Genomic DNA, 65,032 nt, shown 5'->3' with positions numbered 1-65,032 from the left:
TTTAATAACCATCAATCCCCCATTACATTAAAAATGACAAGCCCTTGATTTCTAATATTTAGCATATGCCAAGGTTGAAAAATTGATGTTTATCATATAATACAACTCTATATGTTATAGTGTTTTTGACACAAAGAGCCTGTAGTTACATGGGTTTGATTTTGTCGCTCCATGTTTGGAGCGATGCAGAGTGACCATCTCAACTACTGGGCCATTAGCTTAAAAAAACTAAACTGGGTTGATAGGTTTCTAAACAAGTAAATTAATGATTAAAAAATTAAATCTTATAATAATTTACTTCATTTTTTTGAACATGTGATATTATTTAAACACCTTACTAGCATCCAATTATTAATTTTGAGAATTTTTTGTCATTTTTTAATAATTTTTTACATCATAGATTGATTCAGTCAACCCATATAGGTTTTAGAATGGGTAAGACCAATCAACCCCTATTAGTGACTATGACCCAATAGAATCGAAATTAAAAAAAAAAAAAAAGAAGAAAATGGTTCATACAGTTTTATTAAATTTTCAGTTAATGACATCTATCCTCAACTATGTCCTATCTACTACTGTATTTGATTTTGACAGACGTCCCTAATTCCTAATAATTAGGGTCTCCCAAATTTCTGCATCATGAATGCAAATAGGCCAGTGCATCCATCCTGCTACCACTGTAACTGGATTCAGTCAGTGCAAAGCCCGTTCAAATAGTAATTATAGTCTTGTATTGGAAAAAATTTTCTATGAAATAAAGTATAAAAGTATGAAGATATTACCGATGCAAGGCTGTAAAGGCTGTTTAAACAATATTCGAACGGGCCTTGCACTGACTGAAGCCGATCTCGCTACCACTAACCCTGCTAGGTCTAGCACATTGCATTGCTTCCCCATGAGGGCCAAAGCTACATCATATACACCAAAAACAAATAAAACCGATTATTCAGAAATTGTCGGTTTTTGAAATCGATGATTTTTCAAAAATCACTATTTTTAGTTGTTTGGTATCATTCTTGTCATGTAAGCCCATTTTTTTTAAATCGGCAATGAATTTCTTTGGTAGTGATTCCCAAGAGTGTTTTTTTTCAAGATAATTGTCTCTTGTGTACACATCGGATGCCATGACGTCCTTTAAAAAATCAAATCGAATCATCAAAATTGGTGATCTCTCATCGGGCCGATTTCTCAAAAATCACTAAAATCGGCCAAACAAACAGTAGATTTATTATGTAACTCCGGGGTGGCAGTGATTTTTGAAAAATCAGCAATGGATTGGTGCCAAAACACTGGAGGATTTGAAAATGATACTAAACCTCACATAAATGAACCCTAGACCTAGAAGATAAAGTAAGTTATTATGTTAAACCACTTCAATTGTTATCAAATAGCCCATTAGACTACTTTCCCAAACAGCTGATGCACTGTTATGCAATTTAATAATTCATACTAAACTTAATTAGGTCCAAGAGATTTCTAAGTTGCCACTAATGACTTTGGCTTTAAATCTAACTTATGAGATCATGTCCCTTGATGATAATTAACTAGGAAAATGGCACCACCCACTTCTCGTAGATATTATTATTATTATTATTATTATTATTATTAACCCTAACCGATGAATATGATGACATCATTTCAATGGAAGAAGGGTGTAGGACCACGGTCCCCTCCATCGTTTTCTAACTGTACCTTCTAATGCAAATTCCATAGTTATAGCATATAAAAAAGGTCACTGCTTATGGCCCTTTGCAAAACCTTGGGTCAAGGAATCAATAACTTGCCACCTGTCCCATGTTTTTACTTGAGTTGAGCTTGCCATTAGATGGGTTTCAATTTGGCTCTTAGAATAAAATTCTAAATTATATAGTGGGTTTTTTTTTTTGTTCAATATTCAAATAAAACATTAAAACCTCAGATTTTTTTTTAAATCATAAATCAAATGGTTAAGAGCCATTTGGCCATAGTGGGATTTATCCAATAGTCAGTCCAGATTTTCTAAATATTCTACACTTGGCAAGTCCCTAAAGGCACTGAGGTTCTGCATTCCCAAAAACAAGACAGTCCATGATCCTAATAATTAAACATATAATATAACAGAGAAGGGTTAAGACTTAATTAGAACCAAGAAGAAACGGGGCGCCGCGATTTCAGCTAAGCTAGCCCCAGCAGCAGCAGCAGGTCCCCAGCTAGTCAGGTAGAGCCAGAGACAACAATAAAAAGAAGAAGACCAAGCATTCTTTTAAAGTTGAAAGTGAAACCAAATAAAACGACAGAGACACAGTCCATTTCTCTATAAATAAAAGATCACCTCTTCTTTCTTTCTTTCTTTCTATCTTTCTTTCTTTAAAAATAAAGACCATTTTTTCCCCTTCTCTTACTTTTCTTTCATCCTCTTCAGTAACTTCCAACATCCATGAACCATCACAATCACTTGGGTGCATAACACCCAACCATCCTCTGGCCCTCACGACAATCGGCCCCCAACAGTTTGAAACATGTGCCGCTCGAACAGTGGTGAACATGTCCATCTTGGGCTCCTTGTAGAGATAATATCTCATGTTTCACATTTCGTCCTAAGAAAAAGTCCTCCTTTTAAGTGTTGGTCCCCTACCTCATCAACCACACCACACCAGACCACACTAAGTGTTGGAAACACTATAAGAGTGGTGCAAATTATAATAATAGCTATTGATGAAGGAAGATTTGGCCCGACCTCTCTATTATGTGACAAGTGGCAGAAACAATAACTCGGCAAAAGGGGCCAAGCCTAGGCGGGAACAAGGGGACACACTTCGTCAAACTGACCCTTGTAACAGCTCGGGATACACTTCGTCGAACTGACCCACCTTGTAACAGCTCGGGATACACTTCGCCGAACTGACCCACCTTGTAACAGCTCGGGATACACTTCGCCGAACTGACCCACTTTGTAACAGTTCGGGATACACTTCACCGAACTAACCCACCTTGTAACAGCTCGGGATACACTTTGCCGAACTGACCCACCTTGTAACAGTTCGGGATACACCTCGCCGAACTGACTTGCCCTATAGATACCTCCGAGCTCAAGACCGCCTCGCTCAACACTTCGCATCACCTTCTAGGCACCAAAACCAAACAAGTCGTACCATGCCTGACACTAGGGAAGTCCGTGCCCGAGGGCGCCACGCCTGACTGACTTGGGATCTGACGTTTGGCAGCAGCACTCTAAACGGCCACCTGCCACCGCCACTGACACCGCCATCTCCAGTTAGACGGTTAGGTGACGGTTCTGTCTCAGCAGAAAGGACGATGGCCGAATTGACAAACACAAGGGTAATCATACCCGATCTGACAAGGGCCTCGAGACGAGTACATGAAGTGACTATAAGAGTCCCTGCCCCCCGACAACGGAGGTATGCAAACTTTGCGCTATCTGGTATTACCTTGCTTTTGAAGGATTCTAACTTGAGCTTCGGAGCCTCTACACCGGGTTCCTCCCGGAGCTTTCCCATCTCCTCCGTTTCAGGTTCCCTGCTACCCCATTCAGAAGCAAGGCAGCGGACAGCTAAGACCAGCCGGATCGCGCTCCATCAGCTATAATGGAATACTGATTCCCACTCAATAAGGATTGTTTTATTCTGTGTTTGTTGGGTATTTGTTTCTTTAGCTTTGTCTCATTATATTTATTTAAAATGTATTATATTTTATATAATAGATTATGGAATGTACAAGTGCCTTGAGTTTTGTAAACTCTTTTTATTCATTATTTTATTGTTTATTATAATTGCATATGTACTAATTGTCATTAGTTCTTAATTGAATATATTTGGTTTGGTTGGTCTCATCTCTCTACTTTGTTCTTACAGCTCTATTGCTGAAGTACAGCCTTTTTCTTTTAGAACAGCAACTACTGCAGCTACAAGTTCTAATTATATTTGTCTTATCTACATTGTATATATGTACTATACTTCCATGCAAGTGGTATTTGATGTTCTTCACACATTTCAAGTGAATCAAATACCCACTTACCTTTGTCTTTTATGCTAAGGATGTGTTAATATTTTATATAATTTCGATCTTTGCAGTGTCAATTTCGTTTGCACTGGTTTAAATGCATAGAAGTGCAAAATAGGCTGAGTATAAATTCCGGTTTATTTTATTTTAGATTTGACTTTGTCTTATTTATTCATAAAAATTAAAATGAGAAGTAAAATGAAATAATTTCCACTTTATATGAAAGAAAAATGGAGACATAAGAGTGTCATTTGTTTGGAAGTGAGATAGGAAACAAGATAATGTGTCGAAAAAAAGAGGTAGGTGGTACAAATTTGGCATGCATTAGTTTTTAAGATGCATAATTTGCATCGCCAGTTAGTGCAAATGAGACAAAAAAATACAAATTTTATATCAGGTAGGAATGCAATTCATAATTACAAACAAAATTGAACCGGGTGCAAAATGAATGGCTGTGTTTGGTTGCAGCACGATTTTATTTGCACTAGTATAAATGCATGGGAGTGCAAATGAAAAAAAATGCAAATTCTCATTTAATTTTGTTTTGGGTTTTATTTTATTCTGCTTTATGCCTTAATTTACTTCATTTGTACTTCAATCAAATAAGATAAGTTAAAATTTAATACAAAATTAGGTCATAATTTATACTAAAATCATTTACACTGCTATAATTTTGCATCAGTGCAAATTTATTTGCATTGCAACCAAACCGAGCCTTAAGAGGGAATCACATGTATATGTAAGATAATACGCAAACAAGTTGAAAAATGTATCAAATGAAGGAGATAAACAAAACTTCAATGGAGATTAAGCAATACATCACTTTTAACATCCTGGTTTAGTATTTGTTAATCCATAATTCAATCTGAATTTTTCATTTGATTTTGTTTTCATATATCTGATTTTACCATTTAACTTCAATGCTGGGGATTTTTTTTTTATTTTTTATTTTTAATCATAGATGATTTGGGGTCCTTCGAAAAAAATGTAAGATTCAAGCTCTGTCTGAGGCATCAAAGTGATCAATGACTGCACAATTGCGTGAGAACCAAGGCTGTATCCACAGGGACCCAATGGGAGTCTTTTAACAATTCTGAGTCCTTCTAGCTTAATTCTATGCCATGGAGTCCCACAAGCAGCTACTGATGACACCATGAGGCCACTATTCTCCACCTCTTTTTCTAGAAACTCATCCAAGTTTGAGTGAGTGCTCTAGTGGACCAAACCAAGAATGATGCCTCAGGCAGCCCAAAGTTGCCCTATCCAATGATGTTTCAGAGTTCAGACAGCCTAAGCTTGCCCAAGTATGGAAACCTAGCAATGTTTAGATATAGGAAATTATTGAGCAACCACATGTTTTTAAGTCCCTTCTGATAACTCTTTGAATGGGTTCTGACTAATTCATGCCAATACCAAAAAAAAAAAAAAAAAAGTAAAATAGATGGGTGTCAAGTGGATTAAAGTTTGATGTCTGACCACTACTAGTTTGCACTTAGGTGATAAGTGCTTCTAGGATCACTTTACCTGTTTGTGTATATAATATTTGCCTTAGATATTGTGCTCTATACATGATCATAGGTGAAGTAATCAATCACATCTACCAAATAAATAAATAAATTAGGCCTCAATCACATCAACAGCTAAGCTGAAATCACAATTTTTATTATTCATTATTCCCTGATAGAGTTATCTATGTCAATCTCTAAAAGGGGAGCTACTCAGTTGTTGAACCCTTGTTTTTCTTTGCTTGACCTAAGGAATGGTCTGATGGGCTGTGAAAAATGAACTTTCCAATTTCTACTTCCCCTCAAGCCTAAGAGACACATGTGGCAGACAAGATATAGGCTGCTAAGCACTTAAAAGTTGCTTTTTCCTGCTTTTAATTGAATTCAGTTTTGACCATGTAAATTGTAATGCAATTCAAAGCATGAGAAGATAGAAATTATCATCTTCTAATCAGTGTTTAACTAACTGATGACCTTGATGCCCTGAACAGCTCATTGGGGTCTGGGTTTTTTATCATGACTGGATCAATGGCCTAACCATTTGATTCAATCTTGTCAAATTCGAACTTAGATAGAAGACTCTATCCACATGACACTACAGCCAAACATCACTACGTACATGTGTATTGTTATTGATGTGGTCGTAGACTCGTAGGTGAGATGTGCAGCCGCAGTGGATTGTGGGTGAAGTCCAGTGGGCAGGAAATCCAGCCCACTAAGAATAAGAGAGAGAGAAATTTCAACATTCATGTTATAAAGCACCCATGTTCAAGATTCTGGACAATCAGAAAAAGAGAAGGAAATTCGATCAGTAGCGCCATTGGTGGGCCTTCAAATGCATGCATACACAAAAAGAGAATACAGTACTGATGGTGGGGGGCACTTTGGTTCAGGCCTTCAGGGGCCTAATGTTTTGGTCCTTTATCCATTCATAGACAGAAGGCTAGCTAAGAGACTGCAGCCACAAAAACCAGCTTTATGCTGAAGCCAAATTCATCCATAATATAACCCACCATTAATTCCCTGTAATGTAATTTGGTAGGGCTGTCTTTGCAATGTGGGCCCTATACAGACAGATTAAAAACTATGTTCAGTGAAAACCCACAAGGCTGAATATTCTTTCTTCAGTCATCAAATTGGTTTTTCTCCTTAAGCTTATTTAATAGCTTCGTCAAGGTAGCACAGTGAAAGCAGTTCAATCAAAACTGAAGTCCTTAAACAGGCCCTTACCCTTAAATATTGATTTGGCTTTATTATACAGTAGTAGGACTCAAGACAGAAATGGATAACTCTTGATAGAAAATAAGATATAAACAGAAAATTAAGGGAAGATTCTTGATAAGACTGCAAATGTCACTTTGGAGATGACCCAGTCATCTTTAAAGGAAAAATAATGGATGTAAAATACTGCTTCATGTGTTAAAATATTCCTTAATCATCCACTTGCAGGGACGATAGGTGGCAATAATTCTATTAAAAAATTTGGAAAAATCAAGGGCTATGATTCACGGCTAAAACTATGTCTTCATAGTTGCCATTTTTGCATGTGAGAGGAATTGGAATCACCACTACATGGGCCCTAGCCAAGAGAGTATTTGCATAAAAAGTTGGTATAATGACTATTTGACGTTTTAACAGATGCAAGAATTATTTCCAAACCTTTTCAAGAGATGTGATGGTATTTGTTTACATTAGGGTTTCAATTTGTATATATATAGATCCAAATTTAATTTATTAATATTTGAATTTGAATTGAACATCAGATAATTTCGATTGGTTTTGAATCAAACTTCTAAGCTTGTCGGCACCTTCTTTGGCGCAGTGTTATCGAGCTTCAGAGAGAACTAGATTATGAAGTTTGGAAATTTTCTCAGCGGGGCATCGGAAAGATGAAGACTCTGAAGTTCGACACTTTTTTCGGCACTATGCTACTGAGCCTTGGAGAGGCCTAGACTTCGAAGCTCGACACCTTCCTCGACGTAGTGCTACTGAGCCTCGATGAGACCCAAGCTTCGAAGCTCAAAACCTTCCTCGGCGCGACGCTAACGAGCATCAAAGAGGCACAGACTCTGAAGCTCGGCACCTTCCTCGGCACTGTGCTACCAAGCCTCGAAGAGACCTAGACTTCGAAACTCGGCACCTTCCTCGGCGGGGCATTGAAGAGGTGTAGACTCCGATGCTCAACACCTTCCTTGATGTAGCGCTAGAGGCATAGACTCTGAAGCTTAGCACCTTCCTTGGCGCAGCGCTACAGAGCCTCGAAGAGACCCAGACTTCGAAGCTTGGCACCTTCCTCGGTGCAGCGCTACTAAGCCTCGAAGAGGCATAGACTTCAAAGCTCGACACCTTCCTTAGCACAATGCTACCAAGCCTCGAAGAGACCTAGACTTCGAAGCTCGGAACCTTCCTCAACAGGCACTACTTGGCTTTGGAGAGACGCAGACTTCGAAGCTCGGCACCTTCCTTGGCACTACGCTACCGATCCTCGAAGAGACCCAAACTTCGAAGCTCGGCACCTTCCTCGGCAGAGCATCAAAGAGGCGCAAACTCTGAAGCTCAGCACCTTCCTCAGCATTGTGGTATCGAGCCTCGGAGAGACCCAGACTTCGAAGCTCGGAACATTCCTCGGTGCAGCGCTACCTAGCATCAAAGAGGCCCAAACTTTGAAGCTCGTCACCTTCCTCGGTTCAGCACTACCGAGCCTCAGAGAGACCCAGACTTCAAAACTCTGCACCTTCCTCAGTGCAGGGCTACTGAGCCTCAAAGAGGCATAGACTTCGAAGCTCAGCACCTTCCTCGGTGCAGCACTACTGATCATCGGAGAGACCCAAACTTCAAAGCTCAGAACCTTCCTCGTCGCGACGCTACCTGGCTTCGGAGAGGCACAGACTCCAAAGCTCATCACCTTCCTTGGCACTAGGCTACCAAGCCTCCAAGAGACCCAGATTCAAAGCTCGGCACCTTCCTCGGCAGAGCAACGGAGAGGCACAAACTCCAAAGCTTGGCACCTTCCTCGACACTACACTACCGAGCCTCGGAGAGACCTAGACTTCGAGGCTCGAAACCATCCTTGGCGCAGCACTACCTGGCATTAGAGAGGCCCAGACTTCGAAGCTCATCACCCTCCTCGACGCAACACTACCGAGCCTCTGAGAGACCTAGATTTTGAAGCTCGAAACTTTCCTCAGTGGGGCATTGGAGATGGGAAGATTCAAAGCTCGGCACCTTCCTCGGCAGAGCAATGGAGAGGCACAAACTCCGAAGCTTGGCACCTTCCTCGGCACTACATTACCGAGCCTCGGAGAGACGCAGACTTCGAGGATCGAAACCATCCTTGGCGCAGCACTACCTGGCATTAGAGAGGCCCAAACTTCGAAGCTCATCACCCTCCTCGACGCAACGCTACCGAGCCTCGAAGAGACCTAGATTTCGAAGCTCGAAACTTTCCTCAGTGGGGCATCGGAGATGGGAAGACTCTGAAGCTCAGCACCTTCCTTGGCACTATGCTACTGAGCCTCGGAGAGGCCCAGACTTCAAAGCTCGACACCTTCCTCGGTGTAGTGCTACTGAGCCTCAGAGAGGCCCAAACTTCAAAGCTCAGAACCTTCCTCAGTGCGACGCTACCGAGCACCAGAGAAGCACAGACTTCGAAGCTCAGCACCTTCTTCGGCACTACGCTACCAAGCCTTAGAGAGACCTAGACTTTGAAACTCGGCACCTTCCTCGGCGGGGCATCGAAGAGGCGTAGACTCCAAAGCTCGACACCTTCCTCGACGTAATGCTACCGATCCTTGGAGAGGCAGACTCTGAAGCTTAGCACCTTCCTCAGTGCAATGCTACAGAGCCTTGAAGAGACCCGGACTTCGAAGATCGGAACCTTCCTCAGCACAAGACTACCGAGCCTCGAAGAGACACAGACTTTGAAGCTCGGCACCTTTCTCGGCACAGCGCTACCGAGCCTCGGAGAGACCCAGACATCAAAGCTCAGCACCTTCCTCAGTGCAGCACTACCGAGCCTCGAAGAGGCACGGACTTTGAAGCTTAGCACCTTCTCGGCACAATGCTACTGAACCTCAAAGAGATCTAGACTTTAAAGCTCGGAACCTTCCTCGACGCGACGCTACTTGGCTTCGGAGAGGCACAGACTCCGAAGCTTAGCACCTTCCTTGGCACTACGCTATCGATCCTCAGAGAGACCCAGACTTCAAAGCTCAACACCTTCCTCGGCGGAGCATCGGAGAGAAGTAGACTGTGAAGCTCGGCACCTTCCTCGGCTCTACGCTACCAAGCCTTAGAGAGACCTAGACTTCGAAGCTCGAAACCTTCCTTGGCGCAACGTTACCTAGCATCGGTGAGGCCCAGACTTCGAAGCTCGTCACCTTCCTCGGCGCAACGCTACCAAGCCTCGAAGAGATCCAAACTTCGAAACTCAGCACCTTCCTCGACAGGGCATCGAAGAGGCGTAGACTCCAAAGCTTGGCACCTTCCTCGGTGGGGCATCGGAGAGCCACATACTCCAAAGCTTGGCACCTTCCTTGGCACTGTGCTACCAAGCCCTGGAGAGACCCAGACTTCGAAGCTCGGCACCTTCCTCGGTGCAACGCTACCGAGCCTCGAAGAGGCGTAGACTTTGAAGCTTGGCACCTTCCTCGGCATAGCGCCACCGAGCCTCAGAGAGGCCCGGACTTAGAAGGTAGGAACCTTCCATAGTGGGGCATCAGAGAGGCGCAGACTCTGAAGCTCGGTACCTCCCTTAGCACTGCGCTACTGAGCCTCGAGAGGCCCAAACTTCGAACCTTGACACCTTCCTCGGCTTAGCATCAGAGAGGCACAGACTCCGAAGCTTGTCACCTTCCCAGACACTGCGCTACCGAGCCTCAGAGAGACCCAAACTTCGAAGCTCAGAACCTTCCTCTGTGCAGTGCTACTTGGCATCGGAGAGGCCCAGAATTCGAAGCTCGTCACCTTCCTCGGCACAACGCTACCAAGCCTTAGAGAGACCTAGACTTCGAAGCTTAGAACTTTCCTCGGTGGGGCATCAGAGAAGCGCAGACTCTGAAACTCAGCACCTTCCTTGGCACTGGGCTACTGAGCCTTGGAGAGGCCCAAACTTCGAAGCTCGACACACTCCTCGGCACAGTGCTACCAAGCCTTGGAGAGACCCAGACTTCAAAGCTCAAAACCTTCCTGGGCACAATGCTATCGATCATCAGAGAGGCATAGACTCTGAAGCTCGGCACCTTCCTCGGCACTATGCTACCAAGCCTCGAAGAGGCCTAGACTTCGAAGCTCGGAACCTTCCTCAGCTCGACGACTTGGCACCTTCCCTGACGTAGCATCGCCGAGCATCGTGAAGACCTGAACTTCGACACCTTGACAATCTTCCATGGCACAGCGTTGTTGAGCACCGAAACGGTTAGCCTACCAAGCCCGGCCCAACAACTTGGCATCCTAGTCAGGATGACCAACCACACTACACTCCGGCCGAGTATTCTTCCTCCTCGACTATGGAACTGGGGGAATGATGTTTGAATTCTGAAATCAAAAACCTTAAAAGTTTTGTAGCCGATGATTAAAGACTACCCGGCGACCATCTACATTGTACGGTTGCACAAATTATCTTAGTCAAAGGAAAAGAAATACAAACACTTTGACTTAGAGTTCCTCAGCTTGACGCCTCAACACCGAAGCTTGGCCTCCACTAGGAATCAAAAATTCCCTCCTCGACAACCAGCTGAGCTAAGCAACCATGCAGTGTTTCAGCCAAGGAAGGAAGAGCCCTTCCTCGACTTGACTAGGGAGATGAACCCCGAAGCTCAACTCGACACCACGGTGCCCCGCTGAGCTACACGTTCGCGCAACACTTTGGCTGAGCATCCCCACTCCTCAACTCCAGAATTGGGGGAGTGGTGTTCGGATTCCGAAGTTAGAATTCTTCGAATTCTGTAGCCGACGATTGAAAGACTCCTCGGCCATAGCCCACATTGTGCGGTCCTCACATTCTAGCAAACACTAAGGAACATCAAGTGGACCGAACGCTCAACCAAACTTCAACTAGACTTCAACTTGGAGTTCCTCAGCCGAGGAATAAAGCATCCTGCCATTCTACACATCGGCCAAACACTTCATGCCTCGACTTCAGAACTAGGGGAGTGGTGTTCAGGTCATGGCTGAGCTGGTCTTGAAAGACACATGGCCGCCCAGTCATCAGCTGGCCATGTCGTCTTAGTTCAGCCACATCGGCATAACTAGGCCAAGCTACGCTATTATTGTGCCCCCCCCCACCTTATCCTTTCAGCCACGTCATCTACACGACACACGGATGAACACAACTACGAATAAAGATGAGTAAGGAAGACAACTCCGCTGAGGAATTGGACTCTATCCCGAATACCTCTACGGCTAACCTCATCCCAATAACCCAAAAAACCCAAACCGACCAGGACATGGATCTTCAGCTATCAAAAGGTATTCCATGCTCAAGGTAAGGGATCCCCAACTTCTAACACCCATACTACTAGTTAGCTCGAACTAGCATCCCTATAGCTATAGCTCGGCCCGGCCATTCATCTCATCCTACTGACTTGAGCGTCGAAGTACCTACCCGAGGATAACTCCTCGGGCCTTTGACTCCTTCTTTCTTGATCACAAGTCTTGAAACACAGCCTCGTCCTTGTAGCTTTGCCCTGCCTTGTCAACAAGGACTATCTGGTTGCTCTCCTTAGTTCGTGCACAACCGTGAATTAAGCAACATTAGATATTTATTACCAATTTAACAAATTGAACTTAAAAAAAAAAATCAGCAGACTATATCTTTTTAGTTAAAATGACTTCAATGATGTAAACTTTAAATAAAATGACTTTTAAATTACTTTTATGAGACTTTAACCTATAACCTCTCTTTTCAATGGTTAATATACAACATTCAAACTAATTTTATTAATAGATACATATTAATTTTTGTGTAGATATATAAGTATTATCTGATCAGATCGTATCAATTCATATTTGATATAATTATAAACTGATATAACTCATATCATCTTAATCAATTGCATTCAACTCAAATTCAGACAAAGGATACCATTTGCAGCCCTACTTCCCAATACCCAAGTATACATAATGAAAAACGATTCATCCAAACTTAGCCTGTATAAGGCAAAGCTTTCCTTTAAGGCCCATTGAGCAATGAGTCATAAGTGCTACTGCCACAAATATAATCATTTCCAGAGAGCCCAACAAGGCACTACCCAGCCCAAATTGAAATGGAAACCCAAGTCTTGGAACTAGGGTTTGTGAGTGTGAAGGATACTAGGGTTAAAAGTATAGTTTTAAAAAACGATTCGGAAATGGAATCATTCTGGCCACTAATTTTCAGGTCAACGATTTGACCACCCAGGTCACTGGATCATTGACCGATTCAACGGTTTTTTGTCAAAGACCAGATTTGGGATAAAACAGAACCAGCTGCCTGGACGATTTCTAGACCAAACGATCCTACCATCCGGTGGTTCAGATCAACGGCAGTTTGAAAACCATAATTCAAAGCACTGATACACACAAAATGCAGAAATTGCGTTTCATCCATTTCTAATGTATGATACTAGTATTCTATTTTTTTTTTATCATTCCGGTATATGATGTTTTCAAGGTTAGACAAGATGGGAGGGGTTCTAACGATTAAACCTAGAGACTCTTCACCCCACCACTTAAAATCCCTTTAAGTGGGTTTAAAAATCGATATATTACACCTTGAGTAAAGGGACACTATCCAATTTTGGTCCTAGAAACTAAGGTCTTAGGAGGGATAGACTGGATATAGACCTAATATTTGCATTTTTGCATACAAAATGACCACTCTCAATATTGGACCTGCATTTTAATGCTTTTCAGCTCAAGATTTTTCTATTGTATCAATGAATGGCCCCTGCATGGGGTTCACGAGTAATGAACAATATTGATTTTGTAGAACTGGATTGGCCATGTTATCCATATTAAGGGCAACCAAACCCAAACTCAACTTCACTATAATTAACCACTAAAGAGTAAATGGTGGGTTGATGGGTCGGTCATATGAATCATGACAATTGACAACAACTGCCACCCTAAACTAATTAATATTAGCTAAAATAGCATATCACATGGGCACCCAAACATCAAATATTCTCATCACTTCTTTTCTTGTTCACACAATGGATGCACGAGTAGAATCCAAACCATAAGTTCACCAAACTGAAACTGGATTCTATACATGGGTCTGCAATAAGAAATAAATTATCCAAATTCAAATCCAATCAAATTAAAGTGGCTCAAATTATATCCATTTATAATTTAGTCCAATATTGATCCAGATCTAGAATTAATATGTATATACATTAGTAGAGTTGATTTGAATGTTGTGTATATTCTTTAACGAGTTATAGGTTTAAGTCTCACAAAAATTAATTAAGTAATTTTATTCATGATAAACAATATTTTTATTTTTAGAAAACACGATATGCAATATCAAAGTAATTTCTAATTTAATTTAATTTATTAAAGGTATATAATTTTCAAGTTCGATTCAAATTCAACCTTAAGGCTGTGTTTGGTTTGATGGGAAAAGGAAGGGAATGGAAGGCAAAGATAGGGAAAGCTTTCCCTGCCTTTTCCTTCAAACCAAATAGCTACCTTGTATAGGTTTTCTTACCTTTTCCTTCAAACCGAACACAATTCAATTGAACAATATTCAATTCAAACAGAATATTCATGGATCAAATTTGGATCTAGATATATCCAATCTATCTATTGCCCTGTTACAGTCATGGCTTAATATATGTAAATTCAATAAAGCTATGTTTGGTTTGAAGAAAAAGGTAGGGAAAGGAAAATAAAGGAAGAGAAACATGTACAAACCTTGTATGGGTTTCCCTGCCTTTCCCTTCCTTTCCCTACTTTTTCCTTCAAACCAAACACAGCCTAAGTCCATCATATATATGCACGCCCATGATAAAAATTCTTGAACTCCTCAAATTAGAGGGTGTTTGGCTGTTTTATTGTCAATATTTTTCACATTTATGTTTAAACAATCATAAAATGCATTTGGTAATGCTTGTAGACTTGTGAAACATAGATACCCTAGTGATGTAAATAAATTTAAAACATAATGCGAACGGTTTTTTTTATTTTCATCACTGCTGGTATGACTTTGTTTCATTGGGAGGTCACAAGGGACAGTGCAACGATCATCTAATCTACAATTTTCAGCAATGTATCACGGGGCTATGCATTGGGGTTCCATGCGGCACCCAATCATGATCAAGTAAGCCTACAAAATGAACTAAGCAAACAACAAGGCAACAACAAAGGCATACAAATTAAACAAAATGCTCTTGTATTGCATTAAATGTAAAAAGTACATGCATATTAAAAAAATTATACTAGTAATTATAATATTACCATTGACATACCCCCACATACGAAAAGCATACAATGACCCACCCAAAACACACATGATGACACTCGAATGGCATATTGATGTCATTGTTGATGAGATGAACCATCACAATCTCTCCCACTCAATTCAGTCTTCGTCATCAAATATTCTTCTTCAAGTACTCATCCAGCTTCAGTAAGAATAGAAGGAGGTCTTCAGTAAGCTCCCAACTAACTTCTTTTGTAGTGCCTTTCCACTTCACCGGGTATTCCCATTAAGGTGTTGGGAAGATTAGGAGATACCATGTGAAATTGGAATCAATGTTTGATTATTGGGTGGTCTATGAATTAGGTGTGGGTGTTGAGTTTGGTTGAAGTAGTCATCTTGGGTGTCAGCATGATAAGGTTTAAATTAGCTCACATGGAAGACAAGGACTTTTAGACAATGGGTGATTTAAGGCAATAGGCAAATAGGCCTACTTTGTCTATGATTTTGCAAGGTCCCTCATGTTTTCTTACAATCCCAAGGTGCAGTCTTTGGAAAGATATAAGGCAATAGGTGTGGAATTTAACTAAGGCCAAATTACCCACTTGGAAACTCTCAGGTCGCCTACCCAGATATGCCCATTTCTTCATTCTTCTTATAGCTTTCTATAAGGATGCTCTGATAAGGTCAAGGTACTCTTTCCAATCCCTGGTGAAGACAAAGGCTCATTGGCTTCTTCCTTAATGGTTCATGGTAATAGTGTGTGGACACCTTGGTAACTAACCGTTGACAACTTCAAAAGGTCTTTGGTTGGTGGAGAAGCTCTTATATGAGTTGTTAGAGAACTATGCAATGTCCAACTAGGAACGGTAACAGGGCAGGTTCAAATCCTCACCCCACCAAATTAATCCCCATCCCTGACTCCATTTAGTCGAGGAAGTCAAGTAACTAGAAATGATGGGGAAATTTTCCATCACTATGTCAAATAGGAGAACCTAATTCTTCTATATGACTGAAACAAAATGGTAGAGGTACTTTTCTAAGAGGGAGTTTATTCGTTTAGTCTACCCATTTGACTCTAGATGGTTGCTATTTGAGAAGTTCATGTGTGAACCAAGAAGCTTGAAAATTTCTATTTAGAAGGCACTAATGAATTGAAGATCACGATCACTAACAATGTTCTGTGGCACACCCCAATATTTCACAACATGCTTGAAAAAAAGACATGGCATGTCTTTAACTAAGAAGTTCTATAGTGTTGGGATGAAAGTTGCATACATGGAAAATTTGCTAATGATAGTGATAATAAATGCATAATCCACCACCTTGGACAAACCAGTGGTGAAATCCATTGAGGCAGTCTCCCAATGTTGCATGGGTATTGGTAGAGGTTGCAAAAGTCCAAGCATCTTGGCTTGTTCTGGTTTGTACTACTAGAAAATCAAGCATGTCCTAGTATATTCTCAAACATCCCCATCCATTTGAGGCCAGTAATAGGCATGTTGTAGAAAAGCCACGGTACGTTACCAACTTAAATGTTAGACCCATAAATTGTGATGGCATTCTCGTAGGAGAGCCTTCCTCAAGTCATCAACTCTTGGGACAAACATTTGCTTCCCCTTGGTTAAGAGGATGTCATCTTTAACCCAAATCCTCCTAGTCTTCCCTTTACAATCTGCCATCACTAAACTCTAAGCTATGGGATCCCTCTTGGGCCCTTTTCTGATGTGATTAGTGAGGTCTAGTCTGACTTGGCTAGTATATGGAACCTTATCAATAGTTAAAACTAATAAGTTGACATTTTTGTTGAGTGCATCAGCAACCTGATTCATTGGCCTTGGCTTGTACTCAAATGTTATATCAAATTCTACTAAGTCCTACCATCGAGCTTGTTTGGGGCTTAACATATTCTACAACTAAATATATCTTGTAACTATGTTGTCAGTCTTGACCATGAACTTGGAACCAAGAAAATTGTGTCATCAAGTGTGAAGGCCAAGGTTCTAAATATCGATGCACTGATAGGGGTGCATTGAGCAATATCAGTACTTTTTTTTTTCAAAGTCGATTTAGGGGACGGTTTAAGGTTCCTCCACCCCATGAACCAATCAAAACCCCGATACACCCTCTGTAGGGGCGTACCAGAGTGCTCCCAATACGTGTCAACTTTTTGAACCTTGGTGAAGGAAATGGACAATGGTGGTCATTTCCTTCTCCTACACCATATACCTCCTCCCAGTATCATTTAGCTTATGAATCTCATAAGAAATGGGGTGTCCTTGCATCAAAACCATGCCAATGACAAAGCCAAAAGCATCAATGTATAGCTCATTAGGCTTGCTAGGATTTGGCAAGCCAAGGACAAGTTCTTTAGAGATAACTTCCTTCAAATTATCACAAGTTGCTTGACAAACTTTAATATAAACCTAGGTGCTTATCTTCTTCAATAGATTAGTGAGTGTGGTGGCTCGTGCTAAGAATCCAAAGATGAATCTTCAATACTAATTCACAATATCAAGGAATGGAGTTTGGTAACCTTAGTGGGAGGCTTCCATTATTGAATGGACTTTGGTTGGATCCATATAGATTGTGCTCACTCGAATTGCATGCCCTAAGAGGGCCACATTTTCTATAGAAAATGAGTAATTTTCTTTCTTGACAAACAAGCTATTATCTCACAAAATCTAGAAAACATGTAGAGGTGATCAACATGTTTCTTCAAGGTTCTACTATAGATTACAATATCATCAGTATATACAATAAATTGGTCTAAGGATGAAATATTTTTTCATCAAAGTACAAAATGTAACAAGAGCATTATTGAGCCCAAAAGGCATTATATATATATATATATCTTAGGTTCATCACCTTTCACAATGCGAACTTGGTAGTAGCCAAATCTTAAGTCTAACTTGGTGAAGTACTTCGGCCTAATTAAGTTGGTTGAAGAGGTTGGCCACTAGGGGTATAAGAGACTTATTCTTGATTATGAGCTTATTTAGGGCCCGATAAACAATGCAAAGCCAAAGGGAGCCCTCATGTTTCTTTTGGAATAATTTCTTGGGCCTTAGAAGGCTAAATAAACGTATCATCCAATAATTCATGAGGAGACATTCAATAAGGTGAATGGGCACAAGGTTTGGCACTAGTCTCTAATTTAATCCTATGGTTAATTTCTCTTCTTGATGGCAACTTGGAGGGCACTGCATCCTTACATTGCAATTGCTAGAGGGATACTCATTGGTGCTTGGTTTGGCATATTAAAGTCCACCAACATAGCTAAGTAAGTGGTCTCACATTTTCATACTTTGTCTCTAAGTTGTAAGTCTAAGAGCATCTTGAGGGTATGATTTGCTTTTAGTACCACAAGTATCATGCATGGAGATTGGCCTTTAAATATGCATATTGGATTAAGATAGGACATGGTACTGCCTTCACTCAAGTTAAGAATTCCATGCTTAGGACAATCTGAAAATCATCTATGGGTATTACTAAAACATCAATCTTTCCTTCCCAATCGCCAATTGGTAAGGCCACTTCATGAGCTACGACTTGTATTAGTTTGGCATTAGAGTTCATAGCCTTCAAAGACTTCAACCAGTTAGCTTCCTTGGTCAATGTAAGCCCCCATCTAGTGGCTTTCTCAATTGAGTTGAAGTTGTGCATAGCACTTGTATCCACCATGGCCCTTGTGGGCTTCCCATTTAAGGAAATCTCTACATACATCAGCCCCTTTTGAGTAAACTTTGGCCATTTTCGCAAGTTCACCTTTTTCTTCATAGCATTGATCATTTGTAGTGCTCTCATTCTTATCTCCATAGAGACCTTTTCCTCATTGTTATACTCATCATCACATTTTTCTTCATAGCATTGATCATTTGTAGTGCTCCCATGTACTCATGCAACGAACCAATGTGCTTCAAGCTTTTGAGCTTTTGACAAGTTTGGTACTCAATGTTCTCTAGATAGAATTGGTTCTTCATCTCACTTCTATCAAACTTCGAGCAAGTTGGGTTTTCTTGAAAATTGGACCAAGTAAAATTGGCTTGCAAAATAGGAATCTCCTTCAACTCGTGTGAGTTGATAAATTCATTGAATTTTCTCATACTAGTCGTGATGGACCGATGAGGGTTATTCGACTCAATTGTAAACCAAATTACATTAAAATCTCCTCCCAAGCACCAAGGACCTTCCCATAAACCTTGAATACTATACAACTCCTCCCACAACATTACTAAGAGATATCTTCATTCATAGGTTTATTGCATTATCCTTGGTAATTATAAAAATTCTGTGATTATTAACAATAGAAGACATCATTAGATTTTACTTAAAATGTAAAGTTTTCATTCCCAATCCAAGTCTCCAATTCCAATACTTGAGATGGGGTTTTAAGGAAAAATATCAACCACTAATGATTTCAATTTGATTACTTAGAGCATTCGAATTCAGAATTCATCATCCAAAGGAAAGCCATGTCTAAAATGTCTATTTTTTATAGATTATATAGTCCAAAATTTAATATTTTTTCTTTATTTTATTTTACATGTATTTAATGAAATAAAGAGGCAAGTATCAACATTTGTATACTTGAGACAATCATTTTGAAGTGCATCCACTTACAAGGATTCACATTTTCATTCATCTTTGTACCCTTATTGTGTATTCTTTTTACACTATATTCTTAAATGCCATTTATAGATGTATGTGAGTGAGAGTTAGTCCAAATTAAATATCAAATTGAAATCCAAGAAATACATCTATCATTAATATTAAAATATATATTTCGAGTTTTGTAAATAATATTAAAAATAAAAAATCATGATAACCAATAATTATAAAAATAAATCTTTGTCTATATTACAAAATCATTGAAGCATGAGTTTTAAGAAATTATTAAAAGCATATAGATATTTTTCAATAAAAACATTAAAAATAAATTTTAAAAGAATATATCTAAAATATCTTTTCTAAGTGCAATAATTGACTAATTTTTTACTAGACTATTGCTTCATCTGCACTACTAATAGTAAAAGTTTTTAATCTACTTTTTTCAATTAGTTAACCATTCAAATCTTGAAAAATTTTAAATAGTTTATCTCAAACCAATTTTACTTTACCTATAAATCCATGTAACAAAATCGATTCTTCATTTACTAAAAAATATTAAATTAACATGTTACTTTGAGATTCACAAAATAATATTAAATATAAAAGAGAAACATGATAATAGAAAATATTACTTGTATGCATATAATAATGAGTGAATCATCTTGTATATCTACCAACAATTTGATAGAATAAAAATAAAAAATAGAGAAAACAAATATCAAGTGAGATGTATACATCCATAAAAAAATATTAAAACATGTCTATCAACTTAGAAAGATCATAAAATCATGTTTTGGTTTTCAAATAAAAAAATATTAAAAAATCTTTCAAAAAATTCAAAAGAGTATGTTTCTAATAAACAATGAAAAAAATCATTAAATAATGGATTTTAAAAGGGTTTCTACAAAATAAATAAGGGTAAATCTCTTAAACTACCTCTACTGTTTGTGAAATTGACTAAGTATACTCCTACTGTTTAACTATTGTCTAACGGTACTCCTACTGTTTCGGAAAATTACCATTGCCATTATAATATTAACGGAATGGCTGAAATGACCACCAGAGAGTGGTCATCTTCTTGAAATCTTCTTCTGTACATTCCAGGCCTAGAAATCTAGTGATCAACACCCCCTTTCTCGGCAACCTTGCGAACTTGCGAGAAAGAAGCAACCTAAGTTTTCTGGAGGCGAATCTAGTAAAATTCCGGAGGCGAATTTTACTAGAGAAAACCAAAACAATAAGATGATTTGGTTTCTTAATTAGGAAACATAAACTTTCAAGAAAGATGCAACTACACTTCCCTCAAGAAAGATAAAGGAAACTTAAAAGAAATAAAAAATCAAACGAATAAGAGTGAAGTGCTAAATGCTCAAATCTTATCTTTTTTTTTTTTTGGTGAGTTGCTCTCTGTCTTCAACCAAGTTCCTTCATTCCCAAGCAAGTTTTTATTTGTTTCTTCACTTAAATATTCACAACTGGTTGATTAATAAATATAGTAATCTCAACATATTTTTTCAATTAATTTTCCCTCAAAAACCCCAACTTAGAGACAATATTGCAATATCTTAGTTTTGTAGTTATTTCCTTTACTTTCTCCTCATATACTATGTTTGGTAGGTATCATGTTTGCATCTATTGTATTTACATACCAAATGTTCAATTTAATCAACCAGTTGATTTATAAATGAGACCTACACTGTACATTTTTCACTTTTTTCGTTTCAATTCCATATCATTGGGACAAAGCCTTCCATTGATCTATATGATGCAAATGCCATGTATGTGTTGGTTCTTTACTGAATTCATCATTGGGCATCAAATTCCATATCAGTTATGTGTTGTGACAAGGATGAGGGTATAAAAAATCACTATATATCTTTGTCTCCTTCTCCCCATCTATCTTTATCTCTCACTCATTTTCATTTCTATTTGATTCTCTTTCCATTTCCCTTGAACCTTAGCCAGAAGAGATGAAAGCTTTAAGTTGTTATGCGATTAAATGATCAAAGTATTAATGCTATTGTCGGTAGCACTCCAATAGAAGGGAATCTGTTAACAAATAAATTCAAAGTGGTCAATAGTTTGATCATTGTACCTAAGAGGTTAGGTCTTCTGCTTTCTTCATATTTGATTCAGTAACTATTTGTTGATACACATTCCTATTGATCTCAATATTTCTGTTTTAAGTTAATCTTTACTACAAAGTCAAGTTTGCTCCTGTCAACTTTTTGTTCTTAATTACAAACAATCTGAAGATTCTAGCTTCTTAATGGTTTTCAAGCTTGAGTCCTTGAGATTGTAATATGTGTTATTTGATTTCCCATTCTCCGAGATTTTGAGGTCTTTGATCTTTTCTCGCTAAGGTGCAGCATGATCAATGGAAGAAGGTATGGATGTTTTTATTTGTTTATTTATCTATTCTTCTTCCTTACCTTCTTTTTATTTCTTTGTATACTTGTATTAGAGATGGATCGAATTCCATCGTTTTACTTTTATCTTTAATTCTCCTCCCAATACCGATTAGATTGTGTTGCTTCCTTCTCACTTCTTCCCTGCTTTCTTAACCCCTCTCCCCTTTATGAATTTGCTTTAGAAAGAGATTTATATCTGTCATCTTTCTTCTATATAGGTGTGGACCCAGGCTTAATCTCTAATGAAAGGATGGGAACATACACCTCTTGCTTTTAAGTTTTATCTATCACACATTAACATACCAGGCTTCAATGTGCAAGATAATGGAGTATTGATTAGGGCAGGTCCTCTCATTATTCTATTATTTTATTAGGGATTAAATCTGGGCATTTCATTTTATTGATATGTATTATTAGTAAAATTATCATATTAAAATCTGATTTAAAGTATTTACATTATGTTAGCCCAGGCTCATTCAAAAAATGGGTCATTGTGTTTCAAAACCATGCCACCTCTTTTTAAAATTTAAAATATTAATTTTGAACCATCATAGGGGCTTTGCTATGTATGGTTGTGGTTGTGTTTTGAATCATACAAAATCACAACCATTGTTCTGTTTATGTTCAGTTTGTATACTTAATTCATTGTCAATTTTTCTATGCAATTCACATGTATATAAAAACAATTCATCTACTATCATTCAACTTTATATACTAGCTTTCTAAGCAATTAATTGTAGATTTATGCTTCACTTTATATACTACAGTTTGATATTGGATAACGTATTTCTCTATGCCTGTGTTTTGGTACCTTATTAATTTAATGGAATCAATTCTGCTACAATTTTTGTTATATATCTGTCATTGAATATAATATCTATACTAGTATAATGTGGATACTTGTCTTAGTCTTGGTGCAGGTTATAAAAGTTAAATTTGTTAAGATACTACTAACTTGTATCTTTACCTTTACTTAAACACATGCATACACATATATCTTATTATTTATCATTCAAATTTGATCAATAAATGTTGTGGGGTCCTTATTGATATTTTGAATGCAAGGTTTTGAAAGGCTAAAGGATAATTGAGGCATAAGCCTCAAAGATTAAGAAACATTAATTAAAATTTATAAATTAATAAAAAATAACATATAATTTACCAAATTAGAATAGTAGAAGATACACATAGCCATAAATTAGAAGTTTATAAGCAATAAATTTCAGCCTTCAAGCATTAAATAAACTAATAATTAATCAGCAAACAATTATAAACATTTTTACGTTTCATGTTTCAAAATGCAAAGTTATCAAACTATTCAAATGATCAATTTGAACAAAGGAAACATATGAGTAAATCACCCATATAATTGATATTAGACATTGGCCACTCAATAGTTCAGAAGAAAGGAAACAAATTTAATCAATGCAAAAAAAAAAAAGAAAACTAAGAACTTCATTGGCCCTTTTGCATAAAATTCTCCTAATACTAAGAAAAACTAATGGAAATTGATTTGTCCTATTAGTTTTCATTTTTATTCTTTTTATTTGTTCCTTAGTTTCTTTCATATATTTTGAATATAAAAATGTACAAAAATATACTTTTGCATTAAATCATTAAATAACCATTGATACCTGAGGCTTACGCCTATTTATGCCTCAAGCTACACCTCGTTCTAATAAATGCTTAAGCCTCACATCAAACTTTGTGAGGCTTAAGCTTAGAGAGAAAATCCGTGCACCTCGCCTCAAAGCTTAAGCCTTTTAAATCAATGCTTGAATGTGAGACCCACATGCAAGAATTACAATTATGTTATAGATGTATCTCTTGCAAAAATGTATGTCCCTTATAAAAAGTTGGTAGCAACACAATCATCAAAATATATAAAAATATTGAAAAAATAAAAACAAAAAAAAAACTTTCAACCTAATTTTCTTGCCTAAGCAAAAAAGGGAAAATTAGTTTTCTTTATGGGTGGATTCGAGCCGAGCCAAGCCGGATATTTGGCTATTCAAGTTCAGCTCATTAGAAAGCCATGAAGCTTAAGTACAGTTAGAGCTAGATAGTTGAGATCGAGTTCAGCTCGACTCAAAAGCTTGCAAGCTTGAGCTCGACTATGTGCCAAGCTTCCTATAAAATTAAAAATTTATAAATATCAAAAAATATTTATTTTAGATATAAAAAAATTAAGAATTATAAAAACTAGTTATTATTATACATATAAAAACTAAAATATTATATATATAATATTTTTATTATATATATAGGCTCAATTAGACTTATGAGCCGAGCAATATTAGGCTCAAGATTGGATCAATTATAAAACAAGCCTATATACTGGGGTCGAGTTTGGTTCAAAACTCGTTTTAGACTGAGCCAAATCAAGGTTTTCATGAGCCAAGCTCAAATACCTTGTGAAAGACTCGATTCGTTTCCACCCGTAATTTTCCCTACCTTTTCCATAGATTAACCAATAAGGGAAAACTAGTTTTTCGTACATTGTAACAAGTTGAAAGCAGCAGAATCATCAAAATATGTAAAAATATATAAAAATAAAAATTAAGAAAACTATCCATCTACTTTTCCTACCATTTCATAAGTTAACCAAACAATGGATAGGGAAAATATCCTATTTCTATTCCTTTCTACCTTCCCTTTCTTTTTTTTTCTACCTAAAGAGTTTTAGAAAATTTCTTTTCTAATATTCAAATAATATTAAAAAATAAAAACAAATTAAAACATGTCTCTCTCATATATCAAATGTATAAACTAAAATGATGAAGGCAACTAATTTTAGAATGATATCAAAATTAACAATGAGGCAAATAGTTGATCAAATTGGAAATTTTGAATATTCATCATCTCAACTTAAATTTGCAAATTGATGATCACATGTAAATCGTACATTAGTTGGCAAAGATGATATTTATATTTTTTCTTAAATATAAAACTAGTATGAAAAATGGTCTATTAAAAGTGGGTGATTACTAAACTAAATCAATCATAGAAGTAAGAAAAAACTTTGTTACGTCAAAAATATTCATCTAGCTCTTTCATAAAATGTATAAACTATTCAAAACATATTAAACCATTAACATCCATATCAATAAACTACATCATCCTGATACTCATATAGCATCTATTTCCTCCAAAGCCATTTTGGTCATGATACTATATGCATCAACCTAATTCATGATGATTGAAAGCAACTTCTGATTTGTGTTTGTTTCAACACTTTATTTTGTTCTATGCTAGTAAAATAAAATGTATTATTCTCATTTGCACTCTTATAAATTGCACACTCAGTATGTTAGATTATGGGCCAAATTGTGTTTCAAAATCCAGCAAAACCCTAGGGTTGCACTTAAGATTTTAAGCTTTGGGATGGGCGAAAAAAATTGTCTGACCTAAACTCGGGTTGGTCTTAGATTGAACATGTGGGTATCCCAAACCTACCTGAGCCTAGCCCAATCAGCCCTACCCAACATTTTATTTATTTTGACATAATGGGAGCAGCCTAACCCCCTAACTTCGGTGACAGCGGGATTTAATCCCAAGTCTCCTCTACAAACAGTCAAAGATCGATCTTACCATATACACCCTAAACTATATTTAGCTATTCATAATATGTATATGATTACCTTCAACTTACACCCGTTCAGGAACATGTATCCGTTTGTTAATGGAAATAGTGCATATCTTCAATCTATTCTATTATTAAATTGAAATAAAAATCCCAAGATAAATAAATACATTAAAATATTTTCAAATAATACCTTATAACCTGCTTGGACCCTGCTCAAGTTGTATTGGATTAAGTTTTGGTTGGACCTGAGTTGGTAAATACAGGGTTGACCTTAAGTTAGGCCAGGCCCGAGCTAGGTTTTGAGCCTTAGGGCCGGGTCTGATTATCTTAATCCTTACCCCCAAACCATCCAAATTGCACCCCTCATGGGTACCTGTCAATGATACCCAAAAATCTGAGGCCCGATCCCAATATACAATCCAATTCTCTCTTATTCGGATGATGTATTTATATAATTAGATTGGATTTAAATGTTACAATCCGCATCCAATTAAAATCCAAATCTATTTATATTGTAATATTTATTGATTTTAATATATAATTATATTTAAAAGTATGAAAAATATATTCTATATATTATAATATCTATGAATTTATATATATATATATATATATATATATATATATATATATATATAATAAATTCAGTATGTTATATTTACACTAATTCATTATATATAAAAGTTGAAAACTAATTAGATTTTAAATTTTCTGATATTTTAAAAAATTAAAGTGGAATCAAATTAAATTCTAGTCCATTAAGATTCAAATTCAAATCAAATCCTATGAGATTTTGAATCAGATTTAGATGCAGGTTTTCAATAATCGGATCAGGTGCAGATTTTGCTGAATCTGGTCCAAATCCAATCCGATTACAGCCCTCGTGGGAATCATTAGCAGAGTATCCAAAATTATCGTTAAATAATGTGTGGCAAATCTTCTTAAATAATCATATCTCGTGGGTGGGTCAGGCCCAATTAACCCAATGATTTAATAAGCCGGTTCTATAACTGTTAACCTTAGAACCTATGGCATTTGAATTACTTAGACTTCCACATAAAACGAAAACCGGTTTGGTATCGGACCGACCTAGCCTGCCCATTTTGGACCTATTGATGGAATTTTTTTTCTACTTGTTTCCTTTTGATATATAACAGCCCCACTATGGTGGGAAAACATTCTTTTAGTATATGTTTCTTTGTCTTTTTGTAATAATATTATGTTTTTTTTATTCACTATTTATCCAGAAATTATATTTAATTTAAATAATTAGACCAGGTTTAATTTGTAATTTTAAAGTATTTATAGTAACTTTTTTTATTTGCATTAGGAAATTAAATTACAATGATCAATATGGCTCATATATCCTTTGAAGTGGATATATTTTCTTTTAGGTAGCCATGTCTAAAATAAGCTTGAGGTGAATACGTTTTTTATAGGCAGCATTTGTCTAATGTTAACCCTTTTTCTAAGAGTGAAGTTAAGTATTCTCACTTTTTAGAGTGGATAGACACATTAGAGAATAAAGTTTTTATTTAGGAGTGTGTGTTAGATTTGGGTAAATTACTTGTCCATGCACACCTAAACTTGCTAATAGGTGATGAGACAATATTATCCCTTCAATAATGTCACTTTTTTTAACAAAGCAATCATTGTACACCTCTACCTTAGAATAAAAGAACACTAATAAGTACATTTACTAAGCTATTTACCAAGACATGAAGGAGGCCTTAATGTGTTTCAGAAAACTAGCTCATCTCTTTTTGACAAAAATCAATTCAGTATAACAAGTTAGCTGGAGTTTGGCATCGATGCCATTGTCTCAGAGCCATTTTCTGAGAAAACAGTGCTGTGTGAATGAGGATCTATTGCACCGTTTTCCGAGAAAACAGCTCCTTTTTTTTGTTTGGCATCAATGCTGCCACATAGGATGTTTTATGGAGAAACGGCACTGATTTTGTTTGGTACCAGTGTATAACCATTTTCAGCATTGGTCCACATTATCCAATGCTCTCGATGATACTACATTGATGTCACATCATTGTACCATTGTCAGCAACGGACAAGAATCTCAAAAAAACGTTGAATTCCTTTTCCTCAGACCATGCCTTACCAATTTCCAAGGCATGGTCTGGGGCATGGTTTTTCTGGAAAAATGGAACCAAACATCTCACCGTTTTCTGAGGCAACATTATTTCTAACATGGCAGTATGGCACCAATGTGGCAACGTTTTTAGGGGCCTTTTTCTGATGAAGGTTGTAGATTCCGCTTGAAAAAGGAAACTAAAACTCATGAGTCATCACTAGGAACAAAGTTGATGGCTTTTAAGCAAAACTTGTCTGATCTACAAAGGCTACTCAAAACTAGAAATTTCTTGAAAATTTCTTACATCTTCAACCAGAACTTGTGAATATTTTACACTGAATTGCAATGCAGCTTATAGCACCTAGAGCCAAGGGGAAAACATTCAAATGACAAGCGTCAAGTGTACTACCTAATTTAATGTAAACATCTTTTCAATCTCTAGTCTTAAATTCTTAAAACTATGCAATTACTGAACTCCAAGTATAATGACCATGTGTGCCCAAATAATAAAGACATACCGAGTCCGAGTGCTTTTTCTTTTTTGATAGATAATATTGAGTGCTTATTATCCATCTATAGCAAGGCTCTACAGAATTGCTGAAACTATTATTGCTATGAATGTGTAGTATTGGAGAACACCTACACCTTAGCTTTAAGGCACTGGGCACGCAATAAACAGAAAAAATCCAGAATCGGTGTCCGGAAATCCAAAACCTGTATTCTACGCATCTAAAGAAATTCATGCATACAAGGAGTTTAAAATGTCACTCGAAGAATTTATTACAATTCCTTTTCAGTTCCTCAAACTGCTAGCTAGACAAAAAAAAATAAGAAAATTCTAGTGTTAACAATTCCTGTCTAGAACACTAGATCTTTTAATATTACATTACGCCTTCTATTCCCCATTTCACCTAAGCCTACTGAGCCACATCTGTACTGCACAAAAAGGAACAGGACAACAGAGGGCATACTAGAAACACAAGTAGTCAGCTTCTGAAAACTAAGCTGCATTGCTGCAGAAGTGCTCGAACGCTAAATTATCATCTCTCAGCCATCACTTTTGATTGGCTCTGTGTTAGATGCCTTCAAGGGTTCAGCATCAAGATTGCTATTAAGGTCATCTGCTCCAGACTCTTGTCCCTGATATTTCTTAAGTTTCTCCTGCATGGATACCACAATGTTTAAAATTATGGTATTTAAAAAAAACGAAGTTGTGAGTGTTAAAAAAAAAAGAAGGAACAGAACTATATACATTAGTCTTATCCTAGAAGGGATAATTAACAATTATTAGTGGTAGTGTACTTAGTCGATGAAAGCATTAAAACTTTAAAAGCAAATATTGAGAAAACAGGGATAAACTAGTTCAAGAAATTCCCATTGGGGAAAGAAAATAAATTAGATGAGATTTAAATGATCATGCAAGATATGATGAGTGCCTCGAGAAAAGCACTTTCAGGGTTTACAAGCATTTGCTATTGCAATAATGAATTGCAAATGGATCCAATAGCTAAACAATTTATTTTCTGACTAGAATAGCAGAGCGTCTAGTATGCAAAGAGTGGATTTTATCCCAAACAAAAGTTCTAACCACAGAACATAGATTATGGTTTTGGTTGTTTGCATTAAAAGATGGCTTTTCTTATGAAAGAAAAGAACAGAATAAGTGCTTTAAAATCAAATGGTGGGTCTAATGGGAGAAAATTAACATATATTAAAGATAAATTAAATTAATAACTGTAGGGAAATTGATGCAGATACAGAAGCAACGAAAGAATCCATGGGGTAACAAGTCAGTTTTCCAATTCATACAATTTCTGAATTTTTTTTCCCTTGTCTTCAAGGCAAGAACCTATTGGTTGTAAATTGGTCTACACTCTGTAAAGCTCAGCTTGTTGCAAAAGAATACACAAACATATGGGACTGATCTAGGAACTTTTGCTCCTATGCAAAAATGATAACCATCTGATTCAAGTTTCAATATCCTTGGCCGCTCATTTTTTCATGGCCCTTATAACAAATGGATGTCATTAATGCATTTCTAAATGATAATCTACAGGGGAAAATGTCTAAGGAATTCAATCCTAGTGTATTTATTCCTAGTAAGTGAAGGTGCAGACTTAGGAAATTGATCTATAGTTTGCACACCTTCACTCCTAGCATATCTATTCCTAGAAGCAAAGGTGTGCAGACTTAAGAAATTGATTGATGGTTTGAAACAATATTCAAGAGACTGGTTTGACAGATTCAAAAGAGTTATTTAAAAGGTGAGGTTAATACAATACACACTGAACATTCTCTTGATGAAAAGGGATGGTGGCTCTATTAACCCTCTTGGTTTTTTCTATTAATAACTCGTTATCCTTAAGAGAAAATACCCAAAATATCCAATATGCAATACCAAGCTACGAGTTTGAGATCAAGGATCCAATACTCAGGTATTTCTTGGGAATAGAGGTTGAGATTATGGAAGGACATCATCACTTCTTAAACAAAGTATGCCTCAGATATCTAAGGAGACAAGTAAGCTTGGAGCTAAGCCAATTGACATGCCTATAGATCCTAATCATAAGAGCCATGTGAATGATAACGATGAGAAAACAGATAAGGAGATGTATCTGGCAATATGTTGGCAAACTTTTATATCTTTTCGTTTTTATCAATTCTGTTATATCTTTGCATAGCATGATCGGATATTTCTTATGCAGTTAGCACGGTTGATCACCATATGCATCAAACTAGACAAGGGGTTGATCATTTCTAGCCTCGCCTGGCCTAACCCACAATATATGCATATATTATATATGTAGTATATATACATATGTGATATGTATTTTATTTTATATTATATTACATAAATATTGTAATATGGCATTTATGGTATATATTATATATAATATTTTACATACAAAGTAAAAGATATATTTTATACACATGTTAGGTGGAATATAATAATATAAAAATATTATATACATTCAATATGATATATTTAAAGCTATAAGCCCCAAAAGGCCAAAACCTAGCACGGGTGCAGCTAAGCCCACCTGGCAACATACACATCTAATATGTAATTTTGTGATAATCAAGTTGTAATAAATATCCACAACAATCATGTTGAACATGACATACAAAACATATAGAAGCAGACACTTCCATACATTAAAGGGTTACCAAGGATTGCTCACCATATGTGAAAATGTAATATTCATACCTAGCTTGAAGGGGGAGTGTTAAGAGGTGCCATCAGGAGCCACAATTGCCTTTCCATCTTTGTGCCAATGGAGGGTTAAGTTGTAATTGTACTTTTTTCGATAAGTAGGGCAAAGTTGTAATTGTCCCACGTTAGTATAACGTAAATGAGAACCATGCCCAATAATAAGGCCTCTCGTTCTCAAATTTCTTCTTCCTCTTCTCCTCTTCTTCGTCCCTCCACAAACCCATCACAAAATACTTAGCAGTTCACAGGTTAATACACCATAACCAATGTACAAGGCATAGTTGTCAAGGCGATGCCTAGGCGACAAGGCGCCCTTGGAGGCTCGCCTTGCCCAGTTGCCAAGCATTTTGTATATTTTCTTATAAAATACTTTTATGTTGTTACTTTTTTGAAATTATAATTATAAAATAGATGTCATTAAACAAAAATATTCATTTTTTATGTTTATAAACTAATTTCTTTTTATTATTTTCTTATTTGTCAGGGTTTAATCAACACAAACATCACTAACTGCTGTATTGAACCCTCAAAGACTTCAGAATCTAAACCAATAAGGGAAAAACGTAAAATTTTGTCAAATCAACACATTTCTTCTTCTTCCACCTTTTCTTTTCTTCTTTTACTATAACAAAAATAGGGGTTCAGTCCCCATATCTTTTTTTCTTTTCTTTCTTCTTTTTCTTCTCATAAATATGTTGATTTTCTAAACTTAAACATGAAGTTTATAATTTTCTTATGAAAATTATGGATAGTTAGTTGTTAAAAATGGTTATGGAACCTAGGAAACTACCCAAGGAGGCAAGGATATGTATTTTTTACTTTAAAAAATCCATCACCTAGGCAACGCCTAGGCAACCTAGCCTCGCCTTGGCACCTTGAAAACTATGGTTGGTAAGGTCTCCTGCCAGCCGTTGTTTAGCCCTTCAAAAGAAATTAAGAAAAAGACAGTAAAAAAGACGTAGAACCTACCTTTCCAACTTTGAAATGAGCTGCTTCATTCACTTCTGATTAATTTTATTCAGTTTCTATACCTCTTATCAGATTCTCTCCCACATTCACTTCTTTTAATGGGACAAATGCCAACTTATGCCGCATTCATTATAGTAGGCACAACCAAATTTTTTTCTTCCCTTTTTCTGGGGGGTGTAAGAAAACAGTTGGTCAAACAAACAGATAAAACTTAGGATAAGTGATAGATATTAACATGACAGTTTCTCACTGCAGAGATTTCAGGACCTCAAAACTTAATCTTTACCATTAAAAGAAAAAGTAAATCAAAACCACAGAAGAAACTCACAGTAAGAGAGGCATTCTCTGATGCTAGTTTCTCACATTCCTCCCGTAAACGTTCCAATTCTTCTCTAAGGGTACTGTTCTCCTCTTTTAATGTCTCCACACGGTGGGCAAGTTCTTCACACTCAGCCTGGGTACAGGTGAAAATTATTATCAATAGAAAAGTATTCATGTTAAATTAAAAAAACATAAACTATATAGCCACATTCCAACAATAATGTAAGAAACACAAAAGCAAAGCATCCGGCTATTTAATGGTTTGCAAGCAGTAAAGTATGGCTGACTGGCAGTGTATACTAAATAAGATAATTTTTCATACTAATGGTACAGAACATACTTAGATTGAGAAAGAACATAACATAAAGAAACTTCTACCTGTTTCCTGAGCCTTGAGCGCCGTGCTGATTCCCTGTTTGACTGTTTCCTCCGTTGCCTCTTAAGCTCTCTTTCATCCTGAGACAAAAAGTAACAACCTCAGAAACATGAATTCAAAGCGAAAAACAACCCAGAAGGAGGGCACACCTGTAACCAAGCTTCGGGATTTCCATCTCGAGATCCAATTTGATTTGAGGAAACTATGGCTGTTGAAGCAGGAATGACAGGGAGCTTCGCCCTAGTTGTAGCGCTAGAGGAGGGTGCAGCTGCTCCCCAGTAGTCCATGCCAATGTTTAAGTTTGTTGTTGGACCAGATACAGCAGCTGGTGGCATTGCCATAACCATACTTTGGTTCAACATAGCCTGAGCCGGAGGTGTCCGTGTAACCCTGCTTGACATACTGCACGCGGTGCTTCCATTCTGGGTTCCAGCTGCAATTCACACAATCACACAGTACTCAGAATAAAATTTTACAGCAAAGGAAAAGCATTAATATATCAGCAGGTCTTGAAGCTAAAAATTTACCATCAGCAGAACCTTGTTCACCAGATGGCTTTTGGTGAGAACCCTGTAGCAATTTAAACAGATGAGTATTGTGTATTTCTTGTTAGAAAACAGCAAAAGAAAAGTACTTTTTAGTTCACCAAGGAGATGATACTAGATCATGGGAACACCCGGCCACTTTTCATCAAGTACCAGTTTTATCTTTACTACATTTTCCCATCTTGTTCTTCCAAATTTCCTAATTTTACACCCTGTACTCCAATAGGTTTTCACTTGCCTACTTTTCCCCATCTCATCTGCCTACTCTCTCTTCACTCAAAAATATTTGCTTCAACTATTTACACTGTTACAGATCCTAATGAATACAAGCTCTTCGTTGCTAACCGAGCACAGGAAATGCTATGTCAAAATGACAGCATGCACTGCCAAAGACTACATTACCACAGGTAGAATATAGCTTCCCATGCCTCATTTTATGTGTGTAATTGTTATTGGGGCGGCAGGGAGGCAGAGCTGTGCATCAAGGATCAGGTAACTTAATATCATCTGATATACTTTTGTCTTATCATAATGTGCTCACTGCTCAATCATGTCATTGAAGGAGACATCCAAGATGAATAGAAACAAGTTCTGGAATGTGTCCAAGTTAACACTTTTTTTTCCAGAGGTTTCATATTGTTTTAATTGAGTACTTATATTTCACAAAAGTGTTCTGTTTACTCTCAGAAAAGTTGCTTCTTAGTTAGTATCAGTGGGTGAATACTATATTGACCAATGGGCCATTGCTTGGTGAAAAGGTGAAGGCTCAGGCTGACAAGCATGAGAACACAAGCATGGTACCATATTTTTTTCTTTTTTTTTTTCTTTTTCATTTACCAACTCTCTTACATAAGAGTAATTTTGAACTAAATGGCATTGGCCTGATCTTAAAAGAGAGCTATATTTTAATGGTACCAAATATGAACTTTGATGGCGGCATAGTTTTCAAGGCGCCAAGGCAAGGCTAGGAGACAGGGGGGAGCGCCTTGTCGCCTATACGCCTACGCAATGGATTTTTTAAAGTAAAAACATGTATCCTAGGGTAGTTCCCTAGGTTCCATAATCACATTTCCTTAATAAATATCCATAATTTTCATAAGAAAAGTATAAACTTCATGTTGAAGTATAGAAAATCAATATATTCCAACATATTCATGAGAAGAAAAATAAGAAAGAAAATAAAATTCAAAAAATATAGGGGCTGAACCCCTATTTCTGTTATATGAAAAGAAGAAAAGAAAAGGTGGAAAAAGAAGAAGAAATCAGTATATAAACACACAAAATTAGTAAAGAAAAAGAAGAAATGTATTGATTGGACAACATTTTATTTTCTTCCTTACTTATTGGTTTGGGTTTTGAAGTCTTTGAGGGTTCAATACAGCATTTAGCAATGTTTGTGTTGATTAAACCCTAACAAATAAGAAAATAATAAAAAGAAATTAGTAATATAAACACACAAAATGAATATTTTAGTTTAAAAATGTATATTTTATAATTATAAACAAAAAAATTAAGAATATAAAAGTTTTTTATAACATGCTATAGAAAACTGCTTGGCGATTAGGCGAGGCATTGTCGCTTAGGCATCGCCTTGACAACTATGGATGGCGGACCAGCAAACAAATGGCTGAAATACCTTCTTTGGAAACCTAAAGTAAGATTTATATGAATAACCAAAAGAAAACAAGGATTGTTGGATGGGTTGTAGATAAGGTTTCAAGGCTTAAATAGCAGCAATTGGATGTTGTATGCAAGTAAACCTAGAGGAGTAAAAAGTAATGGTGAAATAAAGGGGGAATAATGTTTTGAGAATGATGATTTTTTTTTCTTTTGACGTGTTTTTTATGAAAAAGGATTTTATTATTTCAACAATTCAAGCTAATACAAACATCACCTGGAGCAGCGTAAGTGTTGAGAACAATGACTTTATCACATGGTAATTCACCTTGTTTGGTTTTAATACTTGGTTTAAATATAACTGGCAAGTAGAGCTGGACAAAAGAGTGCTTAAAACTTTAAGGAAAATCAGGGGAACTACGTCCAAGCTGTGTTGTTTATGGATTGCATAAACCAAATAACAAATATGACCAAAAAAGAAAGGAACATATAGAGGGAAGAAGAAAAATAAGAGAGATAGAAGAAAGATATTGAGGATCTTCCTCATTGCATAGCTTCTCACTATATGAGCTATACTTGCACAGGTTTTCGGAGTTGGTCTAATGCAAAATCTTAAATTTCCTCGGAAAAAGAAAAATAAGAGAGATGAAAGGAATGATTTGATAACGTAGAAAAGAATTAAGAAAAATTTAAAAAAAAACACTAACCTGAAAGGCTGAAGTTAATAATTGAGACCCAATAAATAAAGCCCAACAAGCACAAAAGAAGCATACTATGGAAAAGCAAATACTCTAGCTAAGCAAGAGGTTTCAAGGGACCACTTACTCTGGACTCAGGTGTGATCTGGTGTTGAGTTCTAGGAGAGGCCACACCTTGCACCTCCCGGGTGGATATTTCTAACATTGTTTTCAGTATTAATAAAATTTTCTTACTATTTATTAAAAAAATATATATATATATATTAATTATTGAATTGAGATACAGCCTAATAGAGTCAGCACCATTAGGTTTCCCTAGGAATTGGCACCAAACAGCATAATGCAAGAAACAATTCATAATCCATCCATCATCTCAAAACTCAAAAGAATTTCTACAGAGATATTATTAGATAAATATTATAACTTCTTGAGACCTAAAAGGCATTTATTTACCTAATATATAAACTAAACATAGAAATACTTGCTAACAAAGAAAAAACATCCAAATCTAATTCTTCATCATCATCTAAGCCTTATCCCAACTATATGGAATCAGCTACATGAATCCTGTTTTGCCATTCCATTCTGTTTAGTGTCATATCCATCGTTAAATTATAAGAGCTTTGAACATTTTTTACTACTTTAACCCATATCCTTTATGGTCTGCCCCATGCCCTTCTAGACCTTTCAACTTCCGACAGATCGCTTCTTCTAACCAAATTCTATCTCAATATCTATCAATTCTTAAAGATGCAATTAAACATTTACTTGATTTGATTAAGAGAATCACTACTCAACATATAAGACCCACTAGAGACTTTGTCAGACTTTTTAAATGGCCCTAATTCATCAGCTTATGGTCCAAGTAAGCAACTTATCGGGCTTAAGCTTGCCTTACTTGATTTGATTAAGAGAATCACTACTCAACATATAAGACCCACTAGAGACTTTGTCAGACTTTTTAAATGGCCCTAATTCATCAGCTTATGGTCCAAGTAAGCAACTTATCGGGCTTAAGCTTGCCGGTGCAACATTCTAAGCCCATGAAATTTAGCTGAATTTACATCCATTTGTGGAAACCAAATTGCTATTCCATCTTGACAATCACATTAAATCCCATAAGTAGAAAGATAAATGAATGGATTTGGCTTCCTTCTCTTGGATTTTAGCCCCCCACATCAATCTTATATTCAGGTCTATCCAATTTCAGACAGGCTATAGTCAGCCACACTTTTAAATCTTGAGACCCCATCCAAAGTACGCAACTCTTTGGAGAATTAGAATGAAAAAAAAAAGGAAAAAAGAAAGCCTTTCTATCAGCACTAAAGAAAGCAAATAGAATCTTCTACCAAGCGAATGAAAGAGAAATAAAGCCAAGACCAGCAAAAGACACCGACAAAAATAGGTAAATTTGACATCTTTCTTGGTGTTCAAATTTGTTATTATAGCTGACATTCCAATCTGCAATACTAACCACTTTGAAATGGTATCTAAAGTAAACACCTTGTTTTGATAAGAAACTATCTCAAGTCCACACCTTTATTAACTCAAATTACACATATTGCTTCAGAACATCACATCTTTCATACAGGGGTGATCATTTCCAACCTGACCCAGCCCACAAATTCCTAGGTTCTTGACATAAATTTTATGTTCAATCCCAAATGACTTTCACCATAAACTGGACCAGGCCTGAGCCCAATACTTCTATGTATGTATGTCTTCAAGCACGCATGCTTCTAGGCCCAGCCCAAAATTTCTAGTCCAGGCCTGGATGCCTTGCGGTCCCAGCCCAAGCTCATGCAGGGCTAGGCCTGGCCAATGAGCTTATATTCCAGAATTTAGACCTGGTGTGTTGGCAGGGCCAGGGCTTTCATGAAGCCCCTTATACCAGAAACATGGCTCGGCCCGCCCATGATCATCCCTACTCTCATTTCTCCCATATTGAGCGTATAGGATGTTCCATTTATGCTCTTTTTTTATGAATGATAATAAATTTATTAATTCAGAAGCAGATTTAGAGTGAGTTCATACAACATCCCAGGGAGAGGCGCAAGCTGCAGCCCCTCCTTGAACCTTACAAGTAAACTAGGAAAGAAAAGCAAGAATCACAAAAGACCCCAAAGCAATTCTTCCCTATTTACCCCGTGATTGTCTAACACATCTGACAAAGTATGTGCTGATCTCCCCACCCACTATACAGTGACCAACATATTCATTGTCAACCAACTACTTCATTTCATTCTTGTAACGCCACATTGCCTCTTCAGGATTTTTCAACCAACCCACCACCACTTTGGAATCCCCCTCGATTGTTAGGTGTTGTACCCCCAGCTGGTTTGCAAATTGCACCCCTTGTACAGCAGCTAAAAGTTGTGCCCTGATGGAGTCCCCAATTCCCAAGGGACCTGAGTAGAGCAACAAAATCTCTCCCTTATCAATGCTCAAAACAACCCCCCTCCATTCTGGATAATCCTGGATTACCCATGCTACTACTATCAAAGTTCAACTTCAGTAAGCCTTCGGATGGAGGAGACCAGACCAGCTTGTAATTGATTTGTCCTTTAGAGATGAACACCTCGCTACTGCTGACCAATTTCTCCAAAGGTCATTAAAGGAGAATAGATGAAAGATTTCCAAGGTCTTCAGCCAAGGTATTGCCCTATTTAACACATAGACTTTCAATTCCAGACTACTCCTTTCCTTTTCTTGAAAAATTCTAATATTCCTTTATTCCCAAAGAGTCCAAATCAAGGCAGCACGAACACATCTCAACATAATTCTCCCTATTGTTGTATGCCAATAAAAGGTAGAAAGGTTGAAGAGCATGTGAACTTCTGCTAGTAGACTCCAACTACTCCCAAACAACGAAAGTAGCCAAGCCCAAAGATTTGAAGAAAAGGGACAAGATATTAATAGGTGGTAACAATCCTCACCGTGAGCTCTACAAAGGATACACCAATTAGGAGAAATACAAAGGAAAGGTCTACTCTTTTATAGGTTATCTAGAGTGTTTACTTTCCTTTAAAGGTGCGTCTCCTACCCAAATATGCTCCCAAAAAATGAACAGCGTTGCCAGAACAAACTTCATACCAGATAAAATTAAGGAATTCAGGAAGGGTGTTGTGAATGGCCTTCCAAGGTGCTGCTAGGTTAGACTGCTTTGATACACCAGCATCCCAGCATCCCATCCATTCTCTGACCTCCCATGAATGCTTCCCACCACCTCATGCCACAATCTCTCTCTTTCCAATAACCATCACCACAACCATTTTCCTAACAGAGCTTGATGTTTTCCAGTTACCCTCCCAAGTCCAAAATCCCCCTCTTTTTTACTTCTACACACAATTTCCCAAATAACCAAGTGATCCTTTTTTTCTTGTCCCGGCTCCCATAAAAATCTCTCATCAACTTCTCCAGTTTCTTAGCTTCCCTAACTGGTATCCTAAAAGAAGACAAAAATTAGGTAGGCAAGTTAGCCAAAGTAGCTCTTATTAGGGTAATTCTCCCTCCTAAAGAGACATAATTCCTCTTCCATGAGGCTAATCTCTTGTCAAACTTTTCTATCACTGGGTCCAAAATCTACTCTCCCTAGGATTTGCCCCTAAAGGAAGCACAAGTATGACATAGGCCAAGCAGAGGTGGAACACTCAAGACACAGCAATAGCCTCGACCTCCCCTACCTCTAAATTTATACCTGCTATGCAGCTCTTTTCCAATTTTTTTCTCAAATTAGAAATACTTTCAAATCATTTGATTAGCTCCTTTATGCTTGCTATCTTTTCGCTAAAACCTCCTTCACGAAAGATCATTAGGTCATCTACAAACTGAAGGTGGGTGACGGGGATTTGGTGTCTCCCTATTCTCCAACCCCTAATGGCATCTTCACTGTCAGCCTTAGTAATGATCCTACTAATCACATCAGCTACTAAGGTAAAAAGAAGGGTGACAGTGGATCCCATTGCCTGACACCCCTACAAGCTGGAAAAAAGTCCCTCACCATACCATTTACCAGAATAAAGTTGTGACAAGTACTGATACACCCAAAAATCCAACTACACCACTTGTCCCCAAATCCATAGTTTCGCATAACCTTTAATAGAAACTCCCGATCCACCAAACCATAGGGCTTGTCAAGATCCAATTTACAAATGAAACCTCTCTTCCTAGACCTTTTCATTTCCTCCACACACTCATTCGCAATTAAGATCTGATCTATTATTTGTCACCCTCGAATGAAAGCCCCTTGGGTTTCACTAATGATAGAAGGGAGGACTGTTTTGATCCTCAACAAGAGCACTTTAGCCAAAATTTTATAAATGCTTGTCACCAGACTAATAGGACTATAATCTTTTGGGTGGTTGGTATCATTCTTCTTAAGTATCAAGGCCAAAAAGGTGGCATTGATTCTAGGGCTTATAATGTGATTGTTTGCAAATTCCTTAAAGACTTCAACTAAATCCCGTTTCAACACCTCCCAACAGTCTTGATAAAAACCCATTGTAAAGCCATCTGGACCTGGAGCCTTCGATCTATCCATTAGAAAGACAGCTTTCTTAATCTCTTCTTCCTCGAAATCCCTTTCCAGTCACCTTGCCACTCCGTCGTCAATTCTTGGCCATTCCACCCCTTCCATGACTACTCTCTCACTCAAAGGTCTTCTATAAATCGATTTGAAGTGGTCCAAAAATTTTCTAGCTATGTCATCCTGGTTGGTAATCACCCCCTCTCATATCTCTAGTTTGGTCACAAGATTCTTTTTTCGTCTCCCATTTGCCAAATCATGGAAAAATCTAGTGTTCCCATCGCCTTTCTTAATCCACTTGTGTCTAGATTTTTGTCTCCAACTGATTTCTTCCGTCAGTAACACCTCTTCCAAATCCTTTTTCAAATGTCTTCTTAACACTCTGCCGCCCTCGATCAACCCATTTTGAGATTCCTTTACATCCAAGTTTTCTATTCGAGAGATTTTGCACAATTTTTGCTCCTCAAGTATACCAAATTGATCTCTATTCCACTCTTATATTTTTTTTATGAATGATAATAAATTTATTAATTCAGAAGCAGATTTAGAGTGAGTTCATACAACATCCCAGGAAGAGGCGCGAGCTGCAGCCCCTACTTGAATCTTACAAGTAAACTAGGAAAGAAAAGCAAGAATCACAACTGACCCCAAAACAATTCTTCCCTATTTACCCCTTGCTTAACTAACACATCTGACAAAGTATTTGTTGATCTCCCCACCCACTGTACAGTGACCAACATATTCCTTGTCAACCAACTAAATTTCTTCATTTCAATTTTGTAACGCCACATAGCCTCTTCAGGATTTTTTAACCAACCCACCACCACTTTGGAATCCCCCTCGATTGTTAGGTGTTGTACCCCCAGCTGGTTTGCAAATTGCACCCCTTGTACAGCAGCTAAAAGTTCTACCCTGATGGAGTCCCCAATTCCCAAGGGACCTGAGTAGAGCAACAAAATCTCTCCCTTCTCATTTCTCAAAGCACCCCCCATTCTGGATAATCCTGGATTACCCATGCTACTTCCATCAAAGTTCAACTTCAGTGACCTTCGGATGGAGGAGACCAGCTTGTAATTGATTTGTCCTTTAGAGATGAACACCTCGCTACTGCTGACCAATTTCTCCAAAGGTCATTAAAGGAGAATTGATGAAAGATTTCCAAGGTCTTCAGCCAAGGTATTGCCCTATTTAACACAGTCTTTCAATTCCTGATTGTTCCTTTCCTTTTCTTGAAAAATTCTAATATTCCTTTCTTCCCAAAGAGTCCAAATCAAGGCAGCATGAGCACATCCCCACATAATTCTCCCTATTGTTGTAGGCGAATAAAAGGTAGAATGGTTGAAGAACAAGTGAACTTCTGTTGGTAGACTCCAACTACTCACAAACAACAAAAGTAGCCAAGCCCAAAGGTCTGCAGAAAAGGGACAAGATATTAATAGGTGATAACAATCATCACTGTGAGCTCTACAAATGATACACCAATTAAGAGAAATACAGAGGAAAGGTCTTCTCTTTTGTAGGTTATCTAGAGTGTTTACTTTCCCATGGAATACTTCCCAACAAAATGCCATAATTTTTTGGGGAACTGGCCTACACCAAATTTCTTTTGACGGAAAGGGTTGTTGAGTAGAAAGTTGAGAGATGGACTTGAAGAAAGAAGCACAAGTGAAGGTTCCATTGGGTTTAGGAGTCCATACCCTCTTATCTGGCTTGGAGGGATCCAAACAAACCTGATTAAGACAACCAATCAAGACAGAAAGAGATTCAATTTCATCTTCCCTAAGTCCTCTACGAAACCCAAAATCCCAAGTTGGATCTAAGGGTGTTCCCAAAGATAAGACAAATTTTGAGACCACCTCTTTTATGTACAACGAAACAGAAAATAGCGAAAGGAACAGATCCTTTAAAGGTGTGTCTCCTAGAACAAACTTCATACCTAATAAAATTGAGGAATTGAGGAAGGGTGTTGTAAATGGCCTTCCAAGGTGCTGCTAGGTTAGGCTGCCTTGATACACCAGCATCCCATCCATTCTCTAACCTCCCATGAATGCTTCCCACCACCTCATGCCACAATCTCCCTTTCCAATGGCCATTGCCACAACCATTTCCCTAACAGAGCTTGATTTTTTCCAATTACCCTCCCAAGTCCCAAACCCCCCTCTTCTTTACTTCTACACACAATTTCCCAATTAACCAAGTGATCCTTTTTTTCTTGTCCCAACTCCATACGAAATCGATCATCAACTTCCTGTTTCCTAGCTTCCCTAACTGGTATCCTAAAAACAGACAAAAAATAGGTAGGTAAGTTAGCCAAGGTAGCTCTTATTAAGGTAATTCTCCCTCCTAAAGAGACACAATTCCTCTTCCATGAGGCTAATCTCTTCTCAAACTTTCCTATCATTGGGTCCAAAATCTACTCTCCCTAGGATTTGCCCCTAAAGGAAACCCTAAATATGGCATAGGCCAAGCAGAGGTGGAACACTCAAGACACTCCGCAATAGCCTCGACCTCCCCTACCTCCAAATTTATACCCGCTATGCAACTCTTTTCCAAATTTATTCTCAAATTAGAAATACTTTCAAATCCTTTGATTATCTCCTTTAGGTTTGCTACCTGTTCGCTAAAACCTCCTTCACAAAAGATCATTAGGTCATCTGCAATCTGAAGGTGGGTGACGAGGACTTGGTGTCTCCCTATTCTCCAATCCCTAATGGCATCTTCACTGCCAGCCTTAGTAATGATCCTACTAATCACATCAGATACTAAGGTAAAAAGGAAGGGTGAGAGTGGATCTCCTTGCCTAACACTCCTGCAAGCTGAAAAAAAGTCCTCACCATACCATTTAACAGAATAGAGTAGTGACAAGTACTGATACACCCAAAAATCCAACTACACCACTTGTCCCCAAATCCAAAGTTTCGCATAACCTCTAATAGAGACTTCCAGTCCACCAAATCATAGGCCTTTTCAAGATCCAATTTACAAATGAAACCTCTCTTCCTAGACCTTTTCATTTCCTCCACACACTCATTCGCAATTAAGATCTAATATGTTATTTGTCGCCCTTGAATGAAAGCCCCCTGGGTTTCACTAATGATAGAAAGAAGGGAGGATTGTTTTGATCCTCAACGAGAGCACTTTAGCCAGAATTTTATAGATGCTTGTCACCAGACTAATAGGCCTATAATCTTTTGGGTGGTTGGCATCATTCTTCTTAGGTATCAAGGCCAAAAAGATGGCATTGATTCCAGGGATTATAATGTGATTGTCTGCAAATTCCTTAAAGACTTCAACTAAATCCTCTTTCAACACCTCCCAACAGTCTTGAAAAAACCCATTGTAAAGACATCTGGACTTGGAGCCTTGGATCTATCCAATAGAAAGATAGCTTTCTTAACATCTTCCTCCTCGAAATCCCTTTCCAGTCACCTTGCCACTCCGTCATCAAATTCTTGGTCATTCCACCCCTTCCACGACTACTCTTTCACTCAAAGGTTTTCTATAAATCGATTTGAAGTGGTTCACAAATTTTCTGGCCATGTCATCCTGGTTGGTTATCACCTCCTCTCCTTCCTATCTCTAGCTTGGTCACAAGATCTTTCTTCGTCTCCCATTTGCCAAATCATGGAAAAATCTAGTGTTCCCATCACCTTCCTTAATCCACTTGTGTCTAGATTTTTGTCTCCAACCAATTTCTTCCCTCAGTAACACCTCTTCCAAATCCTTTTTCAATTGTCTTCTTAACACTCTGGCCTCCTCAGTCAACCCATTTTCAGATTCCTTTACATCCAAGTTTTCTATTCGTGAGATTAGGCACAATTTTTGCTCCTCAATTCTACCAAAATGATCTCCATTCCACTCTTTTATTTTAGCTTTCAACCTTTTTAATTTCTTATGAAACTTGACCCCCTTCCATCTTAACCCCCTCTCCTCCTCACCCCACCATTCCTTCACTCTTTTCACAAAATCTGGATGGGTAAGCCACATATTTTCAAAACTAAAAGGTTTGGGTCCTATAGGAGAAAACTCAGTACCTATCTGGATAGGACAGTGATCGGAAGTGACCCTAGGTAACGCTCTAGCAACCAAGTCTTCCAAACTATTCTCCCAGGCAATGTTAAATAAGAACCTGTCCAACTTCGAACACAAAGGGGTTTCCTGAAGGTTGGACCAAGTGTAACTGGCTTGCGGCAAAGGTATTTCCTTAAAATCACATTCTTCAATAAAACCATTAAATTTCCTCATGCTTGTTGTAATTACCTATTGGGGATTGTTGGTTTCATCAAAGAATCTAATGACATTAAAATCCCCACCCAAGCACCAAGGGCCATCCCATAGCCCCTTGATTGCATATAGTTCCTCCCACATCTCATTCCTCTCTCTAAAGGAATTAGGGCCATAAACATTGGTTAAGACCCATACACACCCATTCTCTACATTCTTACACTTAATGGAAACTGAGAATCTACCTATCAATGCTTCCACTACTTCCACCACATCCTTCACAGTGTTACGATCCCCCCCAAGGCTCCCCAAGAAGGAGACAAGCTCCAACCTAAACCTCTAGACCTCCAAAAACTCCTCACCCATCTCCCATCTAATTCTATCATTTTGGATTCTTGTAACAGCACAATATCGGGTTTTTCCCTTCTGAGTAGGTCTTTGATCACCCTTCTCTTTCTTGCACTCCCTAACCCTCTTACATTCCAGCTAATAATTTTCATCAAGACAAAATAGCAAAAAAACCCATGAAAAGGCCATAATCTCCTCATTTTAGGCCCTTCTTCCTATCCCCTCTACCACTAAATTCTAAATCCCCTCAATGTCTAAAATTAGCCTTTCCACTTCAGATCTTTTTTTCTTCTTTGTTCTTCCCACCCCCTTCCTAATACAACAATCATCCTTTTCCTTTTCTCCATCCTTTCCAGCTAATGTCTGAGGAAGAATTTTACCCTGCTCACACTTATTTTGGCTATAGCATCTCTCTAAGAATCCTTCCTTTTTTTTAGTTCCTCCATCATTGTACAGATCAACTCCCAAATTCTGTCCGCCTCTCCCTTACTACTTCCTTCCATCACCCCCTCTCCTCCTTCCACTATCACCCTCTCTCTTGCATCAGAACCTCCTAGATGGGAAGCTAGAATATCTATTACATGGCATAGCAGACAAATCAGTACCTAAAAAAGAATTGACACCCATACCTGGTAGGACGGGGGTAGGACTAGAATCACTGGAATTGAATTGCTGACAGGCGACAAATGGTTTTAAGGCCTTTCCCTTTTTTGGACAAAGTTGTGAAGTAGACATAGTGAAAGAATCACTTCCTGACAGCCTACCCACTTGGAAAACATTTCTCTATGTTTCCAACACTAGAATACCCACATCCGTCCTCACGGCCGATTCTTGTCCCTCTCCACCAACATCCTATAATTAGACCTATTCATGGGTTGGGTGGCCCGATGGGCCTGCTCGGCCTCCGGATGGGCTTGAACATGGTTATAGGCCCGCGGGCTTAAACTCGGGCCAAAAATCCCGGCCCGCAATAAATTCGAGCCGGGCTCGGATTTTGTCAAAATAGCCCAACCCGACCTAAGCCTAGACCTAAAAAACCCTAATCGAATAGCCCATCTTTTTATTATCTCTTTGCCTCTTTCCCTCTTCTTTTTCTAGTCGAGCCCTTCTTCTCCAAACTCCACATCCTCCACACTCCACAGTGACGCGACGAACGTTCACCGACGCAATAACTCCGGCAACGACGGTGAGTTTGATGCAAAGTTGCGAACTAATGAGGGATCTCTATCAAAGTGTGATAGTGAGCTTGAGATTTTGCGCCTGAATTGTTCGATTGAAAGGAGGGATGCGGGGTAGAAGAAGATAGACGCTTAATCTCGTCTATCAACTCATCCCTCCTCCCAGTCACGTGCTTACTTAAAGGGTCCCTTGGCCCATCTGTCTTGTAATGGGCCTTGGGCTCAAAAATTGTAATATAAGAACCCATCTTTAAAACCTTTACTTGAGTTGCCTTCTCCGGCCCAACAGAAAAGGGATCCAATCGACTGGGCCCATTTTCTAAGTCTTTTCCTCCCACGTGACCTCTTAACAAGTCATCCCCCCTGTTTTAATGGTCAAACCAGCAACCCTCCCTATCTAAGGTTGCTGGTTCAACCCTCTCCCTTTAAACATTGGTATATTTTTGTCTTTTTCCCCTTACACCACCTGCACAAAAGATTTACCATTTGTCATAGCCTTTTCTTGCTTTCTACAGGTTTGACCTTCCATCTACCCCAAAGCTTTTTGGCTTCCCAGAATTTGTTGGCCCTTTTTAGTGAAACATTCCTTCCCATTTGAATTAACCAATCTCACAAGTCCACATAATGCTTCTTCTTCCTCCCCCTCCCCTCCTACCAAACGAGCCTCCTTCCACAGCCCTGCTTCAATGGAGGATGCTGGCCACACAGAGACAAAACTCCCCTCTGTTCGTACCTCTACCTTTTGTGGAATGTCTTTTGGCTCCACACCACTTAGCAAGATTGCTACTGAATAAAGATCACCCCAGAAAGCTCCTTTCAAGATTCCTCCACACAACACTGCTATACACTCTACTACTACTTGTTTCCACAAATGACATGGCAAGCCTATTACACACACCACCACACCATCTTCGACAAATAAATCTGTGGAGTTGGATATTGGATTCCATTTAAAGACTGAATGAATGATCCGAAATCAGCCTGAATATTGATAGCTGATATTTCCAATTCATTCTCTACTGGATCTAGGAGGGCTTTACAGTTACCGAAGGGGTTACTATGAAGACACTCTTCAGCTTCAACCTAGTTGCCAGCAAGTCAGCTACCCTCCTCCAATCATTAACCTTTTCCTTGGCTTGTATCACAAACTTACTATCCACTCTTCTCTCTCTAGACCTCCCACCATTCTGTATTGGCCTTTTGTTTTTGTCATGACCACTGGCCCTTGTTCTACCCTACTGTTGCTGAGATATGCCTTCTCCACCCTTATGGAGGGTTTTTTATCATTTGCTACTCTTTGAGCTAAAAACTCTTTGAGCAACCAGTCAACTTCCCCCCATCCTTGGCTCTGTTTTACTGCTGGTAGATACACCAGTTGCTTTCGTCCCTTACCAAAAAATTCAGACAAAGCTATGAAGAAGCCTTTTCTATTCCTCTTACATTCAACAATATATCTTCTCCCTTCTAATGTACTAAAATCCTGCCAGTTTATCTGCTTACCATTTGAACAAGCTCCAGCTATGAACTCTCTTAGCCACTCGATCACTTCTAATCCTTCCAGCAATATTGTACCATTTTTCGCTTCCCTTACCTTCCCCTTGATTCTCATCTCTTCAAACAGGAAATTTTTTGCTTCTATCTTCAAGGATCTCCTCCACTGACCTGCCTACACGAACTCCATTCCCTTGCCTTCTTGAAAACTAATCAAGAAGCATTCTTCTGTTCTTCATAAACTTACCTAAATGCAAAAGGCTTCAAAGGGTAGGGAGTAGGAACCTGGAGAATTCAGTTTTCTTGGGCCCATTTCCATTTATGCTCTTTTCATCTAAATAAAATCAGCACCTTTTGGATTGTCACCATGACGTCTGCACTAGTGTTGATTTGATAATATTTTTTATGAATGCATCATTAAATAAATGCAACCAGTTAGACAAATGATTACAATTTTTTTCCTATCTAATTCACAGGGGATAGTTGGCAATGATTAACAATTATTTTACAGTTCTTTTTTTGATAAGTAAAGAGTCATTTTACAATTTGCACGTGCCAAGCCAAACTAGTACTCTAATAACATGAAAGCTCAAATTCCTCACATGAAATATTACATCAAGCGAGGAATCTTACATAAGAATATTGTTAGAAAAATAAAAAGACTGCAAATATGCAATATCTTATCAAGTTTATCCCTTCTGTTAGATTCACATTAAATACAGAGAATAGAACTTGTCAATTTCTCAGAGCAGCTTGATGAAACTTCATAATACTCACATTTTGGGAATTGGCATCGCTTCCTTCACTAGAACCATCACTCCCACTTTCAGCACTGCAAACCATTGGTCCGGACATAATAAAAATTCATTCCAACAAGTTTCAAAATAATTTAGAATATTTGCAAGAACTCAGAGCTGTTTTACCTCTGTGATAAGCCACCATTGGCAGATGCTCCAGATGTTTTCCCTGTGTCGTTACCCTTGCTTGCAAGCATATCCAAGTTTGCTGAGCTTCCTTTTGATCTCCTTACAGGAATCTTGCTCTTATGTTCACTTGGTTTACCATCAGCAGCCCCAGGAACCTGAAATATGCCACAATCTTTTCATTTGTATGTCATGTTGAGTTTGCACAAAATAGAAAATTAAATAGTGACTTATGCTAAAGAGAACTATTTAATGGTTTTGAACTTTTGAAGGCACTTTATAGTGGGCATTGACAATATGAAATAAACATATACAATTCAATCCAGCATTTATGAAATTAACCAAGAGAATAACCTAAATTCTGGAGAATCAGAGACACTATTAAAATGGAGAACTGGTAATTGACAATATGTCCCCCAAATCCCCAGTACACAGAAAAGGTGTCAAATACTCACAGAAGCTTCAGCCATTCCATTTGGGGAAGGCACTGCATAGGGGCCATATGGATGGGATCCCTGCAAAGATGTACAAAGAAATGAAGATGAGATGGAGAAATGATGATCAAGAAGGGTGTGAACAGATTAGATGGTACATAACTCTAATGTAAGAATGTCATTAGATGGCATAACTCCTAAAATTTCAAGATTAAAAGGCAAAAAAAAGAAGCATGGAACAATGGCAGGAAGTACCGGAGGGATGGATGGATGGGCATATACTCCCCCGTGTGTATACATGGTAACATATGGTGGTGGCGGTGTGCCATATGGAGGGATTATGTGCTGCAGGGAGAAGAAGTGTTACAGGAACTCCACAATTAAAGAAAAACACATCCAGCCTAGGACTTCCAAGTTCCAATGTGACACTAACCCAAGTTAAGGTTCAATCGAACCCCATCCCTGAACTTCTGTGTGCCAAGTTTGGTAATTCCAACACAGAACCTACCAAGTCCAATTATCAAAATAATAAATAAGGACATCTGAAATACCTGTCCCCACATGTATGGATGAGCTTGAGGACTGGATGCAACAGGAGAATGGAAAAACCCAGGTGGGGGAATCGGAGGGGTTCCAGCAGAATTATAATAAGCCTACACGCCAGTAAAGCATATGCTATAGGATTGAAGGAAACTTCAACTAGAAAACAGAAAAGGCAAAAATAGAAATGGCAATACAAGTTAAGACCCTTATCACCTGAAATGAAGCCCAATCAGGGAATACAGTGGCAGTACTGCTAGCAGGAGGCTGCTCCTGAACAACCAAAAATAATAACAATGATTATGAAACAACAAAAGGAAATTCAACTGCATAAACTTATGAATGACAAATTGTGCTAACTCATGCAGACCTGTGCTGAAGATGACTTTGGTGTCTTTGTTGGAGTATCAGTCTCAGCATTCCCCATGTTTGTAAGGTTGATCAATGCTTTACATGTCACCCATACTTATTACTAATAAGCAGAAAGTATACCTGAAAATTGACCCAATAAATGTGAAAAAGAACCAAACATCTGAAACAAACTTCATGAACGGAGAAAATTGATGGCTTTTTATGCCAGAAAAGAGGTATTTATTAACAATTGCAAAATATTGAAGAAAACATTCTGTTACCATTTTTTTATCACTGGTGAATGATTTGCCAATATGAGAATTCAAAAGAAGTACAATAATTCATAACATGAGCCAGGAAGATAGAAGCAACTCAACTCAACAAGACTTATCCCGTAAAACAAACATCACAAAATTCCTAAATGCAAGGGCAAGAATAGAGATGCAATTCTAAAACTTTTTTTTGATAAAATGCAATTCTGATTTCTAAAACATATTAATTAAGGTCACCTATTGGATAAAATCTTTGGAAGCATTTAATTTTACCACGGATGGCATTCTTAGAAACTAGTTGATTGTGGCCTCCCCTACAGCAAAAAGGATAAAGCTTCACCACAATGGAACCCTCTTACAGAGAGAAACATAAATCAGATGGATGTAGCCTTGGCAACCCAGGTTTTTCTAGAGTTGGAGGAGTCTTCGGAAATAGGGAAGGAAACATATTATCACTCTATTCAGGCCCCATTGGCGTAGGTGATTCCATAAGGGTAGAATTAAAGGCTGTCTTGCAGAGACTAACATTGACCAAATTTCTTAACTTCAAGATATTTTGGTAAAAGGAAATTCAGAAATAACCAATGCCTGGATTAAGTTTTAGAGCAGGATCTTGGAGATAATAGACATATGCTAAGGAAAACTGTTACATTCTCAGTGGAAATTGGAAGACAATACAAGTGGACTGCAAAGTCGGCCAGCTCCTTAGCAGATGGACTGGCAAAACCCCAGGTCAACAGGAATCAAATGTCTTGGGTACTATATCAAATGGGAAAGGGGATTGTGTAATCTATGGGGAGTTGGCTGACACTAACAACCCAAAAAGGACTGCAAGACACTTAACCTTTGTAATTATCTAAATTCAAATTACTAAATTGTTTTCACTATTACCAATAAAGAAACGACACAAAATTCATAAAAATAAATAAAAAACTATATCAAGTAGCCACCCAGCTGATGACCAGTTAGTGTTTTCTTTCCAAATAGAAAATGACTGTTAGATACAACATTCTTGGCTACCCAGCTTGGCTTTTGTTACTAATAAATAAAAATGTATTACATGGATACCTCAAAAAGAGTGCCATACCTGTGTCGGACACATTGGACACAACACAACACTTGATGGAACACTTCTCTGTTGAATTTGTAATACAAGTAAAGAACCTCAAACTCTAGGAGATAGGATAAAATTTTAGCATGAATTACTTATTTGTTATACTGATAATTTAGTATAATCAGTTTTTTTTTTTGAAAGAAGGTAGAGGTATATTAATAGTGTTGTGGTAAGTAATAAAGTACATTAATATTATAAAGAAGTAAAAAAATCATGTATAACAAGATGCTGTACACAGGGATTATACAAAATCTGCCCTTGCAGCACTATACCCCTAGACCCTGCTTTACAAAAAGAGTATCATGCACAAAAAAGGAATTATAACCCATACTTTTAACCAGCTTATGACCAGCAAGGGAAACATTTTTTAGGATAATTAGCAAAGAAAACATTTTCCCAAAATCTTTTGGAAAACAGAATCAATAGAGCTGCTTTTGTTCTTAAATGGGCATTTCTTTCATGCCATATGCACCAAAAAACCGCAGCAGGATATTCCAGGACAGCTTTCCTTTTTTTACTCAAACCTTCTACCCTCCAACCCTTACAAACTCCACTGATCCTAATCGGCAGCTTTTCACTTCAAACAGACTCCATCAATTATATATTATTTTAATTGTTTTTGTGTGTTTGCATTGATTTATGGTTTTTTTTATTTGTAACTGAGGTTTTCTTTATAGAATAATACATATATGTGTGTATGATAAAATGCCAAGTATCCAAATACTGTAGGTTATCCATGCTACCTGTCCCATATTCCTTTTACTTTTTAAATTACATTGTCAAACATTTCCCCTAGGAATGATCCCCTAATATAAGGGTCTTCTCTTTACACCTAGTTTAGCCAATACATCTTCCATATAGTCACGTGACCTCTGAACCCAAATGAATCCAACTTCCCAATTTCTAGCTAGATTCCTGATTTCTCTCAGAATGCATTATATTGTCATTCTCCCACATCATTGCTTTTGAGCCACCACAGTATGACCTTTGAATCCCCCTCTACTAGTCTAGCAGCTGATTATAGTTGAGGTCTCTTCTTATTCTTAATCTTTGAAGTACATCCAACAGTTTGTTCTTATTGAGTTACTCCACCCTATAGGTCCTGAAAATAATGCTGCAACTATGCCCATTAATGTATCTAAATAGAACCTAAATGTATGGTTGTCCAGTATTTTCCATACTGCACCCATCAAAGTTCAACTTGGGATTATTTGCTAGAGGAGGTGACCAAGTTGGAAATACCAAACTATTGGCAGGGGATGAAGATGATGAATATCTTGCCAGCTTGGCAGCCTCTTTTTTTATTGATTAGATTAAAAAAACATATACAACAAGAAATTGTGGGCAGAAGGATAAGCCCGAGAGAAGAAAACCACTAATTACAAACCAGCCCAGAATAAGCTCGGCAGCCTCTTATCATATCATCCTTCAAAAAGGCTTGAAAATAGGTAGGGTTTTCGCCCAATAAGCCACCTTTACCATGATACTCCCAATCAATGATTCCCTAGTTTGAGTAACTTCATTGAAAATTCAAGCATTGCTTTCCTTTCAAACTGACGAACTGCATTGATTATTGCTTTAACACTATAGAGATTTTCTTTTCCAATAATTATTCCATTACTCAAATAACATTAAAATGTAATACTGAAACTAAGGCTTAAAGGTTAAAGTGTACAAAGTCCCCCAATCCTATTTTTTTGGGGCTAACCAAGACCAAGTCCAACCTTCTAAAGCACTGTTCGCATGGCTCTCTGTTATCAATAGTAAAATATTCTGACCTCCTTCCCAAGAATCAAGACAAGTGCATTTTGATCATCTTAGAAAATATCAATAGTAAAATATTCTGACCTCCTCCCCAAGAATCAAGACAAGTGCATTTTGATCATCTTAGAAAATATCAACTTCTATTACATCCTCAATCCTTCATGTATATGTATCAAGTATGACAAAGCACATTGAAAAGTGTAATAATAAATAAACCAACAAGCATACCCCCATATATGTGTCTGATCATTTGAAGAGGAGCATAGTATAGCCAACTATAGCATATAATCATTATCTCACACACTTAAGAATATTCAACATTGCTGTATCCTATAAATTCAGCATACTTAATTACAAACTACAATATATCTTCAAAAGCCTCTTAGTTTTATTTGCTTTAGTGATGTTTGGGGACATGCTACCTCCCCGTCTTCTGTAGCCCTTTTCTGTTTTATCAAAGAACAGTATCTTATCAACTCAAACTTTAGCATCATCACATCTGAAACTTAAAAGGATTGATTCCTCACGAACTAGCAGGAGACCTTACCAACCAGCCGGTTGGCACCTTGCTTGTTTCTTTGTACTGTTCCTCATGCCTAATTGGGCAGATCAGGTTTTCCTCTTGATCATTAATAAAATATGTTAATTTTTATCAAACAATATCCCAAAATTTGTGATCAAGTAGCATACCCCCTACACAGTAAGCTCCTTCTCTCCCAATAAGATTTTTGGCCACGATGCTCCTATTATCTTCAAAAATATTACATATTTTACAAAGCTGATATTAAGTCCAACATATCCAAAGGTCAAAGAAAATAAAATTTTGAGCAGCAAGTAGTTTGATATTGCCCTGATTTCCGACACAAGAGTATACAACAAATTCATGTCAACAGAGATAAACTCATCATGGAAAAATGGCTTGGACTAGCTGATTTTCCATACCATAACCAGTTCGTTGGTTCATGTTAGAGGTGCATCTTGGAACAGATTGAGTTGAGCATTTATTAAATTTTAAATATAAAACCAATTTATAGGTTCCATATTTTGGAAGGTGAGAAGGTCAACATAATTCCTTTTCTTCTAAACATTATTCATAGCGTTTTCAAACGTGAAGACCTAAAACATGAGGTACAAACCAGAATGCTAGAGGCATAAGCCTCTGGAGCATGGGTTCTCAGTTATTAAATTCCATTTACAATTTCTAACAGCAAAAAATCGTACTCAAATATACTACTGACAATCAAATTATGACACCATCCTTGAACTCTTATTCCAATAACCAAGTTCCCAAGGTACAAGTTCCAATTCCCAAATCACATTTAAATAAACAAAAGACAACACCATTCGTGTAAGGTATATGAGAATCATAGAAAAAGAACGCTCGAAGTACCAGTAAATTAACCAAAATTAAGGGCAAACATTTTTTTTTTTGTTCAATTTCAAGTGAAGCATAAATTCTAAGTACTAATTTACTAACACTTACTTCGCTTCTACTTCTCGCAAGTAAAACTCTAATTTTTATAAAATATTAGGGCTGGGGAGGAGCCCCTATTTTCCTGAATGAGCAGAAAAGGCCGGAAAGGAAGGGGTAAAACCCCCCTTGTTCTCTGAGAACAACCTGAAGAAGAGGATGTCAACCCCTTTCTTCCATCTATAACAGAAAAGAAGAAGAGTTGTTTTGTTATTTGACTGAGAAGAACCTGTAATAGTTGCTCCCCCACATTGTTTGCAGTCGCTCCTCACCGTTCTCCCACCATATTTGCTTCTTCTCAGTCAAGTAGCAAGCCCTAATATTCGGTGAGAAGAAGAATAATAAAAATAAAGGCGGAGACCATGTTTTCTGAGAACTCCAAGAAGAAAAGCTCAGCCCCTTTTCCTCTCTGTAACAGAAGACAAAAAACCCTTGCAGCCCAAAAGAATTTTAAAAAAAAGAATACAGTACCTGCAACGGTCTCCCCACCACGTCCTCTCTCTCTCTCTCTCTCTCTCTCTCTCTCTCTCTCTCTCTCTCTCTCTCTCTCGCTTCTTCTCAGTAAGGGAGCAAAGCAAGCCCTAAACCTCGTTGGTGTTTCGAGAACGGGAGACGAACCGGTCGTTTTACTCTGAGAGTTTTTTGTTGTAAAAGGAGCGTTTGCACAAATACGGTGGATTATGTGTGAAAAGAGGAGACCTCGCAGAGACAACAATACAGTGTAACTGCACCGAAATTTAACCGTATGACGTGCCCATGAGTCAAAGGCCACGTGTATTCTCAGTGGAGCCCATGAACATAAAGCCACAATCTCACACATCAGACGGTTCATTTGCTCTGATACAAATAGTTTTCTTTGCATACTGCTCCAACATTACTCTTCTTTTTTATAAGGGATTTTCGCTCATCGGAGATTCCATGTAACGGGAGTATCATAAAATGTTACTCCCGTATTAATGAAAGGTTGAAAAACGGAATTTGAATTACTTTTCAGTTTCTCGCATGGAATTCAAAAAATCCACACGCAGAATAAAATTTGCAATGGGATTTGACACGATCCATTTGTTTGTAATTTCATTTGCACTTTGAGTTTAATTAACGTATTGCAAACAAATGAAGCAAGGCCCAAAGTGCAAATGAATCTGCACTTCCACCAAACTGATGGTGGATCGGTTGGTAACGGTAAGTGCGCTGGCTTATTGTACCAGGAACTTATGAGGGTCAAATCCTGCCATGAACACCCCCCCCCAACAATATTTAAAATAAAAAAGTTATTTTTGCAGTTCCATACTTAACATCTTTGTTCGATGAGAGCTGAAATACAGATACCTCGATGAAAATGTAAAATTTGTTTGGTTTTGCATTGATTAGTTTTGTATTCTTGCCAAATGTATTTGATTGTAATGAATATAAACACAAATGCCAATGCTAAAATCTACCTTCTTTTGATCAGCTTTGAGTACAAATATGTTACAAAAGCAAATTGATGTCATTTACAATATGAAAGTGTATTCTAATCAAATGCCTCCAAAATTGGACAATATGGCAAATTCACTTTGATTCACCATTTGCACTCTTATCAAACACAAGCTATGCTGCACACAAATAAAGGCCAATGTGCAAATGAACTATACATGTCTCCGTCATATGTCGTAAAACAAGTCAATTTTGGAGTAACCCAACCAAACTTAGATTTGGATTCAAATACATTAATGGATTTAGAAGCAAGTTTTTTTTTCATAAAGGTTAAGATGCAAGTGGGATCTTATGGAGGGTGATTTGGCCCAACCTCGCAGCACGGGTACACGTGGGCGTGACCTTGCTCAAACAGTGACTCAGCATGACAGCGTAATGAGCATGAGTATAACTCGGAGGGAAAGTCCCACCAAGTTCAGCTCGACGAGTAAACTACTCATCAAGAGCCTCCTTACCCACACCTCTTCCCCAGAGTCAAGGCACTTCGGGGGGTCCCGAGTTCGAAGCGCCCCGACCCCTTTTAAGACCCGAACTCCTCCCAATGGACCTCGGGCCACTCCCAAGCAAGAACGCACCGATCCTTCCCCGGACACCCCGAGGCCCAGGCACCTCATGTCAGCTAGCTTGGCACAACCAGCTAGAGGCGACCTGCTCGACTATCGTACCCGACAAATCTGTGGACAGCAGGCATGTTCCTCTCGCCGCACCTGCCACCTTTAGAAAGGTGTCCCGCACCTAATAGATACGTACCCTGCAACGACGGCCCCGCGCGTGCCACCTCGGCCTTGCCTGCAATGGCTGTGGCAAACTGACAGTGGCGGTTATGCCTACCCTGTCAGAAGTCAGAGGGCCTGAAGCAACAGAATTCGGTTATAAGAGGCTTATTCTCAAGGAACAAGGTATCTTCGAATCACCTGCGTAACCTGCACTCTTAGCCTTCGTTCTCCTTTTGCTTCTTGCACACAATACTAACTTAAGCATCGGAGCATTCCCGCCGGGAAACCCCTTGGGAGTTCTTCCTCTTTCCTCTCGTCTCAGGTACCTCTCAGGAGCCACGCGAGGGCCAGCTAGGAGTGACCAGATTGTGCTACATCATTTTGCGTCGTCTATGGAAAACGCTTCAAAAGGCCATTCTCTCTAAACTTTCTCAGTTCTTTTCTTCCTCGAAACAATCCAACGCTCATGGCTTCCTCTAGCAACGTCGGACGAAGCACGGAAATGGATAACTCTAGGGAACAACCCCAGCTTCCTACTGTCTGTATCGGACAGTTCACCGTCCCCCTCTCAGCGGACGGAATCCCCAACTTGAACGTGTGCCTCTCACAGTGGCACCTGTCGTCGCCCCACTCCCTGCTACAGTCAGAGCGACGTTCACCGAACCTTCGGTCGTTCCCCCAGCGGCTAGCTCAAACCAACTGGAGGACTTGATGCAGTGCATGCGGGCCATGCAGGCCCAAATGCAACAGTTCCAGCAACTTCAGCTCTATCAACAACACGTACTGCACCAGGTCTCGGGGGCAAGGCTGGGTCAGTTTTCTCGACCTCCTGTAGCGGACCAAAATGATTACACCCCACTGAATGCGAAGTGGGCTGAAATTTTGATGGCGATCAAGTCGAGGACAAAAGAGCCAATTTTCTTCACAAAAGATGATGCGCGAGGGGTCCACTACTCCCACGATGACGCGCTCGCAATAAAGCTAAGAATCAATGACTTCGAGGTTAGGCGCGTACTCGTCGACTCAGGCAGCTCAGCCAACATCCTCTTCGAAGCTACGTTTGACCAGCTCCAATTGCAGAGAAGCGACCTGAAGCCCGCAGACACTCCTTTGGTAGACTTCAGCAAAGAGGAAGTCCGGCCCCTTAGAAAAATAATAGTACATGTGGAAATCGGCACGTGGCCTTGAGTGGTCAGATTCAAGCACGACTTCTTGGTGGTTGCGACCCCCTCCCCCTACAATGCCATAGTAGGTCGACCGATCACCCATGTCCTACGGGCGGTGGTTTCCACTTACCACTTGGCTATGAAGTTCCCAACCGACTTCGATGTGGGAGTAGCGCGGGGCGACCAGCTCGAGTCCCGTAAGTGCTACGTTGCTGCCCTGAAGGAAAAAACCAAGGTAGCCGATGACCTCGAGCTGGAGCGGCCTATGGAGCAAGGCGAAGAATGAGCCACGCCAACAGAAGAAATAGTCACGATTCCGACCTTAGTAGCGGACCCAACTCGAACGCTTCAGATCAACACTTCCGTCCAGAAACCTCTACGATTAGAACTAGTAAGTTTCTTACTTCAAAATTTAGATATTTTTGCATGGTCCGCGGCAGAGATGCCCGGTATAGACCCCGAACTCATAACTCACAAGCTGAACACTAATCCTGTAGTTAGGTCCGTTAGACAGAAGAAACGCAACCTAGCCCTGGAGCGGTGGAAAGCGGTCGACGAGGAGGTCGAAAAGCTCCTCGCAGCTGACTTCATAAGAGAAGTCCACTACCCGAGTTGGGTAGCCAACCCCGTCCTGGTAAAGAAGGCCAACGACAAGTGGCGCATGTGCGTCGACTACACCGACCTGAACAGGGCTTACCCAAAAGGCTGCTTCCCACTCCCTAGAATTGACTGGTTGGTGGATGCGACCTCAGGGCACGAGTTGCTAAGTTTCTTGGACGCCTATTCGGATTATAACCAGATCAAGATGGACTCGACAGACGAAGAAAAGACTGCCTTCATTACGGAATTCGGCCTATACTATTACAAGGTTATGCCCTTCGGGTTGAAAAACACAGGGGCAACCTTTCAAATGCTTGTAAATAAGTTGTTTGCGTCGTTAATCGACAGAAAAGTAGAATGTTATGTAGATGATATGGTCGTCAAAACTCAATTTTCACATGAATTAATACAAGATTTGCATTCCGTTTTTGAAATTTTGCATGAGTTTAATATGAGACTGAACCCAAACAAGTGTGTGTTTGGTGTGACCTCGGGCAAGTTCCTAGGATACATCGTTAACCGGTGCGGCATCTAGGCCAACCCTGATAAAATTAAGGCCATTTTAGATATGAGACCACCCCAGAAGTTGAAGGAGGTTCAGAAGTTGAATTGTTGCATAGCAGCCCTGAGCCGCTTCATGTTTAAATCGGCGGACCGTTGTCTACCATTCTTTAAGACAATTAAGAGCAAAGGGTTTGAATGGACCCAAGACTTCTAGCTCGCGTTCGATGAGCTCAAGAAATACCTCGCTAGTGTGCCAACCTTAACCCGACCCAAGGAGGGCGATGTCTTAGAACTGTATCTCTCGGCGAGCAATGAAGTGGTCAGTTCGGTGCTAATAAAGGAAGTAGATTGGGTCCAACGACCCATCTATTATGTTAGTCAAGTATTGCAAGGAGCAGAGATGAGATACCCGGAGATAGAAAAGCTAGCATACACACTGGTAATTACAGCCCGGAAGCTCCACCCGTACTTCCAAGCTCATATTGTTATCGTCCTCACTGACAAACCTCTAAGGCAAGTATTGCTTAAGCCCGAGGTCTCTGGTCGGTTAACGAAGTGGGCCGTTGAGCTCAGCGAGTATGACCTCCAGTACAAGTCGTGAACTGCCATTAAGGCCTAAGCCTTAGCAGATTTCATAGCCGAATGCACATTCAGCTTCGAAGTTCCCAGGCCGATTGAGTGCAAGGCTCCCAGCTCGGGTGAGCCCGAAGCTCCCAGGTCGGTCGAGTCCGAACCCAGTGAGGTAGCAGTCAACACCTCTCCTAGCTCGGCCAACCGCGAGCTGGGATGAGGAGCCATGGATCCTTCACGTTGATGGCTCCTCGAACCAACAGGGCAGCGTTGACGGAATAGTTCTGCATGGCCCAAGCGGTACGGAACTGGAATATGCGCTACGCTTCGAGTACGCAACATCTAACAATGAAGCAGAGTATGAGGCATTGATAGTTGGACTAGCCATAGCCAGAGAAGTAAAAGCAAAGCACATTATTATCTGCAGCGACTCCCAGCTCGTGGTTAACCAGGTCACCAGCGAGTATGAAGCTCGTGAGCCAACCATGATTGCCTACTCGACCAAAGTTTGAGAGGCCTTGCTCGACTTCTAGTCACACTTCATCAGACAGATCCCTAGGTCGGAGAACGTTGAGGCCGACGCCCTGTCCAAGTTAGCCAGCACTAGCGACATCACCATGAGAACCGTGTACATAGAGGACCTGTCTCGGCCTAGTATTCTCAGGGGGGCAGAGGAGGTCGCTCCCACTGTTCAAGTAGAGCTGAGCTAGATTGACCCGCTCACAAGCTTCTTGCTACATGGGACCCTCCCTGCAGATCGCAATGCGGCCAGAAGGGTGCAGCGCCAGGCAGCCAAATATATCATGATAGACGAGCGGCTGTACAGGAAATCCTACACGCTCCCCTATTTGCGTTGCTTGCGGCCTACCGAAGGGCCCTTGCTCAGAGGGGTTGTGCGGCGGGCACTTGGGGCGCAGGGCCCTTGCTCAGAAAAAGCTTCGACAAGGGTATTATTGGCCAACAATGAAGGCAAATGCCATTGAACTCATTAGAAAATGTGATAAATGTCAGAGGCATGCCAATATTCACTACCAACCCACTGCCGACCTCAAGTATCTCACCAGTCCGTGGCCCTTTGCACAATGGGGCATCGATCTATAAGGGCCATTCCCCAGCAACGAGTGGAAGGAAGTTCTTAGTGGAATATTTTACCAAGTGGGTAGAAATCGAACCCCTCGTAACGATAACAACTCGAAATGTCCAAAATTTCTTTTGGAAAAACATCGTATGTCACTTCGGATTACCTTGGGTGTTGATTTCCGACAACGGCAAACTGTTCGAAGACATTAAATTCCAAGACTGGTGCCAAGACATGGGAATCCAACAGAACTTACTTCAGTCGCACACCCTCCAGCAAACGGTCAAGTAGAAGTCATAAACAAAGCCATCCTCCGCGGATTAAAGGCACGGTTGGACCGGGCTAAAGGATTGTGGGCAGATGAACTACCTAGTGTTCTATGGGCATACCGGACCACGGAGAAGACCACCACGGGAAAAACACCCTTCAATCTCACCTACGGCACTGAAGCAGTGATTCCCGCAGAGATCGAAGTGCCTCCGCTACGATTAGAGGCATACGGTGATCAGACAAATGAAGATGAGCTACGTACCAACCTCGATCTACTCGACGAAGTAAGGGACCTCGCGCACGTCAGGACAGCTGCCTACCAGCAGAGAGTAGCTCGGTACTATAATGCCAGGGTCAAGAAGCGAAATCTCTGCGTTGGCAACCTGGTCCTTCATAAAGTTATGGTGCCTGAGCCCGGCGTTGGCAAGCTCGGGTCCAATTGGGAAGGCCCTTACCAAGTGAAATGAGTGCTCAGGGAAGGAACATAAAAACTTGAGACCCTCGAAGGGAAACAAGTACCCCGGGCATGGAATATTGCCAACCTAAGACAATACTATCTGTAAGACTCGAGTAGGCCATGAGCCACTCTCAAAGCCTAAGGGCCAGAAGATCTAATATGACCTCGGCACAACAGAACCCAGTCGCCTCTACGGCATGGGCAGACTCTGAGAGTGAGCCACGAGCCACTCCTCCAGCCTAAGAGCTGAAACACCAAGCTAATGAAGAAACCTCAGCAGCGCACAAAATTGAGTCACCCCATCAGCATGAACCAAGTACTTGCAGCACCTGAGGTGCAGGCGGCTCAGGCACGAACCTTACAACAAATAGCCCGCCCTGGCGTGCAAAGAGTTGGACCCACTGAGGATAATAGATAGCAACCTAGCTCGGGTACAGACAGGTCGGGCATGCGCCCTATTATGTCTCTCATCCCGACATACACGAGGCTACCCCTACTAAACAGTTTGGGGCCACGATGGCCATTAAGGAACACCCACTTCGAAAGTCCAACTCAACAGGTTGACAGCTTGGGGTGAGACAATCGTCTCGACAAAAACAAATTGCGCAAACTTTTGACAAAAGGAAAAAATTTCTTCATTTCGGAAAATTCGTTACATAAATTTCATTAAGAACGCCTTGATTACAAGAAAAAAAAGGGGAAAAGATTAAGTTACAAGTATAAAGAGCAAACTACTTTGGGAGCTCATTGCCTCTATCAGGAACCCCCTCGGGGACAGTATCTGGTCTGGCATCCTCTACTTCATCTTCGGCGCCCTCATCTTCGAAATCGGGGTCATCTTTTGACTGACACACGGTGTCATCAGTAATCCGCGAAGTAGTGATGGCGCTCATGTCTAGCTCGGGGTAGAGGTGCCTAATCAGCCACCTATTGAGCTTGAAGCCCTTACGGTAGGCCTCCGTCATCACGTTGTCAAACCTTGAAGAGTTGATGTTGTCAATGACGGCCTGAGTCTTGGCCTCCTCGAGAGCACCCTCGAAGATTGCAGTCTTCTCTTTTATGTCTTCCCGGAGGTACCCCACTTCATGCTCCAACTTCCCCTTCACCTACTTGAGGCCTTGCACTTCAAGCTTCAAGGCATTCCGCTCAGCCTTGAGGCTGTTCACCTCAAGCCCTAAGGCCTCCTAACTGACTTTGAGGCCGTTCACCTCAGCTCTCACCTTGTCTTTGTCTCGGGCCAGCTCCCCCTTCTCTGCCATTAACGCCTCAATGAAGCTCTTCTGAGCCGAGGCACCACTCTCCAGATGGTGGACTTGATAGCGTGCTGCCCTCAACTCAGTATAGGCTGCGCGAGATGACTTCTCAGCCTCTAGAGCCCGCCCTAGGTGCCGACTTGATTGGAGGGTCAAGGCGCGAATGGCGGTGTTCACCTGCAAAAGGGAAACCAGTCAAGAGGGAAATTAAAAAAAAATAAAAGGGAGAGAGAGAGAAGAGTAAAGACTCACACCATAGTATGAGTGGCAGCTCGGGCGTCGAGCTGACCAGGAGTGAGTTCGGCCCACTCACTGACCTCCCCCGGGTATGCAGCCAGCTTACTCTTCTTCGGGCTACACTTGAGGTTCAGGACGGTTTGGCTCCCTTGACCCTCCGAGCTGAAAGCCGTCATTTCCACATCATGAGTGGAACTCTCAGAGGTCTCGGCGGTAGCCTCGGCAGGATGAGCCCCGACAGTAGCAGCGTTGGCCTCGACAACACTTTCACCAATAAGTCCAGTGGGCTTGACAGCAAGCTCGGCAAGCCTAACGGCAGGTCCCGTTGCCACCTCGGGCCCCTTAGGCACGACCCCTTCTTCCAAGTCAACAACAGGCGCGACTACCACCTAGGGCCCCGAGGCTGAAGTCTACGGAGGTTGGGGCTCGACTGAAGCTCGCGGGGACTCAACGCGTGCCTTCTTGGCTATGCATTTCTTCCTCTTCATTTGGCGGAAAAGCTTTTGGTTGTTTATTTTCTCTACCTCCATGGGACCTGCAGCAAAACACTACATCAACAACCCGAAGTAAACATATGAACAAAAAGCCAAAGTGAAAGAAAACCTACCCGGGCTCAAGTTCGCCTGGATGAGCTTCTCCTCAGAAGTGAAGTCTTTATAATTCAACCCGAGCTGATCTAGTGACTGGAGCGCCTTCTTGGTCTTCCCGTCAAGGATGACGCCAGGGTCTTGAATGGCTATCCTCCAATCCGTGGGGAAGGGCCACCCCGTACTGCTCCGGACTACGAAGTAGTCCTGCTTCCAAGCTGGGACTTTGCTCAGGAGCTTGTGCATGAGTTTGAAACCTAGGTGGGGGGATAGGTAATAGGACCGCCTATGCCCAGGGAGAGCGCCCAAAGCGCTCTTCTTTATAGCCAAAATTGTGCTAAGAATATCTAAATCTATAGAGAGGGAGCGATCGAAGCAAAGAAAGATGGACACCACCACATTCTGTATGGAGTTTGGGTGGAGTTGGTCAAAGGTGATGTTGAAGTGTATCAACACCTCAACGATCAGAGGGTGAAGAGGAAGTCGGAGCTCGGCTATTAGTTGTTCCCTAAAGATCACGATCTCGTGGGGACCGTGCTTCAATGGGAAGTTGCTGGTGGGAAGACTATATTAGAATTCCTTAGAGAGGCAGAACCTTTGTATGCGGTCCTGAAGCCTCTCCGAAGTCATTATAGAAGGGCCAAAGCCACCCGAACTTCGGTGGGAGGTTGACGCCAGGTGACCCAAAGCCACCCGAACTTCGGGTGGCTGGGTAGTAGAGGAGCCACCCCGAGCCGAGGTACCCACCTCGGGCTCGTCAATAAGGCTATCTACACTAGACGACGACATAGTGAACGAAAGGGAACAAACAAATTGAAAAGGAGGGAGGAAGCTCGGGAGGACTCACCAAAAGAAACACAACCGGACTGGGAGAGCAGGACGAATTGGAAGACCTGAGCTAAGAGACCTCCGATGCGAGCTAAAACACTAACGACGAGAGCTTTGTGGCAAAGAAAATGGCCAAGGCAGCGCGTCATGACCTCCCCACGCTGTTTCATCGCCGCCAGCACAGGGAGTGGGGGGCAATTGATGGAGGGTGATTTGGCCCGACCTCGCAGCACGGGTACACGTGGACGTGACCTTGCTCAAACAGTGACTCAGCATGATAGCGCAATGAGCGTGAGCATAACTCGGAGGGAGAGTCCCACCGAGTTCAACTCGGCAACTCGGCGAGTAGTTTACTCGCCGAGAGCCTTCTTACTCGCACCACCTCCCTGGTGTCAAGGCACTTTGGGGGGTCCCAAGTTCGGGGCACCCTGACCCCTTTTAAGACCCAAACTCTTCCCAATGGACCTCGGGCCACTCCTAGGCAAGAACGCACCGATCCTTCCCCAGACACCCCGAGACCCAAGCACCTCGGGTCAGCTAGCTCGGCACAACCGGCTAGAGGCGACCTGTCACTCAAAGAACAACAGGCATATCCCTCTCACCACGCCTGCCACCTTTAGAAAGGTGTCCCGCACCTGACAGTTATGTACCCTGCAAAAACGGCCCCGCGCGTGCCACTTTGGCCTTGCTTGCAACGACTGTGGCAGACTAACAGTGGCAGTTATGCCTATCCTATCAGAAGTCAGAGGGCCTGAAGCAACGAAATTCGGTTATAAAGGGCTTATTCTCAAGGAACAAGGTATCTTCGAATCACTTGCGTAACCTGCACTCTTAGCCTTCGTTCTCCTTTTGCTTCTTGCACACAATACTAAGCATCGGAACGTTCCCGTCGGGAAACCCCCCGGGAGTTCTTCCTCTTTTTTCTCGTCTCAGGTACCTCTCAGGAGCCACGCGAGTGCCAGCTAGGAGTGACCGGATTGCGCTACATCAGGATCTTTGTATGAAATTCATATCCAAGTGCCTATTTTATGCATTGAAATCAAATCCTAAGGCTTTGTTTGTGGGGTGAATTTCATAATCGATAGTGTAAATGTAGGGGATGTAAATGGACTATGTGTAAATTCTAGTTTACTTTTCCTTTGGATTTAGGGGATGTTCAACAACATGGTTTGGCTCATTTTTGAAACCAAAACCAACCTAATCAGTTTTTTAAATATCTAAACCGAAATCAAACTGATGCAACCGATTAACCAGTGGACCAGTTAACCATGGTTCAGTTTTTTGGTTTTTTATGCACGTATAATAATAATAATACTA

General features: G+C 39.6%; 1 protein-coding gene across 3 annotated transcripts; it reads right to left on the bottom strand.

The window, feature by feature from the left end:
- Positions 1 to 28,294: 28,294 nt before the first annotated feature.
- Positions 28,295 to 54,683, bottom strand: LOC148855320 (bZIP transcription factor 1-B-like). Of its 3 annotated transcripts, none has more exons than XM_088983332.1 (14): positions 54,445 to 54,683; positions 54,203 to 54,289; positions 49,372 to 49,493; positions 49,218 to 49,274; positions 49,013 to 49,114; positions 48,717 to 48,806; positions 48,483 to 48,542; positions 48,028 to 48,185; positions 47,882 to 47,936; positions 33,006 to 33,048; positions 32,628 to 32,911; positions 32,481 to 32,558; positions 32,110 to 32,235; positions 28,295 to 28,759 (listed from the first exon to the last, which is right to left on the bottom strand). In XM_088983332.1, the coding sequence occupies exons 3-14, from the start codon at positions 49,426 to 49,428 to the stop codon at positions 28,646 to 28,648; spliced, it is 1,224 nt and encodes a 407-aa protein (XP_088839458.1). In that variant the 5' UTR covers positions 49,429 to 49,493; positions 54,203 to 54,289; positions 54,445 to 54,683; the 3' UTR covers positions 28,295 to 28,645. The 3 variants fall into 3 exon arrangements, with proteins under 3 accessions (XP_088839458.1, XP_088839459.1, XP_088839460.1); XM_088983333.1 differs by having other exon boundaries at positions 53,986 to 54,289; positions 54,445 to 54,606; XM_088983334.1 differs by lacking the exon at positions 54,203 to 54,289.
- Positions 54,684 to 65,032: the final 10,349 nt, after the last annotated feature.

This window comes from Nelumbo lutea, chromosome 4 (genome assembly GCF_056320005.1).
Source record: "Nelumbo lutea isolate HS-2025 chromosome 4, American lotus-T2T, whole genome shotgun sequence".
Lineage (NCBI taxonomy): Eukaryota > Viridiplantae > Streptophyta > Magnoliopsida > Proteales > Nelumbonaceae > Nelumbo > Nelumbo lutea.
This window is presented reverse-complemented; position numbering and strand designations above follow the sequence as displayed.

Bases quoted from the DNA above. Each gene is read 5' to 3' on its own strand.
- LOC148855320 (XM_088983332.1), bottom strand. From the start codon at position 49,428: ATGGGGAATGCTGAGACTGATACTCCAACAAAGACACCAAAGTCATCT. The intron at 49,115-49,217 runs GTGATAAGGGTC...ACTGGCGTGTAG, and splicing joins CTGATTGGGCTTCATTTCAG to GCTTATTATAATTCTGCTGG. The intron at 32,236-32,480 runs GTAGAAGTTTCT...ACCTGTACCCAG, and splicing joins GCTCAAGGCTCAGGAAACAG to GCTGAGTGTGAAGAACTTGC.